The sequence below is a fragment of the Oncorhynchus mykiss genome, chromosome 7 (genome assembly GCF_057628025.1).
Source record: "Oncorhynchus mykiss isolate SJ-2025 chromosome 7, ASM5762802v1, whole genome shotgun sequence".
NCBI lineage: Eukaryota > Metazoa > Chordata > Actinopteri > Salmoniformes > Salmonidae > Oncorhynchus > Oncorhynchus mykiss.
This window is the reverse complement of record NC_143028.1, coordinates 35,867,412-35,935,421: the sequence shown is the minus strand read 5'-3', so window position 1 is coordinate 35,935,421 and position 68,010 is coordinate 35,867,412. Positions and strand designations below refer to the sequence as shown.

The following is a 68,010-nucleotide window of genomic DNA, read 5'->3' as shown; positions in this document are numbered from 1 at the left end:
CAGCACAGTGCCAGGGATTCTTGTTACAAGTGGACCTCTACCTGGCCACTGTGCACCCAGCTCCCTCAGGAGGGGAGAGACTGGCCGCCCGCGTCTCCTGTCTCACAGGAATAGCGCTGGAGTGGGAAACGCCGTGTGGAGAGAAGGAGACCACTTCGAGGAGTTCAGGGCCGTCTTCGACCATCCACTTGAGGGCAGAGCGGCGGGGGAGAGGCTCTTCCATCTGAGACAGGGGACGAGGAACGCCCAGGACTTCGCCCTGGAATTCCGGACGTTGGCCACAGGAGCAGGCTGGAAGGACAGGGCCCTCATCGACCATTATCGATGCAGCCTACAAGAGGACATCCGACGTGAACTGGCCTGCAGGGATGCCACCATTTCCTTCGACCAACTGGTGGATTTGTCCATCCGGTTGGATAACCTGCTTGTTACCCGCGGACGTCCAGAGGGGGCTTTGTCAGATCCAACATCCAGCACTCCTGCTCCGGTGCCCATGGAGTTAGGAGGGGCTGCTTATAGGGAGACTGGAGGAGGAGCTATTACGTGCGCCATCTGTGGCCGCTGAGGACACACTGCCGGTCGGTGCCGTGTTGGTTCCTCTGGGAGTCGAGGCAACAGGCAGGTGAGTTTGCACCACACTCATCCAGAGTCCTCTGTTGATCAACTGTTTGTACTTGTTTGTTTACCTGAATTTTCCCCACATTCCCAGCATAATGCGCTCGTAAATTCAGGCGCAGCTGTGAATTTAATCGACAGAGCATTAGACATTAGGTTAGGGATCCCTATTTTTCCCATAGTTAGACCCTTCCCGGTACACGCTCTAGATAGTCGACCATTAGGGTCTGGGCTAATCAAGGAGGCCACTATCTCCTTGGCCATGGTTATGCAGGGGAATCATTCTCATTGACTCTCCTGCGTTTCCTGTGGTACTGGGCCTTCCTTGGTTGGCTCTACATAACCCCTCTATTTCCTGGCAACAGAGTGCTCTCACGGGGTGGTCGCGAGAGTGCTTAGGGAGGTGTGTAGGGGTTTCCGTTGGAGCTACCACGGTGGAAAGTCCAGACCAGGTCTCCACCGTGCACATCCCCCCAGAATATGCTGATTTGGCTCTCACCTTCTGTAAGAATTAGGCGACTAAATTACCACCTCATCGACGGGGGGATTGTGCGATAAATCTCCTGGCAGACGCTGCGCTTCCCAGGAGTCACGTGTATCCCCTGTCGCAAGCAGAGACAGTGACTGTGAATACATATGTCTCTGAATCCCTGCGTCAGGGGTACATTCAGCCCACTACTTCACCTGCCGCCTCAAGTTTATTTTTTGTGAAGAAGGATAGAGGTTTACACCCGTGCATTGACTATAGAGGTCTCAATCAAATCACAGTAAAGTATAGTTACCCGCTACCTCTTATCACCACGGCGATTGAGTCAATGCATGGGGCGCGCTTCACGAAACTGGATCTCTTCAGTACCTCGTGGAGTGGGAGGGGTACAGATGTTTTGGATCCTGAACTGCTGCGTGAGTTTCACCGTCACCTGCCGGATCGCCCTGCGCCTCGTTCTCCGGGTTGTCCTCGAGGCCGGTGTCGGCGCACCGCTGTAGCCGCACGTCAAGGGGGGGTACTGTCACGACTTCTACCGAAGTCAGCCCCTCTCCTTGTTCTGGCGAAGTTCGGAGATCGACATCACCGGATTTCTAACCATCTCCACTCCATTTTTCGTATATCCATTTGTTTTGTCTTGTTTCCATACACACCTGGTTTACATTTCCCCAATTAAGCTACTTGTATTTAACCCTCTGTTTCACATCATGTTTTTGTGTGTAATTGTTTTCATGTTAGGTGGTGTTAGTTTACACGCTCTACTTTTATGTTCCGTTTTTTGAGTGCGTTTGTTTCATGTAGTGCTCTCGTCTTTGGAACTATAATAAAAGTGCGCCAGTTCATTGTATCTGCTCTCCTGCACTTGACTTCGCCTCCAATACACCACCCTGACAATATGGCGCTGTACTTACTATAAAGTCAGACACCTTCGGCCATTCATAACACATACATAAAGGCTTAATGATGCAAACACAAATGTATTAACACTTAGGTAATTATCAGGATAAGGTAAGACCCAGATGCAGATCATTTCGAAGTAAAAAATGTTTATTACAGCAACAGAGGTAAAGGATGGCAGGCAGGCTCAGGGTCAGGCAGTGGTTGGAAATCCAGATAGGGGCAACGGTACAGGACGGCAAGCAGGCTCAGGGTCAGGGTCAGGCGGGCGAGTTCAGGGTCAGGACAAGCAAGGGTCAAAAATCAGGAGGGCGAGGAAAAAGAGAGGCTGGGAAAGACAGGAGCTGGCAGGACAATCGCTGGTAAGCTTGACAAACAAGACAAACTTGCAACAGACAGACAGAACACAGGTATAAGTACACATGGGATAATGGGGAAGATGGGCAACATCAGGGGGTTGGAGACAAGCACAAAGACAGGTGAAACAGATTAGGGCATGACAGGTAATTATCAATAACAGGTCTTTATGAAGCCTTTATAAGCTGCACTTCATTTAAAGCGAGATCGAATTGTCCAACCCCCGGGTATCTCGTTACACCCCATTGTGCCTTGTCTTGAAAAATGCAGACAGACGGAATCAAAGTAAGTTTACATTGTAGTACTTTTGACAGCCAACTTTCTACCTTAAGCCTGTGTTTTCATTACACTAACTCACTGTACATATCAACCCCTCTGTGTCCAGGATTGATTTTATCAGGCAAAGTTGAGCTGTATGAATAAATTGGAACAAAATACTTTCCTTCCCTGACATGTGCATCACCAGAAATTTGGAAGGAGTCAGAGCCATTATGTGATAAAATTCCCATTCATAATTTTGCGTTATGATACTTAGCAGAACCATTTGCCTGGTTGTCTCTCAATGTTGGTCTGTGAGGACATGGCTTCCTCGCATTGTTTTCCCAAATATTACTGAATAGGTACTTTGCGTTTTACTGGGGAAGACCTGAGCCTCAAGGCTTCCATTTCATCCAAACCGCAATGCAGTATTTACATGGTAGCTCTTTTTCTCCATGGTCAAATACAATCATCAGACGGTTTTGGGTAGTCTAAAAACCCACTACTAGATACTGGCCTATAGATTCCCCTCACAGGTAACTGCTTTCTGATTTTAGAATAAGAAGTGTGTTTGAATGGGCACGAGTTTGTAAACAGAAACATTGATCAAACAGTGCTATGGTGGATTTGGTTGAATGCAGCCTCAACTTCACAATTCTCTGTGTGCATTTATTCACCAGCTTGCAATGGTGACATTTTTTTTTACGACTGTAAGGTGTTGCTGTAGCGGTTCACAATGTCCGTAGACTATAGGTATTATCTTGGCTATGATAAACATTGCACCCAAGAGGTCTTTATCTGGCCAACACTGCCTGTGTAACTTTTGTCCATCATCCTTTACTTGGCTGTCTGCCCTAAACCTAGACATGAGCTATGATCCACATAGCCTACTCTGAGTATATCTGTAACGGAATTCCTCTTCTTCAGAGGAGGAATAGCAAGGATCAGACCAATGTGCGGCGTGGTAAGTGTCCATAATGATATATTTAATAAATCAACAGACCACTGAACAAAATAACAAAAGTACAAACAACCAAAACAGTCCCATATGGTGAAAACACTAACACAGGATACAACCACCCACAAAACACAATAGAAAACAGGCTACCTAAATATGGCTCCCAATCAGAGACAATGACTCACACCTGCCTCTGATTGAGAACCATACTAGGCCAAACACATAGAAATATAACAACAGAACAAAACATAGAAAAACAACAGAATGCCAACCCCAACTCACACCCCGACCAACTAAAATAAAGACATAAAAAAGGAACCAAGGTCAGAACGTGACAATATAACACCAGCCGCTCTGCTGTAGTCTACTCCATTCCTGGAAGCTGACCAAAAATCCCTGACTTCATTTAGTGAATTGAAAGGTTTCAGATAAAAGCACATGGAAAAGCTGGATACGCAAAAAAAAAAGCAATAGTAATATAATACAAATCCAACTCATTTAAATCTCCCTGCCCTCTATTTTACTGGCTCCACATTGGCATATTGGTTCCTTGCCCGCCATTATTACAGGTAGCAGACAACATCCAATTGATAGGGCAGGTTTATTTGAGTAGGCCAGGGAAAACACCTTTTTCACCTTATGCCAACCCAAATGTCACCCAGGGTATTTACAAATCTAATCAAAGGCTCCATTTGTCATAGCCTTTTTATTAGTTCATGATTTGTTGTTTGTTTCTATGTGTTGGAAATGCCAGCTATGCCGCTATGGATTTGGTTTTGATATGCGTTTTGGAATTGTACAGTAGTTTCAGCACCAACTTTTCTTTATCAGACTACTGTACTTTACAACAGTATTGAGGACACTTGTGTTTTGTTGCTTTGTTTTGTGACATTTTGTAATAGACAAAAAAAATACATATTGACATTACAGCCATATAATAACTTCTACAATGCTTTACAGTATATTTCAATGATAAGCCAGAAAGGGGGGGAAAAAAGGTACTGATCCCTGGCTCTGACCCCACTCTCTGAATGTGTCTCAGGGGGAGTGGGATATGCAAAAAAACAAATGTCCAATTCACACATGTGAAATAGGACAAATGTAAGCACCCACCTAAATATCTTATTATAATTACCCAGCATCCCTTTCTTCCAGCATGCAGGTGTGTGTGGTTGGAGGTGTGGCTGTCTAATTGTGACTCAGGAGGAGTTGCTGAGGGGTAAAATGTTCCTATGCCATTGTGTCCTCTCTACGGCGAGTCAGAAAGACACCGTGACATATATAGACTCTTGATGAATAACTAAAACCCCTACAGATCTGGGTGTCGGGCAACAGATGCCGATAGCAGCCACAGATTAGGTCTTAGATTGGTGACGGATCCCACTAGATGGCTATATTTACCCCCTTCGCCTCCCCTCCTATATCATCGCTGCCTGTGCTGTGTGTGAGGGGGTCATTGGGTTTTGCCACATTGCATGGAGCACCGAGTGTGAAGTGTACATGAAATATTAATTTAAGAGGTAGAAAGAATGCAGGCTTTTGATAAGTAGGGCAAGGCAGAGGTGGAAAATAGAGGGAGCTCATTCCTGTGTGGAATGCAGGTTTTCAACTTAGAGTCACATGACATAGTGTGATATTAGAATGCCTTTATAGAGTTAACAAGGGGTTATGTGTATTTTATCCTTATTCTGATTTAAGGTCATAATACCATAATGATGATATTGTAAGGATCAGAACCATTTACTAATTTGTTTAGTCTAGCCGATTGTACATCCATTACATTTAGCTCATGCACCCCAAATACATTTGTCCATCCACGCTTGATCCAAGGATCCTCAAACATTGTTGGAATCAAAATGTATTTTTCAGCCAAATATGACGACTGAAATCGACAGTGAATTTTCTATGTAAAATTTGCTTCGGGGCATGACTGAAGGCAGCCAGCACACCTTGAGGAGAATGTTTGTTGAACATAAATACATTCCTCTCAGCAATTATGCCAGTGGCAATAAGTAGAGAGGAGGACAAGTTTCAGAATTTCAAATGAAAGAAGAAAAATACAAAAATAAAAAGCTATCCCCGCCAGCACATTTGGTTCCTTAGAAGTTGTGGGAATTCACCTGGACATGACTGACCAGGTGAATTCAGGTGAAAGCTGTGTCCCCTTATTGATATCACATGTTAAATCCACTTGAATCAGTGTAGATGAAGGGGAGGAAACAGGATAACGAAATAGTTTTAAGTGTTGAGACAATTGAGACATGGATTGTGTACAGTGCATTTGGAAAGTATTCAGACACCTTGACTTTTTCCACAATTAGTTATGTTACAGCCTTATTCTAAAATGTATTAAATTGTTTTTTCCCCTAATCAATCAACACACAATACCCCACCATCATGCTGCCACCATCATGCTTCACCATAAGGATGGTGCCAGGTTTCCTCCAGATGTGACACTTGGCATTCAGGCAAAAGAGTTCACTCTTGGTTTCATCAGATCAGAGAATCTAGTTTTGCATGGTCTGAGAGTCCTTTAGGAGCCTTTTAGCAAACTCCAAGCAGGCTGCCATGTGCCTTTTTACTGAGGAGTGGCTTCCATCTGGCCACTCTATGATAAAGGCCTGATTGGTGGAGTGCTGCAGAAATGGTTGTCCTTCTGGAAGATTTTCCCATCTCTACAGAGGAACTCTAGAGCTCTGTCAGCGTGACCATTGGGTTCTTGGTCACCTCCCTGACCAAGGCCCATCTCCCCCGATAGCTCAGTTTGGCCGGGCAGCCAGCTCTAGTTAGTCTTGGTGGTTCCAAACTTCTTCCATTTTAGAATGATGTTGTCCACAGTGTTCTTAGGGACCTTCAATGCTGCAGCAACGTTTCGGTACCCTTCCCCAGATCTGTGCCTTGACACAATCCTGAGCTCTACGGACAATTCCTTCGACCTCATGGCTTGGTTTTTGCTCTGACATGCACTGTCAACTGTGGGACCTTATTTAGACAGGTGTGTGCCTTTCCAAATCATGCCCAATCAATTGAATTTACCACAGGTGGACTCCAATCAAGTTGTAGAAACATCTCAAGGATGATCAATGGAAACAGGATGCACCTGAGCAAAATTTAGAGTTTCATAGCAAAGGGTCTGAATACTTAAGTAAATAAGGTATTTCTGTTGTTAATTTTTAATACATTTGCAAAATTGTCTAAACCTGTTTTTGCTTTGTCATTATGGGATATTGTGTGTAGATTGGTGAGGAAAAAAGTTAATTTAATACATTTTAGAATAAAGCTGTAATGTAACAAAATGTGAAAAAATGGAAGGGGTCTGAATACTTTCCGAATGCGCTGTATGTGTGCCATTCAGAGGGTGAATGGACAAGACAAAAGATTTAAGTGCCTTTGACAGGGGTATGATAGTAGATGCCAGGCGCACCGGTTTGTGTCAACAGTTTCCCATTTTTCAAGAATGGACCACCCCCCAAAGGACATCCAGCCAACTTGACACAACTTTGGGAAGAATTGGAGTCAACATGGGCCAGCATCCCTGTGGAAGGCTTTTGACACCTTCTAGAGTCCATGCCCCGACGAATTGAGGCTGTTCTGGGGGCAAAAGCATGTGAAACTCAATATTAGGAAGGTGTCCTTAATGTTTTGTACACTCGGTGTATATGTTTTTAATTAAATAACATTCTTAGAGCGTTACTAAAGTTTTCCTATGGTGTTTATTGAACATTTTCTTAATGTTCTGAGAATGAAATTTAGGGATTACTGATGTTGTGTACAATTAAAGGTTTTGAAACATTCCCAGAATATTATGAGAACTACTTTCCCGGACTTGTGTGAAATGTTCTGTGGAAGCACTGAAATTCCCACAGAAGAAGGTTGTTTCTTAAAGTTCTCTGAACAATTTGAGAAATTGACTTTAAATAGAACTATGAGGAAACCTATAGGAAACGTTATGCTGAAGTACTGAAATTCCCACAGAAGAACATTGTTTCTTAACATCCGCTGAACTATTAGAGAAAATTGCCAATGCCAAACCAGTTGGAGAACGTTCCTAGAACAACACCAACATTTTAATTAAATGTAACCATGTTTGAACTTTTAGGAAACATTCTGTTAAACATTTTTGTCAAGTTCCTTAAATGTGTAGAGAATGTTGACAGAGAAAAGCTACATGATAGAACATATTTTTCAACTATATACAATTTGTTCTTACCATGATCTTCTATCACGTAATATAGACCATTCTGTGGATGCTTTACCTGATTGTAAATGTTTATACAATTCTAGAGACAATCAAAAACAATCAGAACACAGTTTAATCACACAGCACTTGATCCCCAGAGCTATCCATCAAAATGCAAATACCAAATCTATTCAAGGTGAGTCCATGAAAACAACATTCCATTTGAAAGAACACAATCTACTCTCATTCTTGTTATTACACTCTGACTTTATCTGGCTCTCGTCCCACAGAACCCTGCAGATAAAGACCAACCATTAAAATGCTGCACCAATGTGACTAACCGGGAGTTGAACCTATTCATGGAAAAGTATTCATCATCATGTAGGTGTTGTTCACTGAACCACCACCGCTACACAAAAACATGTATTATCGCAGACTAATGACTAACTTCATTCATTGCTCTCTTACACTTCCCTTATATTATGAATTATATGTTTGAAAATAGGCTACCAATCACTATCAGTGTTACTTCCCTGTGATTATCAAATTGTGTGGAGTACTGTAAATTGTGTTTCTACTGGTGATGGGTAGAAGAGTCTACTGAGTTCTATGGAAGAGCCCCATTGGCATTAAGGCCATTCATTAGCTTGGCTTGAATAACCTAGCACTGCTCTCTACTGGCAAATATGGTGTATTGCATTTGCAATAGGCAACAAGGGTTCATGAGGCAAACAAATCAAGGATTAAAGTTTTTTAGAATTCATTGTGTTATGCGGTATAAACTCCCTGCTGTTCACATATTACACCACTGTATTGTTTTCCTAAAGTTAAGAAGCATTCCTAATCCCTACTCAAAAGCTTTCTGAGGAAACGGTATTCTAGTAAACAGAGAATGCATGGGTACTAGCCAGGTGGTGATGAGTAAAACATCACACATGGGATGATGTGAGACAATCCTGTCTGAAGTCACAGAGAAGAATGCATCTCTAGCCACGGGCAAGTCAACACCTGCATTTGGGTGACTGCTATGTTGACTGTGCTTTGTTCTACTGGGATATGGACCATTTGAGAGAAACCACAACACAAGACAGGATGGCAGCTTTTGACTGGAGTCTGAACCACAGCCAGGCATTTTAGGTTTAGTTAAGAAACTAACATGAAAGCACAAGGAGAGAGACTGTTTCACCTTCTCAGTGTCTTACAAACAATATTTGTGTTGTCTCTACCCACTTTGTGGTGTGTAGTAATAACAGATTGGATTATTTTAGAGGAGAGAACTGTAACCCCCCCCCCCTAATCCTGTTAACAATCCCAGGGATTTTTATGTTAAATGTGTCTGGGAAACAAATGAATGTGTGGGGGTATAGCCCTAATGATCAACTGGTTTATAAAGTCAGGTAGTCATGAGATTTAAACTCACGTGATTCGTCCAACTTTAATTGAATTGATTTGATCAATGTATGATGATAATTTCGTTTGTTTACATTTCCATATGTCTGTGATTATTAAAGTAGCCTATCCAAAGTGCATAATTTGGAACAGTGAAAAATAAAGTGTTATGACGTTATCATTATTAGAGTAGCCTGTTTGAAGTGAGTAAAAGTTACAGATACAGTAGCGTGGCTACTCAGGAAACGTGAATGTTCCATGATCCCGGCAGATTTGATAGAAATCACAACATACCGTAAAGATCTTTTTCGTGTGCTGGCAATGCGACCTGAAAACGTCTCCTTTAAAACTAAACCACCTTGAGCATAGAACACAAAATGTACATGAACATTTCAAGTAAGCACAGTTTGTAAGAGATAAGGCAAAATAACGTAATGTATAAGAAATTAACGAATACAGATCTTTGAAAGAGGCAAAGATTTAGGGGGAAATTTCTAAACAAAGAAATCCATCCTAACCCATGCAACAGCCTCCTTTCACTGCCTCCTGCGTCTGAGGTAGACTAATCTTATAGGTCAAAACTTTGAATTCGGACTTGCCTATAGGCTGATGGACTTGTCACATTTGAACTAATTTCTTCCGTATCGGAAACTGAAGACGCAAGACAAGACAATCTTTAACAATTGGCAAAGTTGATGTTGGAGTTTACAAAGGCATTGAAAAGACATATGAAGGTATGTTAATTGTCGAGGATGAACTTTTATACAATTATGAATAGCCAGACACTCGAATCACACACAGCTGTCGTAATACAATTGTTTATTCTTAAATTATTGGATTATCCGCAGTAGCCTATTCAAGAAAATTTAGAGAAGTGAAACATACATGAAACATTGTTGCTCATTAACTCAAGTAAATTTAGAGGGGTTTTGTAGGATCTTCAATGTCCAGATAGAGATTGGCTAATACTATAGACATATATATTATTTATGTGTTGTGCTTGTTTCTCTGTTTTACTTATCCTGATTTGGTAGACATGCTTATAATCAAAGTCTGTACTTAATTTAGTGATGTGAAACCGGACTATATCATGTGACTGACAAACGTTATAAATTGTCTATTTATTGTCTAGTGTTGTATTTTCTACCTCATTTTACATTGTAACATTGTTGCAACAAATAGACAAGACTACATGAGTAGTTTATCCACTAGTTTTGATGTATCATTGAGACGTTTAGCTAGTATTTCCTAAAGCTGTTAATGTGAGGTCCGACCATTGAGGTCAGGTCATTGAAATGAACCAGGAGGACGTCAATTAATTATAATGTCTTTACAAAAGGGATTATTATAAAAAAAAATTGTAATAGCACTGACATGATACTGAAATTCTAATTATTGCACACAGACATGCATGAGAACACACATTTAGGTAGCTACAGTATGCTACTGACTTTGAAAAGGAATGTCAGTTATTACTTTGATCTGATCCCGTCTCTTGACACAAAGAGTTGTCTGTTGTGACCTGCTTAGCCCAAAGGCTGGCAGGTGGCGATATTGAGTTCATTTTACCGTCCAAACGAATTGTCATGCAGCCGGTAATACACTCATATTCCTCGTGGATCGTTTGTATCTAAAACCTTATCAATTCAAGCTGCAAAGGCTTCGATTTCCTCCTTAACTTTATTTAATGGTGATAAGGTTGGGAAAAAAAACGGGCAGAATACGCGTACTTTCTTTATGAAACACAATTTTCCACCAACATGATAGAATGGCAAATGCCTAGGAATGCTACATCCTGATGTTGCGCCCCGCGTTCAGGCAGGGGTAAACAACAGAAAGCTGCAACCTGATTGGCCGAACGCGATACGCAACTCTGGGATTAGTATTTAGCCGCTCTAGCATTGTGGTGGAAGATTGTGTTTCATAAGGAAGAATGTATATTTTCCTAGTTTTTTCCCCCACCTTCTCAAAGTTAAGTAGAAAATCGAAGCCTTTGCAGTCTGAATAGAGGAGAATGTTTTAGAAATGAACCGGTCCATGGGGGTATGGAGTGTATTGCCGGCTGCATACAACATGTTTGGAGGTAAAATGAAGTCAATATCGCCATCTGCCGGCCTTTGGGCTATGACCTGCAGAGACTGAGCCAGTTAGTCAGTCAGTCAGTCATCCTGCAGCAGGCCAAAGGCATCTGCTACTTCTGTGCTGTGACTCATGGACAGTACTGATTGGCTTAGCCAGAGCTGAAAAGTATGTTGGTCAAATCAAATGAAATTTTGTTAGTCACATGCGCCAAATACAACACCTTACAGTGAAATGCTTACTTACGAGCCCCTAACCAACAATGTAGTTATATATATATATATATATATATATATATATATATATGGATAAGAATAAGAAGTAAAAGAAACAAGTCATTAAAGAGCAGCAGTAAAATAACAATAGTGAGACTATATACAGGGGGGTACTGGTACAGAGTCAATGTGCATGGGCACCAGTTAGTTGAAGTAATATGTACAGTGGGGCAAAAAAGTATTTAGTCAGCCACCAATTGTGCAAGTTCTCCCACTTAAAAAAAATGAGAGAGGCCTGTAATTTTCATCATAGGTACACTTCAAATATGACAGACAAAATGAGAAAAAAAAATCAAGAAAATCACATTGTAGGATTTTTTATGAATTTATTTGCAAATTATGGTGGAAAATAAGTATTTGGTCAATAACAAAAGTTTATCTCAATACTTTGTTATATACCCTTTGTTGGCAATGACAGAGGTCAAATGTTTTCTGTAAGTCTTCACAAGGTTTTCACACACTGTTGCTGGTATTTTGGCCCATTCCTCCATGCAGATATCCTCTAGAGCAGTGATGTTTTGGTGCTGTTGCTGGGCAACACAGACTTTCAACTCCCTCCAAAGATTTTCTATGGGGTTGAGATCTGGAGACTGGCTAGGCCACTCCAGGACCTTGAAATGCTTCTTACGAAGCCACTCCTTCGTTGACCGGGCGGTGTGTTTGGGATCATTGTCATGCTGAAAGACCCAGCCACGTTTCATCTTCAATGCCCTTGCTGATGGAATGAGGTTTTCACTCAACATCTCACGATACATGGCCCCATTCATTCTTTCCTTTACACGGATCAGTCGTCCTGGTCCCTTTGCAGAAAATCAGCCCCAAAGCATGATGTTTCCACCCCCATGCTTCACAGTAGGTATGGTGTTCTTTGGATGCAACTCAGCATTCTTTGTCCTCCAAACACGACGAGTTGAGTTTTTACCAAAAGGTTATATTTTGGTTTCATCTGACCATATGACATTCTCCCAATCTTCTTCTGGATCATCCAAATGCTCTCTAGCAAACTTCAGACGGGCCTGGACATGTACTGGCTTAAGCAGGGGGACACGTCTGGCACTGCAGGATATGAGTCCCTGGCGGAGTAGTGTGTTACTGATGGTAGGCTTTGTTACTTTGGTCCCAGCTCTCTGCAGGTCATTAACTAGGTCCCCCCGTGTGGTTCTGGGATTTTTGCTCACTGTTCTTGTGATCATTTTGACCACACGGGGTGAGATCTTGCGTGGAGCCCCAGATCGAGGGAGATTATCAGTGGTCTTCTATGTCTTCCATTTCATAATAATTGCTCCCACAGTTGATTTCTTCAAACCAAGCTGCTTACCTATTGCAGAATCAGTCTTCCCAGCCTGGTGCAGGTCTACAATGTTGTTTCTGGTGTCCTTTGACTGCTCTTTGGTCTTGGCCATAGTGGAGTTTGGAGTGTGACTGTTTGAGGTTGTGGACAGGTGTCTTTAATACTGATAACAAGTTCAAACAGGTGCCATTAATACAGGTAACGAGTGAAGGACAGAGGAGCCTCTTAAAGAAGAAGTTACAGGTCTGTGAGAGCCAGAAATCTTGCTTGTTTGTAGGTGACCAAATACTTATTTTCCACCATAATTTGTAAATAAATTCATAAAAAATCCTACAATGTGATTTTCTGGATTTTTTTCTCATTTTGTCTGTCATAGTAGAAGTGTACCTATGATGGAAATTACAAGCCTCTCTCATCTTTTTAAGTGGGAGAACTTGCACAGTTGTTGGCTGTCTAAATACTTTTTTGCCCCACTACATGTGAATAGAGTTATTAAAGTGACTATGCATAGATGATAACAACAGAGAGTAGCAGGCCTACCACTGTTGTGTCATCGGCAAACTTAATGATGGTGTTGGAGTCGTGTGTGGGGATGTGTTGTTACCTACCCTTACCACCTGGGGGCAGCCGTCAGGATGTCCAGGATCCAGTTGCAGAGGGAGGTGTTTAGTCCCAGGGTCCTTAGCTTATTGATGAGCTTTGAGGGCACTATGGTGTTTAACGCTGAGCTGTAGACAATAGCATTCTCACATAGGTGTTCCTTTTGTCCAGGTGGGAAAGAGCAGTGTGGAGTGCAATAGAGATTGCATCATCTGTGGATCTGTTGATGTCAGTGAAGACACTTGCCAGTTGGTCAGTGCATGCTCGCAGTACATGTCCTGGTAATCCGTCTGGCCCTACGGCCTTGGGAATGTTGACCTGTTTAAAGGTCTTACTCACATCGGCTGCGGAGAGCGTGATCTCAAAGTCTTCCCGGAACAGCTGACGCTCTCATGCATGTTTCAGTGCCATTTGCCCTGAAGCGATCATAGAGGTAGTTTAGCTCGTCTGGTAGGCTTGTGTCACTGGGCAACTTTCGGCTGTGCTTCCCTTTGTAGTCTGCAATGGTTTGCAAGCCTTGCCACATCTGACGAGCATCAAAAACGGTGTTGTACGATTCAATCTTAGTCCTATATTGACACATTGCCTGTTTCAGGGTTCTTCGGAGGGCATAGCGGGATTCCTAATAAGCTTCCGGGTTAGAGTCCCGCTCCTTGACAGCAGCAGCTCTAGCCATTAGCTCAGTGCGGATGTTGCCTGTAATCCATGACTTCTGGTTGGGGTATGTATGCACGGCCACTGTGGGGATGACATCATCGATGCACTTATTGATGATGCCAATGACGGATGTGGTGTACTCCTCAATGCCATCGGAGGAATCCCGGAACATATTCCAGTCTGTGCTAGCAAAAAGTCCTGTAGCTTAGCATCTGCTTCTTCTTACCACTTTTTTTATTGATCTAGTCACTGGTGCTTCCTGCTTTGATTTTTGCTTGTAAGCAGGAATCAGGAGGATAGAATTATGGTCAGATTTGTCAAATGGAGAGCGCGGGAGACTTTGTATGCGTCTCTGTATGTGGAGTAAAGGTGGTTCAGAGTTTTTTTTTGCTCTGGTTGCACATTTAACATGCTGACAGAAATTTGGTAAAACAGATTTAAGTTTCTCTGCATTAAATCCCCAGCTTACTAGGAACGCTGCCTCTGGGTGAACGTTTTCTTGTTTGCTTACGGCAGAATACAGCTCATTCAAGGCTGTCCTAGTGCCAGCCTCTGACTGTGGTGGTATGTAAAACAGCTACGAAAAATACAGATGAAAACTCTCTAGGTACGGTTGAAGTCAGAAGTTTACATACACCTTAGCCAAATACATTTAAACTCAGTTTTTCACAATTCCTGACATTTCATCCAAGTAAAAATTCTCTGTCTTATCTCAGTTAGGATCACCACTTTATTTTAAGAATGTAAAACGTCAGAATAATGGATTGAGATAATTATTTATTTCAGCTTTTATTTCTTTCATCACATTCCCAGTGGGTCAGAGGTTTACATACACTCAATTAGTATTTGGTAGTGTTGCCTCTAAATTGTTTAACTTGGGTCAAACATTTTGGGTAGCCTTCCACAAGCTTCCCACAATAAGTTGGGTGAATTTTGGCCCATTCCTCCTGACAGAGCTGGTGTAACTGAGTCAGCTTTGTAGGCCTCCTTGCTCGCACATGCTTTTTCAGTTTTGCCCACAAATGTTCTATGGGTTTGAGGTCAGGGCTTTGTGATGGCCACTCCAATAACTTGACTTTGTTGTCCTTAAGCCATTTTGCCACAACTTTGGAAGTATGGTTGGGGTCATTGTCCGTTTGGAAAACCCATTTGTGACTAAGCTTTAACTTCCTGACTGATGTCTTGAGATGTTTCTTCAATATATCCACAACATGATATATTGCACCCCCACAACATGATGCTGCCATCCCCGTGCTTCATGGTTGGGATGGTGTCCCCCTTTGTCCTTCAAAAACATTGATTGTCATTATGGCCAAACAGTTATATTTTTGTTTCATCAGACCAGAGAACATTTCTCCAAAAAGTACGATCTTTGTCCCGATATGCAGTTGCATACCGTAGTCTGGCTTTTTTATGGCGGTTTTGGAGCAGTGGCTTCTTCCTTGCTGAGCGGCCTTTTAGGTTATGTCGATATAGGACTCGCTTTACTGTGGATATAGATACTTTTGTACCTGTTTCCTCCAGCATCTTCACAATGTTCTGGAATTGATTTGCACTTATCACACTAAAGTACATTCAATCTCTAGGAGACAAAACACATCTCCTTCCTGAGTGGTATGATGGCTGCGTGGTCCCATGGTGTTTATACTTGCGTACTATTGTTTGTACAGATGAACGTGGTACCTTCAGGTGTTTGGAAATTGCTCCCAAGGATGAACCAGACTTGTGGAGTTCTACAATTGTTTTCTGAGGTCTTGGCTGATTTCTTTTGATTTTCCCATGATGTCAAGCAAAGAGGCACTGAGTTTGAAGGTAGGCCTTGAAATACATCCACAGGTACACATCCAATTGACTCAAATTATGTCAATTAGCCTATCAGAAGCTTCTAAAGCCATAACATCATTTTCTGGAATTTTCCAAACTGTTTAAAGGCTCAGTCAACTTAGTGTATGTAAACTTCTGACCCACTGGAATTGTGATACAGTAAATTATAAGTGAAATAATCTGTCTGTAAACAATTGTTGAGGAAAATTACTTGTGTCATGCAGAAAGCAGATGTCCTAACCAACTTGCCAAAACTATAGTTTGTTAACTAGACATTTGTGGAGTGGTTGAAAAACGAGTTTTAATGACTCCAACCTAACTGTATGTAAACTTTTGACTTCAACTGTAGATAGTGTGGTCTACAGCTTATCATGAGACACTCTACCTCAGGCGAGCAAAAGCTTGATACTTCCTTAGATATCGTGCACCAGTTGTTATTTACAAAAATACATAGCCCACTGCCCCTTGTCTTACCAGACGCTGCTGTTCTATCCTGCCGGTACAGCGTATAATCAGCTTTCGCGGAATCATGGCTGAACGACGACACTTTCAATTCCTCGTATGTTGAAAATGTCGTCGTTCAGCCATCATTCCGTGAAGAATAAGATATTACAGTTTTGAATGTCACGTTGGTAGTTTTATCTTGCGCGTAGGTCATCTATATTATTCTCCAAAGAGAACGTTTGCTAGTAGAATGGAATGAAGTGTGGGATTATTCGATCTACTTCAAGTTCTCACAAGGCATCCCGCACTTTGGGCCCTTTTTCTCCACCTCCTCTTCACGCAAATCACAGATATCTGGGCCTGTTCCCGAGAAAGCAGTATATCGTTCGCGTCGGGCTCGTCAGACTTGTTAAAAGAAAAAAGGATTCTGCCGTCCTGATGTCCAGAAGTTATTTTTGGTCATAAGGGACGGTAGCGGCAAAATTATGTACAAAATAAGTTACAAAAAACGCTAATAAGCAAACAAAAAAACACAATCGGTTGGGGACACGTAATTACGTCTGCCTCTCTTCTCCGGGCGCTATCTTCCCCAGCTATCACATTTTGTTCCTTGGAAGTTGTCAGAACGTATGTTTTTGGTTTCAAATTGTTTGTAGGAATGAAGCCATACTTTTCCTGACAGGTAAAACTGAATGTTTTTTAAACATTCTGAGAACAAAAGTGAAATTTTTTCCTGTTCTGGGAACGTTTATTTGTAGGTTGCAGTGAGGTTCTGAGAATGTTTTACTCTGGATCCTTGAAAGTTTTCCTGGGAGGTTTTATTAAGATCAGTTGTGGCCAATAGGTCGTTTTCAATAAAATGTCACAATACGACCCCAGCTACGCTAAAACCATTGACAACTACGTGCTTTTTTCAAGGGATTGTTAAATACATTTTATAACTATTTGCTTTTAATATCATTACCGATTGAGCATAGTCAGAACTACACATTTCTGATTTACCTGAGAGTGTTTTGTTGATGCTGAGAACGAATGTATCCGTTTTTATATAACATTCTTAGAACCTTCTCTGAACATCACTGAAGTTTTCTTGTGTTTTGTATGGAAAGGTTTCTTAACAGAATGTATGCTTTTAAATACCATTCTTACATGCTGACTTCGCCAGCCACGCGCGAGTGCGCCATTATGCGCATGTTGATTTTGTCTATCCCCACGAGACGCGATCATGACATGCAGTTTAAAATACCAAAATCAACTGTGAATCACTATATCGATTTCGGGGCAGGTCAAAACACGTATGAAACATTTGTGGACATTTAGCTAATTAACTGTTGCTAGCTAGTAGTGCTGAGCGATTAACCAACATTTTGGTTATTTTTCATTTTTTAAACAACTAAGTTACATATGTTGGTTGAATTATTTTAATTCCATTTTGTATTTTTTTTAAAATGTGAGGTCAATGCACACATTTCACAGTTTCTCTAAAGATACATGTGTGCAATATTGTATTACGCATCTTTATTTATCCAGTCTGTGTTTCTTTTATGCCTGCTTTGGAAGAAACAAGAATGCGGATTGTGAGGGGAGAGCAGCGATTGTGACAGAGCAGCTGTTGCTTCGCAAAGTATCTCTACTTGAAAATACATGATCAAAGTGATTGACAGTTGGTATTCAGCAGTCATAAAGGTATGCTTTATTTACTTTGAAGAACTGCAAAATAGTGATCTTGGCAGACTTCATAGGGAGCACCGCTATAGAAATGAGATGATGACTTGGAATGAAATAATCAAGTAATCAAATAAAACTAATGTAATATACTCAACAACTGAAATATTTTGTTAAAGTAAAAAAATAAAATGAATAAATGATGGTTAATATCTGATAAGCAGCAGTGGCGGTTCTAGCTTGTATGACTCCCTTGGCGAACCCCCCCTTCATACATTTCCGAGAGCTCCCTTTCGTGTATAAATATCAGCAGCTTAAGCAGGGTCATGGTCTTCGATGGCAAGTCAGGCAAGTTCTTCAGTTCCTGTGCAAGCTCTCTGCCATCCAAGTATGAGTGTTCTTTATAGTGCAGTGTCATATTAAGGGCCTCACACTGTTCTGTCAGCTCCTTGTTTGAGAGACTTTCGACAGTTGACAGCACTCCAAACTTCTCTCAGTCACCTCCATCTTCTTTAGGGCATCACTGAAAGGCTCATCAAATGATTTGAATGAAAAGTGCCGCTTTGTGGACATCAGCCTTTTTTTTTGTAGAACGGCCTCTACATTCATACCCTCGCAAATGTCCTTGGTTGGCGTTTGTGCAGTCATAAAGCATGATGCCCTATAGTTGCTGAGTCTTCTCTCTGTCTTTCTGAGAGGACTGACTGCAACATCCACATGCATACTGGGAGACTGCATCAGATTGCTCACATGTTGGATCTGGCTCCAGATGTCATACTACACCAGATGCTGAAGCGGTATGATCCCACCTCCTCTGACGAGGACTGGGCCTCAATCTTTATCAGAGTCTTTGGTTTGATCCCTCACCTCAATCAGTGCCTCTCTCACCGCTGCTGCCTGATACCTCAGTGGCTCGACACCCTTAACTCTACTCTCCCACCTTGTCTCAGTCCACATCTTCAAAGTGATGTCCACATGTTTTTTTCAGGATGGCCCATCGCTGTGTGGAGGCTGAGAACAAGGTGTACAGTTTGTGTAAGATGCCAAAGTAACCTATGGCATCAACATAACTTTTAGGTGCATCAGCCACAACCAGGTTCAATGTTTGAGCCCCACATGGCACAAATAGAGCTTTTGGATTCATTTCCAGGAGTCTGACTTGGACACCTCTGTTCTTGCCTCTCATGTTGGCCCCATTATCAAAACACTGTTCTCCGCAGTCCTCAAAAGGAATTTGTAGCTTCTCTAATCTTTTGAGAATCAGGGATGCCAATTGTTGGCCCATGGCCTCCAAAACCCCCATAAAATGTTCCTTTATGTGGAACTCCTCCAGTGACACACTTCTAGTCACAACTGACAACTGTTCAGTGTGGCTGACATCTGAGGTGCAATCTAGAATGATAAAGAGGAATTTTTCCATCTTGACGTCACTCACCATTATTGAAATGACCTTGCTGCTCAACAAATCAATGTGTTCAAATCAATGTGTTCAAAAAGGGACTTGAGTTCCCTTTTTGAACACGGTTAAGGTGCTCTCTCATGACCCAATCAAATTGTGCCATCAGTTCAACCTCTTTGAGAAAATGTCCATTTGATGGAGAGTACAATGTTTCTGTGTGTCCCCTTAGTGCCAGATTTCTAATTGCCAGAGACTGCACAATAGCAGTCAGACGTGTCAACACCTCTCTCCATCTTATCCTCTCAGCCTCCATAAGTGCCATCTCACGCTTATCAATTGTTTCCCCTTTTTTAAAAGGGGTGTGAAGTCAGCAAATAACTTGCATGTTTCCAGTCTGTCAGTCCTGAGTTTGCTAAATGTTCTTGTTATAAAAGAGTTTGCAGCAGAAGCAGAAGAGGCTGTTTCTTTCAGAATACACCAACCAACTTCTAGGGAGTTTTTCACCAATCACCAAGGTCTTCCTGAAATACTGGTGGTGGCAACTTCTTCCATCACTCTCATTCCTTGGGAAAACAAAGTTAAGTGGTACCTCACTTCGTCCTCTGCAAACTAGTTGTGTCCGAATTCTGTCAGTCGGAACTGAAAATTAAAACTTTGCAAAAGGGAAATTATTTATTTTGTTTATGTTACGCAGGGATGCACACAAACACATGTGCGTGTACCCAAACACACACAAGTGCCTGTGACCATAAACACACCGGAAGAATCCTGCTGGGGAGAAGTGGAAGCAAATGGGTCTTAATCCACATCCTCAGGCTCAGACAACATTTGTGAAGACACCTGTGTGGCTGAGGTGGATGGCTCCGCATCCCAAGGCTCCGAGATAATTTCTGAAGAGGCCTGTGTGGCTGAGGAGATAGATGGCTCCTCATCCTGGCCAGTACCAGAGGGTGCTCCAAAATACTTCAGAAGTCCCCCTGAATTTGCATTGAAAAACAGTATATGAGTCTGACACCCTAAATATATTTGTTGCCCAATTAAATGTCATTATGCACAATTTATCAAACTGTCACGACTTCCACCGAAGTCGGTTCCTCTCCTTGTTTGGGCGGTGTTCGTCACCGGTCTTCTAGCCATCGTCGATCCACTTTTCATTTTCCATTTGTTTTGTCTTGATTTCCAACACACCTGGTTTTCATTTCCCTCATTTATTGTTGTGTATTTAACCCTCTGTACCCCCATGTCTTTGTGTGGAATTGTTTTTAAGTGCTTGTGGACATGTTTACTGGTGCGCGTCGGGTTTTGTACCCATGTTGGTTATTTCTTTATGTCGTTGGTTTTGCAATTAAACTGCTCCGGCTATTACCTAGTTCTGCTCTCCTGCGTCTGACTTCCCTGCCACCAGTTACGCACCCCTTACACAAACTTTCAGAATAGGAACCAAATGAACCATACAACCTCCTTGGCTGATTCTAGTCATAAGACACCCCAAAATATATCACAAAATATATATATATATAAGTTAGCATTGGAAATTCCCCTTACTGAGCTCAGGACCTAGTCAATACAATCACAGAAAACCTTTATGATGTCACCTCAATGAAAGTTAACCAAATCAGTAATTTTTTATTTATTTTACCTTTATTTAACTAGGCAAGTCAGTTAAGAACAAATTCTTATTTTCAATGACGGCCTAAGAACAGTGGGTTAACTGCCTGTTCAGGGGCAGAACGACAGATTTGTACCTTGTTAGCTCAGGGGTTTGAACTTGCAACCTTGTGGTTACTAATCCAACGCTCTAACCACTAGGCTACCCTGCCGTGCTAGTATAAGGGCACAGGGCGAGACCCAGATGCAGACACAGGAGGCAGATGGTTCGAGTCTCTGATATTTATTTGTATCCAAGGGGCAGGCAAGAGAATGGTCGTGGACAGGCACAAGATCATAACAAGGTCAGAGTCCAGGAGGTACAGAGTGGCAGGCAGGCTCGAGGTCAGGGCAAGCAGTATGGACACCTGGAGGGGGTGGAGACAAGCACAAGGACAGGTGAAGCTGCAGGCTACACACATTATCATGAAGAAACTGTGAAATTATATCCAAGCTAGTTGGACAGAAAACGGAATATTGTCGCCCTATGTGTAATAGCATAGCAACCTAGGCTAACAAACATAAGTGTTATACTAGCCTATTTCATTACATGCATAATATTATACTCATAAAGAGATGACATAGCTACATACCTTTATCTTTTGCGCGTTTCTCCTCTTCTTCTTTCCTCTTTTTCCTAAACTTTAAACCTGATGGCTTAGACCTTTTCTTATCCATTTGTGTTGATTTGGCACTCGAGCATTAATACATTATCCATCCCCCAACACTGTCAACCAAGAGTCAAGACTAAACCAATTCACCTTGGTGGTGTGTAGACTGGTTTTATATTATTCTTAACCATTTCACACAAACCAGAAAAAAATGCAACAATATGTCTGTGGAACTATATATTCACAGTATTATGAAAGAATTGTGGTTTATTTGGTAGCATTTCGTAGTGTGACTGATTTTACTAATTGCATTAGTACTGTACAAAGTTAGAGGTGCGCTATTTGATAGATTCCCCCATTCCCCTTACCTCGGGCTTCCAGTGGGAAGACCTGAGGTCAACCTACCCCCGTCCCCCTCCCCATCTCAAAGTTCTGAGTGGGAGACCTTCCCAGGCAGTAGCCTGCCTAGCTCACAAACTTGAATCAGGGCGCCCACTCCGACAAGGTTAATTGACCCACAGTCCCACACGGTGACATGATATCATTGACATGACGTGCAAATGAGTGATAGAAAACCAATCGCCTCAAATGTCACCATTCCAAATGTTTTTGTGCGGCCTCCCTGGGCGGCTGCCCATGTCGCCCATACCTAAATCCACCACTGATAAGCAGTAATGGACAGTCAATACCATCATGGGACGTTTCCCTTTAACCTTTTATACTTGTGCCTAAATTGAAATGTTTCTTAAAGAAGAAAATGAAAAGCATATGTATAACCATGGTAGCAATTGAAAGGGAACAGTTTGGAGATCATGGGGAAATTATTAGACCAAAGGTGAGTGCACAACAGTTCACCTGACACAAGACAGAATCCAAACATTACGCTGTTGATTTTCTGGACTTGAGAACCTGTAGGAGTTGTTACGCTGAAGAATTGAATTTCCCACAGATGAACGTTGTTTCTTAACCTTCTCTGAACTATTTGGGAACATTACCAATGTCAAACCAGTTGGAGAATGTTCACAGAACATTTCCAAAATTGAAATGAAATGTAACCATGTTTGAACTTTTAGGAAACGCTCTGTTAAAGTAATGAAAAAAACATTTCCAGAAAGTTGTGAGAAGGTTGTATGCAAAATAACCATAGGACAACCACGCACTCACCAAGCACAAATAAACATATGGTTCTCAGAACAATATGTGCTAGCTGGGTTCAAGTTAAGAAAACTGACAAATGCATGACAAATCTGGCAACCTGCATAAGCTTGAACACACAGAGAGTGAGAGAGACAGAGAACGAGAGATACACAGAGAGACGGAGAGATAGACAGAGAAAGAGACACACACAGAGAGAGCGAGAGAGAGCCTCAGGTTTAGTTAGAAGTTTGTTATGAGGCAATGTTTGTTTAACGTACCATTACAAGGGGCACATGGCTGACTAGGCTTCAAACAAACAAGGATAAAAGGATTATAGACGCAGGCATTTCTTTAGGAAGCGGAAATGAATGAGTGTGGGAATATTTTGGATTTTCCCATGCATGCCATCTCTTTTAATAACATTACCCATGCTTTCTATTTGAATAACACATTACTACTGAGCGTATATTCCGTCATACAAGCAGCTGTGAAATTAGCGAGACTGTAAAAGCAGACTGAAGGGAGTGGGAAGTTTAATTAACATTCTAGCCATGTGGTCAGCCAACAAACCAAACCATGAGGGTCTGGAGAGGGAAGAAAACACATCTAAAGATCATAGATCTGCTACACACTACAGTGTGTTCTCGGATCTGGGATGAAACTGCCAGAAAGAACCATAATGTATTAGTGGAATAACTTTAGTGGAATAATCGATTTAGACGAGAGGAAGCAAATATTTTGCTTCCTAATATTATTCTGTTCTATTTCTGCTGCTCTATCTTTTGCTATTGTCCCAGAGCTCAGAAAAATGAATTGAATTGATTCATATCCCATCGTCTAGACATCCGTTCAGATGCTTTAAGTCTCTTGTTATTTGTATGACAGATGCAGGGAGAGCTTAGCCCCCCATGATGCTGTACAGTAGCAGCTCTAATAAAAGCTCCCATCTCATTATACAACGCTCAGAGCTCCTGCGGCCCCTCCTGATGACTTCATGATGTGGCAACTTCTACTGGGCGACCACAGAGCTCGTATTGGGGAAGGCCTGCTGAATGCTTAGCGGTTGGAGCAGCATGGCTAACAGATTGCACTGGGTGGATGGGGAACTAACCAGAGCTTTCGAGCTCTGACGAAGGCCTTGAGGCCGATACGTAAAGCTTAATAAAGAGCAGTGAAAATAGCAAAAGCAGTGTGAGTGTTTCTTATTTTTTCTGTAATAGCCATGAATAATCCGATATGGGGATGCTGATTGGGGGAGGTACAAGGACATCATAATAGAGTGTAATGCTCACAGGTTAATTTTTGTATATTTTTCTGGTCAGGTCACCTGGTCAGGAAGCCCACCTGGCCCTGTTGGTTCGTCCGAGTTCAACAGAGCACCCTCTTGATTATTTTGTCAAACTGTATTTTTTTGTCTCATATGACAGTCTCTTTCCAACCTACTAATAATATCCCATAGAGCACACCGTGAGTTTTCTACTATTTTATGGATCCCATCACTTAGTGGGATGCTGTATGAACTACACTGATTCCAAAGCCTGGCCGGCATGTGTTGGCTGGTCAGAATGTGGTTGTATGTTTGAGGTGTGGATACCACAGAGTTGTCAACAGACCCAGGGCAGCTGCACTAAGTAATGAGTGCATGGCGCCTACAAAGACACCACAGCAGATCTTAAACATTCTCTACCCTGCCTTTTAACAGAACCACAAACTCTCAAGAGGCCCAACCAAATGTTGGAGGGAGAGAGGATCGCAAAGCACAACTTGTTGAGTCTTGATATGAACAAAGGGGAATGAATGAGGGCAAACAGCTCATTGTCACTTACTTAATATCTTGTCGACAACTTTGTGACAATGTGGATGCAGATTGGGACAGTTTTTGAAAAATCTGCTCCCCATATGTTGGCCTGTGTGTGTGTGTGAGGCATTTGTCTTCACGTGTACGATGTTCACAGGCTCCTCACAAAGACAAATGAGCCACGAGAGTGAGTGGAAAATCCAGGGATTTTCTCTGTTTACAAAAGCTTTTAGCTTTTATTAATGATCGTCCAGGCTCAGTAGGGCCTGGTAAATGCATCTAGTGTTTTATTAGTGGAGCTATTGGATTAAAATGTTGCCTGATATCCAAGTCTTTGCCAGATTTGTACTACATTTTGCACTGTAAAATATATCTTAAAAATCATAGTTCCACAATGAACCACAGGACACAAGGATGCTTTAAACTAAGTACAGTATAGGCCAATCATATCCAAATATCATGTATAAATACACAATGCAAAAAACATATTCACATAACTTCTATTTTGGTATATTATAACAATGAGTAAAGGACACAACTTCCTGCACATTGTATTTACAGTGAACATTAGAATAGAGAATGAATTGTGCCTCTTGTAATGATCAAGCTCCTGTCCCCTTCCCACAGGAGCCCCAGATGAACATGGAGAGCCTGAGCAAGCCAGAGCTGCTGATGCTCTTCAGTGTCCTGGAGGGAGAGCTGGAGGCTCGTGACCTGGTCATCGAGGCACTCAGGGTAAGAGCTATCCATCGTCTTTCCCCTTGTGTAATTTACAGCCAGGACCCAAAAGCCCATCAATGATGCCACCATTACCCATAATATGAGGTCTGAAACATAAAGATAAAACTATAATTTATAATTATGTCTGAGGAGTTGTTACCAGGGTTGGGGTCAATTTGGAATTTCAGGATTGAATTCAATTTAAACAATGAATTTGAGTTGAATTTGAACTGGCAACACCCCACAGGAAGCAGCATTTTAATTGAAGGAAGTGGAATTGAATTTAAAGTAATTCAAACTCGTTCAACTAAGACATGAAACATGAAAGTCTTATTCATTTGACAAATACTTTATCAAGGATATACCACTTATTAATGCAAAGAATACACATACCATTTCAAATATTTGTTTGATTAAAACTCAGATTTCCTTTATCATGAAATGTTAGATTGTTCCCTTCAATACTGCAGTGTTTGATGTAATGCATTCTGGGAAATGTATTCTGATTTTTAAAAACAAGGAAATTATGAATTATCATAGACAACCATAGACAACCATAGACAACCATAGACAACCCACAACATGATCTTATAATATTTCCAGACCTCTGTAATCATTTTTTATTATTATTAGGAGAATAAGTTTTAAAATGTTTCAACCTTATGCTACATGGTATTGGTGTCAAAATAAACATTTAGATGGAGATAAATAAGCCATTAGAATTTGATTGAATTAAAATATACTTCCTTTAATTCTAATTCAAATTCTGCTTCCTGCGGTATGTGGCCAATTCAAATTCATTTCTAATGTTAGAATTGACCCCAACCCAGTCAAGTTGTTTGTTGTGCACGCCATTATAAAGCTGCCCATTGAAGTACATAATTTAGCAATGTGAAATATATTATTTGAATAATGATTGAGGATTGATGGGTTATTATCAAATGTAACCTACCTTGTGTTTGTTTGAAGCACATACTATTTCCCTGTTGACCAGCCCTACTGTATATAGGATGCCCATCCACGCATGGTGTCCTACAGTGCTACAATCCGGAGGCCGAAAAATATTTGGCAAAAATGTTTAGGGGGTTAGTTGTTTCCCGAAAATCCTGTTACTGAATGCATATCTATAATCCGTAACTCCTTGTCCGTCCATCCAGATTGTATATATGTGGATATCTGTATAGAAACTGTCTGAACTAAACTTTTCTCCGAATCGGCACCGTATAATTCGCCAGTGGTAGACAGTGGTAGGCTATGCGTTATAAAATCCAGACGGATTGACAAGAAGTTACGGATTATAGATATGCATTCAGTGACAGTATTTTCAGAAACAAGTACCCCCCTTAAAATGTTTGATAAATATTTTCCGGGCTCTGCATTGTACCCACCTAGGACATGACACAAACTAACGGGTGTGTCTTCGTGTAAAACGGTTGTTAATGAGATAATGATGATATGTCTATGGTGGTAAATAATGCATGTATTGTAGAAATGTATTTTGTGCTATCATGTTGTAACATTCCTAGCGAAGGACGGTTCCTGGAAAGAGTAGGCCTACATGCTCAGATTGGCCTTTGCCGGTGAGATAGCAGGTTGGGCAGGTAACAGGTGTCTAGAGTGGAGCTATACCTGTGTTCAGTGATAGGCATTATACAAAAGTATGTGGTATTTCAGCCACACCCGTAGGATGCTGCAAGAGCTGCCCCGGTCAACTGAAAGTGCTGTTATTGTGAAGTGGAAACATCTAGGAGCATCAACAACTCAGCCGGGAAGTGGTAGACCGCACAAGCTCACAGAATGGGACCGCCAAGTGCTGAAGCGCGTAACGCATAAAACTCGTCTCTCCTCGGTTGCAACACTCACTACTGAGTTCTGAGCCTCTGGAAGCAACGTCAGCATGAGAACTGTTCGTCAGGAGCTTCATGAAATGGGTTTCCATGGCCGAGCAGCCGCACACAAGCCTAAGATCATGCGCAATGCCAAACATCAGTTGGGTTTGGCGGATGCCAGGAGAACGCTACCTGCCTGAATGCATAGTGTCATCTGAAAAGTTTGTTGGAGGAGGAATAATGGTCTGGGCTGTTTTTCATGGTTCGGGCTAGGCCTCTTAGTACCAATGAAGGGAAATCTTAGCGCTACAGCATACAACGACATTCTAGACAATTCTGTGCTTCCAACTTTGTGGCAACAGTTTGGGGAAGGCCCTTTCCTGTTTCAGCATGACAATGCCCTCATGCACAAAGCAAGGTCCATACAGAAGTGGTTTGTTGAGATTGGTGTGGAAGAACTTGACTGGCCTGCACAAAGTCCTTACCTCAACCCCATCAAAGACCTTTGGGATGAATTGAAACGCAGACTGCGAGCCATGCCTAATCGCCCATACATCAGTGCCCTGCAGCAATGTTCCAATATCTAGTGGAAAGCCTTCCCAGAAGAGTGGATGCTGTTATTACAGCAAAGTGGGGGTACCAACTCCATATTAATGCCCATGATTTTGGAATGAGCAGGTGTCCACATACTTTTGACCATGTGGTGTAGTTGAATGCCCAAACAGTTTTTCATTGCTGAGAATATCTTTGATTCATCCAAGTGTTTATGTCATCTTCAAGCTTGTATTTTCTTTTTACTGGCCAAGTCATACTGCACCTGTAAATATTGTAAATAAAATCCTCCCACTGAGGTGAACCGTCAACATCCTGTCGGACTCCTAACTCTCCACTCCACCGCCTTTGGCTCATGCTTCACAGGAGTCGCGGATGTAAGATAGCCAGGTTAGTGGTCCACAAACTGGGACAGGGGTTTGAGAGCAGAGTTAGCCATTACCCTTATCATGATTCTAGTGGTACTGCACTGTACACACGGGACGGCTGGAGACGAGACAGACTACCCATTACCTGACCTCTCATGATTTAACCTGACTTTAATTGATAGGATGTCCTTAGGCCAACCAGGGAAAAGCTCTACTTTAGTAGCCACAGTGTACAGCCACGGTGCTAGCCACTTATGCCAATTCATACTGTCCATGCACCTGGGATGTCAGACTGTCTGGCTGTGAGAAGATTACCCTCCTATCTGTCTGCAGTCTGAGGATTGTCTCTGCCTGATGACCCACATATTCCATTCATCCTTTTTAAGGTAGACTCGGGAAGATCACATTCATATACACAATGTGGTTTACAGACAACGACAAAAAACAGAACAACAGCAGCATAATTCAAATCTGCCCAAAACGCTGCAGGCTCATGCTAACGTGTTATGATTTAGTTGCATGTTCGACAAGTCATGTTGAGTTTAAATTGATCACCGTGACTGCTGATTAGTACCAAGTAAAACACAAAAGTGACCTGAGTGGCACAACAAACTGGATCCAGGTGAACAAACCACAGAAATCAAGGCCCCCTAGATCATTCATGTGTTGTGTCTAGACCACAATCTACACATCTCCTGGGCGCTGGCCATCTAAGGCAAGGCAGTTTAATGCACCGTGCTGAGTGGGTGGAAGATTACTATGTGAGCAGGGAGACTTGGGAGTGAACAAATAAACAAAGGCCTTAACTGGAGCGGTCAGGATGTGTGGCTGACTGTGTGTCTTCACTGACACTAAATCCCCTTGATCTGTTAACTCGCTCCTTGGTTGCCTAAGCAGTAGTCTTTTGTGGCCAGCAATGGTTCAGAGATGACCTAAAAACAGTATACACTGGAATATGGAATCTCTCCTTGCACTCACGTGAAAGAAGAGTGCACAGCATTACCACAATGGATGCCATAGTTACTCAAATTGAGAAAGGCTTAGAGGACTATAACAACTTTTCCTCTTTTGGTTTTCAATAGGTGTATGTTTTCATTTCTCGCTACAAAACAAAGAACCGTGTGTCAGCTAGCATATGAACTCGCCAATATTTGGAGCGGCAGATGATGTGAACAATTCTTATTGCTCAAGGCGCTCAGAGTCTCTTACTAATTCTGAATCACCCCAGTATGTCATGAGAACTATTGAGTATGTGGCTGAACAGAGCAGCCACAAGCTGCCATTGACGTGGTGCTGTATGTGTGTCACTGTCAGTCACTGGGTGATTTCCTTTTTCCAATGAGTCTAAAGGGTTAAGTTTGTTATTTTCCTTTTTTTTATTTTTTTTAACTAATTTCTTATAATAGCATGGTTTGCTGGGAAATCAAGTTGGGTTAATATGACAGATATTCCTATGTTCTGTTTATACAATGTTTGATGATAATGCCTGAAGCTATTCTCACTGTTAACCAGTATCCATCCATGGCTCATCTTACTGTGGCATGCTGCAGAAAGTTGGAGCCCAGAGATGCCCATATTTGGCACACACTAGTGTGGGAAAATAGGAAGTACACCATTTTAGAATTGGGACCGTTTCGTGCCTGTTATCAGCACCACATTAGCACAGGAATGAGTGAATAAGCTTTGGTTGACCTGGTTGTTAAACATTAACTACATCAGGAATGTGTTTAATGTCAGTCCTCCTCCTCCTCACACTCCCCCCTTCTCGAAAACACCACTGGAACACAAAACAGCCTCCCTTTGTGCTGCTGTGTGTGTGTGTGTGTGTGTGTGTGTGTGTGTGTGTGTGTGTGTGTGTGTGTGCGTGTGCGTGTGTGTGCGCGCGCATGTGCGCGCATGTGCGCGTGTGTGAGCTGGAAACGTTCGAGGCCTGGATGGATGACAACGATTGTCAGAGGAGTTGGCTGTAGCACAAACAGATCTGGGACCAGGCTTGGTGCTTGGTGTGGGGACCATTGCGCTAGACGGTTGTGTTATGATGTGTGAGGCTAAGGAATGTTCCCTCTCTCTCCTGGGTCATACAGGTCAGATACAGGACCGGGGTATTGGGTAATGGCTAATGACTAGCTGTCATGCACCAGACTGTGCCCACTGTGTGTTTCAGAGAAATGTTTCAGGTCTTGCAGGACTCCTGTGCTTTCCTGCCTCTCCTTATTTTCCATCCTTTTTGATCTGCTCTCTCATATCCCAACGGACCGGATCAAATAACAGCATGATCGAGACTTCACAGCCTCTGTATCCCGATATCTTTACCGATGGATAGATATTATAAATGACATTGGCATTTGTTTTGTTCCTGCCCAGCAGAGACACACCGGACTCTACTTGCTTAGCCGACTGCTCAGCCGAACGCACCATTGGGCGCACAATGCCTGCCTTCCAGGACAGCAGGTGTTGCAGGAAGGCCAAGAAGGTCATCAGGGGCCACCTGAGCCATGGTCTGTTTTCCCCGCATCCGTCACTCGAGACGCGGGCAGTATAGGAGCAGCATGGCAAAAACTGATAGATAGTCTGGCCAATAGTCTCTACCCCCAGACCATCAGGCTACTGAATAGTCCCCACTAGGCAGCTCAGAGGCAAGTTGCTGAAGTCACCATTGTTCCCCCTGCACTGGCAGAGTAAAGGTCTAGTTAGACCTGGCCCAGACACCAGCCCAGACACCCTACAAACGCTCTGACTGAAGACAGACAAACATCTGTTTCTTCTTCCTCTCTCTCTCTCTACCGCTCTTTCCTCTTCTGCCTGCTCCCTCGCTCTCTTCTCCCCCCCCTCTCTCTCTCTCTACTTCTTCCTCCTCTGCCTGCTCTACCTCTTTCCTTCTCACCCTCTCTTTCTCTTTCCTATCTCAATCTTCCTGGTAGGGATGGGAATCCCCACTCCCATAGAACATATGGTTGATGTTTCTCTTGGCATGTTATGTTTGCCGCTGTGTCTGACTTCCTGTTTAGCAGGCAGTGGAAGGAAGATTATTGCAGCAGGCCTGAAGGAAGGGAAAGGGCAGCATGCAGAAACTGAAAAAGAAACAGATTATGGCTTTTTCTTTTTTACGTTGCTGGGAAACCAGGTTACACTTGTGCATAGTACATGGATTGTTTATAGTACATGTAGCTGCATAGTACCAGTGACTGTCTGACAATGATATTTGACTTTCTTATATACTTACAAAACGGTCAAATATCTCAGGGACAGAGTCTGTTTATTCAGCTAGAAACCTTAAGTGACTGTTAGTAAAAGCAGATTGAACAATAACCATTCTACACAATATAGCCCGTTTTGACACACATACAGTTCTCTACCCCAGTGTTTCTCAACCCTCGCCTCCTCTCCTCCCTCAGGCCCAGTGCAGAGACACATATGTGGAGAAGCGCTATGGGAAGTACAACCTGAGCGACCCTTTCCTGGCTCTGCAGAGGGACAGTGAGGCGTTGGGGGGGCAGAGCCCTGGGGTCCACCAGGCTTCAGCCTGCTCTAGCCCCCTGGCTGTGCTCAAGCAGGTGGTCACCCACTGCAGGAGGATGCAGGAGAAGATGCTCGCCCAGCTAGCTGCAGCCGATAGCAGTCACAAGAGGGTAGGGCTGGGGGTTGTAGCTGGGCCTTGGATGCCAACCCCTCCACTTTTGATTAGATTAAAGATTAACTAAACTAGCTTGCTCCCGAAGGGGTTATTTTCCACCCGGGAAGTTGTATTTAGTTAGCAGATTATCCTGACCTGGGATCTTATCATTTCTGTGTCTCTATCTCCCCCCTGTGGTTATGTCAGGTCATTGCAGATCTGGAGGAGGAGAGAAGAAGGCATGCAGAGGACACCGCCGAGGGCGATGATGTCACTTGCATCCTGGAAAAGGAGAGGGAACGCCTCTTGCAACAGGTAGAGTTAACATCAATATCTGAGTGGTAACTGCTATAGGATTTTGTTTTTACAATTGAACCTATTGTACTCTATTCTGCCTGTAGCTGGAGTTTGAGCGGGGCCAGGTGCGTCGTCTGGAGAAGGAACAGAAGAGGGTCCTGGAGCAGCTGGAGGAGGAGCGGGTGCAGCACAAGCAGCTCTCCTCTGCCCTGGCCAAGGAGTGCAAGTGGGCCAGCCAGCGGGCCCTGGAGGTGGACCACCGCCTGGATGAGGCAAGCCGTAGGCTGGAGAAGGAGCAGGGAGAGATCTTGGCCCTGAGGGCTGAGCTACAGAAGGAGAGGAGGAGGGCCCTGCAGATGGAGGCCAGGGTGGAGGAGCGGCTGGCTGAGTTTGACACGGAGAAGGAGCAGCTTCGCTCTCGGCTCAAGAGGGAAGAGGCCCAGTGCTGCCTGTGGCAGGAGCAGGTGCAGGCGCTGAGGAGAGAGCTTCAGGAAGAGAGGGGAGATGAGGAGGAGGATGAGAGGAGAGACTCTCCTGTGGATATCAGTGGAGGGTCACCACTACTACGACCACCACCAGTGGAGGGGGGTGAAGAGCCTAAAGTCAACGGTCACGACTGCCTCAGGGAGGACGCCCTTCCACACAGACTGGGCCTGGACAACCGGAGTGAGAACAGCAGCCCTGTCCTGCTGTCCCCTGCCCTCCTGAACCAGAGCCTGTCCCCCTGCAGCACGGGGTCCTCCTCCCTCACCTCCTCCCCGTGCTCCTCTCCTCAGCTGACCAAACGGCTGGCCCTGGCTACCAGTCCCAGCTACCAGTCCTCCTACCAGGCAGGCATCAACCAGCGCTTCCACGCTGCTCGCCACAAGTTCCAGGGCCACACTGATCCAGAGCCACAGCAGGATGGAAGAGGAGGTGGCAGCCTACCCCACTCCCCTAGAGACCTGTCCCCGTCCCCTGAGTGCATCCCCGTCCCTGTCCAAAGCCCGGCCAAGCATCTGGCCCGCAGCACCGTCACCCACGTCCTGTCCCGCTTCACAGTCCAGCAGGGGGCCAAACCTCCGCCACCCAACAGCTCTCCCTTCGGCACTGACTACCGTAACCTGGCCCTGACCCCCTCCTCCCCGGTCATCCCCAGGGCCTCTGGTGCTGCTCTCCCTCTGGGGGTCTGCTCCCCAACCATCCCCCGAGCAGACAGGGGCAACCCGCCTCCCATCCCCTCTAAGAAGCCTGGCCTGGCCCAGTCTCCAGCGCCATCCATCCCTGGTACCAGAGCCAGCCACTTTCCTGAGCTGTCAGGAAGCTGTGGTCTCACCAGCGGCCAGGAGAATGTTAAAGAGCTGGACATGGTGGTTTCCTCCGTCAGTTAGCCTAGCCTCCTACTGAGTGCTACTAGCGCTGTGCTCTTTTATACCGCTCACACGTTCGTGTGCTGAGGCACGCTGCAAAACACTGTCAAGCTAACTGTATTTATTTTATTTTTGACATGCATTCTGCTTCATTCTTCTTGTAGCACAATAGATGTGTTTGTATTTATGCATTTTGGGTTTGTTGATAATTTAATATAAGGAGAATAAGCAGTAATTAAGAGTAATGGGCCAACATGCATGTTAGTTGCTGGGTACTTTTCAAAAGTTTGCTAAGAAAAGCATGTAATGTCATGGGACAATCAAATGTCGCTACTTATAATGCAGCTTTTGAATTTGAGCTTGGAAATAAGCATTTCTCTAAATCAAGATTGGGATTTAGCCTAATACCGAACAAAATAAGAGAGTTTGTCTTAAACTGCAGAGTTTAATACTGAACCAAGGCCGCTTACAAACACATTATTATAATGTTATATTTCCTAAAATGGCACATGATTATAACATTCCATATCTTCAAGGCTTAATAAGTTGGCAGTATTCTGTGTATATGCAGTATTCTGTGTATGTGCAGAATTCTGTGTATATGCAGTATTATTAATACTACTATGTATTATGTGTAGTGTAACTACTATGAAAATATATTATATTTGCTCTCATACCAATCGTCTGGTCAAACATTTACAATGTATATTTTTACATGAGCACAATATATCTCTTTTACACCCGCATATTGGTTTGTCATATACAGTTGAAGTCGGAAGTTTACATACACTTAGGTTGGAGTCATTCAAACTTGTTTTTCAACCTCTCCACAAATTTCTTGTTAACAAACTATAGTTTTGGCAAGTCAGTTAGGACATCTACTTTGTGCATGACACAAGTCATTTTTCCAACAATTGTTTACAGACAGATTATTTCACTTATGATTCACTGTATCACAATTCCAGTGGGTCAGAAGATTACATAAACTAAGTTGACTGTGCCTTTAAACAGCTTGGAAAATTCCAGAAAATTATGTCATGGCTTTAGAAGCTTCTGAAAGGCATATTGACATAATTTGAGACAATTGGAGGTGTATCTGTGGATGTATTTCAAGGCCTACCTTCAAACTCAGTGCCTTTTTGCTTGACATCATGGGATGTCAAAAGAAATCAGCCAAGACCTCAGAAAACAATTGTAGACCTCCACAAGTCTGGTTCATCCTTGGGAGCAATTTCCAAATGCTTGAAGGTACCACCATCTGTACAAACAATAGTACGCAGGTATAAACACCATGGGACCACGCAGCCGTCATACCGCTCAGGAAGGAGACGCCTTCTGTCTCCTAGAGATGAACGTACTTTGGAATGAAAAGTGCAAATCAATCCCAGAACAACAGCAAAATACCTAGTGAAGATGCTGGAGGAAACCGGTACAAAAGTATCTATATCTACAGAAAACGAGTCCTATATCGACATAACCTGAAAGGCCACTCAGCAATTAAGAAGTCACTGCTCCAAAACCGCCATAAAAAAGCCAGACTACGGTATGCAACTGCACATGGGGACAAAGATCGTACTTTTTGGAGAAATGTTCTCTGGTCTGATTAAACAAAAATAGAACTGTTTGGCCATAATGACCATCGTTATGTTTGGAGGACAAAGGGGGAGGCTTGCAAGCCGAAGAACACCATCCCAACCGTGAAGCACGAGGGTAGCAGCATCATGTTGTGGGGGTGCTTTTCTGCAGGAGGGACAGGTGCACTTCACAAAATAGATGGCTTCATGAGGGAGGAAAATTATGTGGATATATTGAAGCAACATCTCAAGACATCAGTCAGGAAGTTAAAGCTTGGTCGCAAATGGGTCTTCCAAATGGACAATGACCCCAAGCATTCTTACAAAGTTGTGGCAAAATGGCTTAAGGACAACAAAGTCAAGGTATTGGAGTGGCCATCACAAAGCCCTGACCTCAATCCTATAGAAAATGTGTGGGCAGAACTGAAAAAGCGTCTGCGAGCAAGGAGGCCTACAAACCTGACTCAGTTACACCAGCTCTGTCAGGAGGAATGGGCCAGAATGTTGATTTGTTTTATACCTTGCTTATCATGTGAGTTGTTACTGCATTATCCATGACGGATATAAAAGGAGAACACTCACTTCCTCAACCTCGCTGCCATCTATTCATACATGTATATCTATTGATCAATTACTCTGACCCGGTAGTTTTAAATATACATTTACAAATCAACCATGCTTTTCTGTTTTTACTGTCTGTCTATTGCTCTCTTCTGGTTTTTATGTCTTGAATCCCGCTGCTTGTGGTTCTGTCCACCAGGTGTCACTGTCTCATTACCTGGCAGTCGAAGGTACTCTCACTGTCTCTCATGTCCGCTGTAGAGCCTCCCGCCCCCAGCCAGCAGGTAACGCTGTAAAATCACTGTGTACACACACACCTACTACATACACAATGAATGGAGCTCGCTCTAACCACAGCCAACAGAAAAGGATTGGAGGACTTAACAGCTCTGGATGAAGTGGTCAAGTTGCAATTACCACACCACACACACTTCTGACTTTCCCATGAATAAGGTACTCCTGCTCAGTATGAATCAATAGGATCAAACACATCACTCTTCCACTTTGATACAGGCTTTAATAAAAATAATTAGCTACATATTTTCCCTTTGAAAGAGTGGTGCTTTTCAGTCACACTCAGTGTTATAGTTTAAGCTAGTTGCAACTTACATTCTGTCATTAGTTCCATATAATAACATGAAACAGTAACATGCACATGAAGAAGTCGGGTTTAATGTTGTGGTATTCAAGGTCACACTTGAACCACTGAGGAACTGATCCAAATTCCATTCTCTATGCGTTGGTCATGACCTGCTGTGTGTGTCTGTGTGCGGCCTGGGATACGTGGGCCGCTGGGGCTTGGAGAGGGGAGAGGAGACCTCAACTCCTACCCAGTCACTTCAGCACAGCACAGCACAGCAAGTAGTGGCTGATTAGGAATGTGGAGTTAGGAAATTGTTGCACAAATGGCATGTGAAATCATGTGCGTTACTCTGCACCTCATTACCAGTGGTGCTGTTGTTATAACCCAAAACACGCATGTGGTATTCTTGTGGTGTGTGTACATCTGTTGGGTGTTGATTCAGTCTAGAGAAGCGCAAAGGCAGCCACTACATGTTATAAAATTGAGATTCAAATAGTGGGCCATTAAAAAAAAAAAAAAAAAAAAAAAAATTCAACTTGTTTCATGCGGTCTGTGGTACGGAATGTAACAGTACAGTACATCTATGCAATTGTTGTCTGATCCAAAGTCAGTCCATTAAGCTCAGCGCTCTGTTGCTCATATTTAACATGTCTCTCCTACATGACCCAACATGTTACTTACTTTGGCCCGGTATCTAAAGCCAAAGCCAGATCATTTCAGAGGAACCGTACATTATGTAGTGTAGAGCAGATCAGCACACGCTGACCGTCAGTTCCGGCCGGCCCAGCAGACAGGCGGGTCTCCTCTCCTGCCTGCCTGCATATGAACGGAGCGAGTCACCTCCCCTGCTCAACTCACCTCATTAACATTCCTTCGTGGGACAGCAGGGACGCGTTGTGAGGCCAACACAGACATGTCTGGCCTCCAGCAAAGCTCTCTCAGTAAACACAGACCCTGGATGATGAGCTGTGAGTGGCCAGGTTCGAGCTGCTGTGACGGGCTAGGGCTTGGCCCTCGCAGGGTTCAGGCAGGCCCTATTTGCCGGCCCTGGCCGAAGGCAGCTCGGGGAAGCAGACTAAGCTCCCATATCTGATGGCAGCCTGTCATTTAACCTAGAGACATTTTTCTGTCCTCTAAGACTTGTTTGCTAATGCAGCACTTTTTCTTAGAAAAGAAAGTGGTTCTTTGAGTAAAAAAAGGTGCTACAGATGTGGTTAAATATATTGGCACCCATGCACTTTTCTTAAATAATTCCGTATTTCTTCTCAAATAAGTTGACATTTAAAAAAAAAATGCTTATTGGATTTTCAACATTGCAGAACCAATTTTATTTTTGCAAACTTAAGTTTACTATTTTCATTAAGAAAATGAAGACAAATGAAGAAAATTATTGGCACCCCAGAGCTTAGTAGTTGCTCGCACAGCCTTTGGCCAAGATAACTTCAGACAAATGTTTCTTGTAGCCATCAACGAGCTTGCTGCACCTTTCTACTGACAATTTGGCCCCCTCTAATTCTTTAATTTTTCAGGGGTGCCCTTCACCAACTGCTGTTTTCAGATCTCGCCATAGGTTATGGACGTGATTCAGATATGGACTCCTCGCTGACAACTCCAGAACAGTCCAGCATCTTTTGATGTGTGTCCTGGGTGCTTTTTGATATGCATTTAGGGTTGTTGTCCTGCTGGAAGACCCACAACCTTCATGGAGACCCCATTTTTGGAAACTGGGTTGAATATTGCACTCCTCCAAAACACATTGATAATCTGCTGATTTCATTTCACTTGCACACGTTCAAGGCCATCAGTGCCAGAGGCAGAAAAGCAACCCCACAGCATTATCAATCCCCCATCTCTGATTGTAGGGACATGCTTCATTTATACTGGTAAGTATGTCAGTCAAGGTATGACAGAAATTGGTGCCTGAGAAGTCAAGGTGAACACATTAACTTTCTTGAATTACAAAGAGAATTTACAACCCCTTCGCGGATCTCCAACCACAGACCAAAAATATGCAGAGTGACTGTTCGCACTGTAAGAGGAGATATATTAACTGGCCAAAGGAAGTGACATGCGGTGGTGGCTGGCTCAACCATGTCGTCATCTAGGCCAGGGCAGACATCTGATGTAGCCGGCGGGCACAGGCACAGTCTCTCCCCTTCCCCTGTCCCCATCCCCCTGTCCAAAATTAGCCTGGACCATGAGCCTGGCCCAGAATAGGAGGCGGGTGGCATGGTGGCACGGCGCTAAGCCCTCCGGGTCCACAGCTGGAGCGCTCTAGACAAGGGGCCCATGGGGGCCTGCTGGCCCATCACCTGCTTCCTGTAAAGCAATTTGTTATAGAGTTGTCACTGTAAAATCTACAGCCTGTCCTGGAGGTAAAGAAAGACAGGGTCACATGTAATGAGGATACCGCTGCCTCAGTCTGGCTGTGATGTAACCGAAGGGAAGGACACACACTTTGGGCTTTGCATGTAGCTGTGGGTAGACTATGTGTGTCTTTGTATGTACAGTAAGGCACATGTGCGCTGTGTTTAAGAATAAAAAAGATTTGCGAGTACAACCAAGATCTATCATGTCATATAATTAGGCAAACAATAATTTCATGAGGTTTCTGAATCACCCCCCCGCCCCCCTCGCTCCCAGGAGAGACACACACATACCAGCACCACCTCCACTGTCTGTGTGCTGGTATTTTTAGGCAGCTGCTGTATTGTTTTTGACCTTTACTTAGGTGTGTGACTAATGCTTCTGGATTTGTGCTGATTAATATGACCCCACACACTCACACATGCTCCCATTGTCCAGCGGCCTCTTCCCTAGCTGCGCAAAGCCCAGGCACACAGCACCTAGCAACTACAACTGAACCGTGGTAAGTACAAGGCCAGGAGTGTCCTTGAACATAGCTCTTTGTTTCCACATTAACCAGATGAGCTGCTGAACACTATCTGCCCAGAGTCTTGTCTGTAATGAGGGCAGGATGCCAATACACTTCCATTGAATAAAAAGATACTGTGAACTTGAACTGTGATGTTGAGTATTAAGTCGCCCACTGGGTGTTTGTTTGACAGGTAAGTGGCCATAAGTCAGGAGAAGTGGATGGATCTGACCTCAAGGTCAGGGTGAGTTATGCATGACCAGACCTCTCAAAGTGGAGCAGGCAGGCCAGCAGCAGCACAGCTTCTGCTCTTCTTCTATATGCAGACCCAGGACATAACTTTACCTGGCCTTAAGGTCAACTTCTCTTGTTCTTCCCCCGAACCTATAGGATCTCCTACCGTCAAACAATAATAGCTCTTCAAATATAGACACGTCTACATGAACGTTTTGACCAAGGTCCATTGTCAAGGGGATTCAAGATTGCCATGCTTCAAAGGAAAACATTTACTACGGCATCACAATTGATATGCTAGTCCACAAGATGTTTGTTCTAAAGTATAGAGGTTATAGGTGAGGTTCATTTAAGGTTTAGGGTAAGCGATAGAGCGTTTAGAATCATATATTTGAAAGACCTTGTACTTCCGTCCTTTGCAGTGTGGCCAGATAGTGGCAACCATTTGTTCTTAACGGCATCCAGCTGAGATCCAATGGCAGGCCAGGCCAGACGTGCTGAAACAGCCAACCAACCTCTGGGACAGATTATGAGGTATTTCAGTCTATCACTATGGAGATACCAAGTTCCTGGTTAATGATGTGTCAAAGCATGAAAGCTTGACCTCTCATAGTTGAAGGTGCCCCAAGCGAAACTTTCTCCAGCGCTTGCTGGGCTGACACAATGAAACTCCAGTCACATACCTGTTTAACTCCCACATCATAGCTTACAATGCTATGTACGAAACATAACATCTAGATAAGGAAAGTTGACGTCATCTCAAGAACATCAGTAGATGTGATTTATGGGTGTTGTCCACCTCATTGGAAAGCTCACAGCCACCCTTTTCGCTATGTCTATGCTCTTGCATGTGCACTCACTGTTGTACAATACGGTTTCAATAACGTTCTGTTTGTTCTCTCGTCTCTGTTTGATTGGTCATTTCACAGATACATCTGATAGGCCTAAGCAGTGTGCCAATGTGCAAAGTTATCTCCTAAAATAAACTACAGATTGTGTGGTCCCAGCTGTGTGGTCCTCATAGTAAATTGTTTTTTTTATGGGCTTAACACAACACCACCATTTGCATGTAAGCAGTGAAATATATAAAACCTTTGGGCTGTTTCTTACATTGACATGTATTTAGATAATACACATTGATGTATTAGGCTGTGTTTCATGAGGGAAATGGTGGACAAAGGAAATGAAGGGCAATTGGATGAAAAGGACACCAACACCAAGCAACATGTAACGATTTTCTTCTTCCTCTGACGAGGAGTATGAGAGATCGGACCAATGCGCAGCATGGTAAGTGTCCATAATATATTTATTAAACTGAACACAGAATACAAAAGAACAAGAGAAATAAATGAAAAAAACGAAACAGTTCTGTATGGTAAACACAGACACAGAAAACAACTACCCACAAATCATAGTGGGTTAACAGGCTGCCTAAGAATGGTTCTCAATCAGCGACAACGATAAACAGCTGCCTCTGATTGGGAACCATACCAGTCCAAACACAGAATTACAAAAACATAGAACAACACATAGAATGCCCACCCCAACTCAGCCCTGACCAAACTAAAATAGAGACATAAAAAGGGAACTATGGTCAGGATGTGACACAACATGAAACTAGAATATCACCACTGTCATCCATAATTTCCTGAACTAATTTCTGCAGTTTTCATTTGGTTGGAGCCACATCATACATGCTCTGTTACTATTTCTTAACTATTATAGTGCGTGTAAAGGAACAATAGGGGAAATTATTGCCTTTTCGCATAAGAAATAGTTCGATTCCTTAATTATTTTAGTTCCATATGACTCGGTATTTATTTTTATTTTTTTAAGTAATTGAGATGAAAAACCTATTTGGGTAATTTTCCTCATAGTGCGCATCGAAACGGTTTGTCATCAGTCAATGAGGATGTCAAAATCTTTCCAATATGGGGTTCACCAATATTTAAACGGCTATGTAGGCTAGATAACTTTTACATGCCGATATCTAAATATACCGAAGTCCCTCACCTCACCGTGCACATACCAGTGTTTGTAATTGTCTAACAAAGGGAGGGGGGGCATGGACAGCTGACATGCTGGTGCAGTGTTTTTTTCCCTGCGGCGCATCTTCAGTCCCGACTGAGAAGAGGAGCGCGGAGTAGCTATCTGTCTCATCCTCGGACAGATGAGTGACTGACTTTTTTCAGTGTCATCATTTTTCAGCGTCTGGTATACCTGTGTTTGGGTTGGCAACTTTTTCAGCTTCACCTGCTATTCACGTCGAATGTCTAACAAATAGCCTAGGCTACAAAAGAACACGCAACAGCAGAGGAAATAGTTATCGTTGGCAACAGAACATCTGTTTGGACATTTGGGACAGTTTCTCAGAAGATGTGTCTTCATTCGATTTACTTTTCCTAGACCGACTTTTGATAAGCACTGACTCGATAAATAAGAGATAAACACTTAGAAAACACATTTTCAAGGCGTCAATGAACTGACAGTACATCAAATTAGCCTTTTGAAACTGGATGGATAGAATGTTTCAACTTCTTTAGATAGACAGGTTTCCCTCAATGATGATCAGCAAACCATCGCCAAGGACTTTTATCATTTATTATATGTTGTATGCCGTCTGTTCATGAAATTAGAAATGTTTTGTTTCTTCAAAACCCGAGGATATTCCAGGAACAGGACGGGGTCTCGAAATGGGATACTATCCCGACACCCCTCAAGGATATACTTCACCTTTATTCTGCTGCTTCTCATCTTCACACCTAGAGCAGATTCTTCTTGGTGGTGAGTGGCGTCTTTCATATGCACTTGATGCTGCAGAAATAATCCTATAATTTCTATCCAAGATTACATCTATAATTGAAGTCATTGACATCCAAGATTAGATATGAGTTTCCAGTAGTTTTGGATGACCAGTTGTCTTAATTAGCTAATTATAAGACGTTCCAAGACCTTACAAAAGTTAGGCCTATTAATGTTGGCTATTTAGGAGTACAAAATATAAATTAGGAGAAATCATATGGCCTAATACATATATGCTATAAAGTATGGATTAAATATACAATTATAAACTGGGTGGTTTGAGCCCTGAATGCTGATTGGCTGAAAGACCTGATATATCAGACCATATACCACGAGTATGACAAAACATTTATTTTTACTCTCCTAATTATTTTGGTAAACAGTTTCTAATAGCAATAAGGCACTGGGGGTTTGTGGTGTATGGCCGATATACCACGGCTAAGGACTGTAATCCAGCCACTCCACATTGCGTATTGCATAAGAACAGCCCTTAGTCGTGGTATAATGACCATGTACCACACCCCCAAGATTTGAGATTCGAATTATCCTAGGAATGCAGGAGATTGGGAAATAACTTAAAGTTATACATCAGTTATGTGGCAAACAAATTCAAGAATAGTTTAACACAATAAAACCTTTGTAGTCAATACTTCCATCACACCTTAGAGTCAGACCTATACCCTGCTGGTACTTGTGAAGAAATTGCTGCCAGGCTCCAATTCCAACAGCCACAGGGGGGAATGTGTCTGGATAGTAGTTTTATAACATCAATAGTCTATCAAGTGAGATCAACCAACAGCAGCACACTGTCTGGTGTTCATGAAGATTCATGGACTCAGGGACTTTCCACTATCAATCTTGCATATTAGAAGTGAGGTGCAGGCAGTGGTGCAAGAAAAAGTGTTCCTTGATGATTTCTCTTGAGGGTAAGAACCAAGGGTGAATAAAGGAAGTGCCTACCACTTCACGTGAAACACTGCTCTTATGCCACGATACTCCAATCTTACTGCACAGAACATGGTAAACCAGCTTTCAGCTAGTGGTAAAATAAAAAATAAATAGTTGTGTTCTTATAGTTGATCATCCAAACCACGATAATACCACATACATAAAACTTTTTAATTTTTAAAACATTTTTTTTACATTTTATTTGAGACATTTTAGAAATTGATATTTTCATAAAAATATCCCTGTGGTATTGTTGAAAAAGCTTCTCTGTCTCACAAAATATTATTATAAAAAGAAGTCAGTGCAATTAAACAGTGAAGTGAGGCGGAGCGGGGAGACATGGTAGATCTCTCCAAGGATCTACATATTTATCCAATCATGATTTATATAGTCCGGGGGTTATTTCCAACATGATTGTGATTATTCAGATAAGAAGTAGTGTGTTTTCTGGTGTGCTGGATTGATTGTCCTCTCTCCAAACTAAGTATGAGGCGTAGAGACAGTCAGGGTCTTTTGGCTCAGTTCTCTACTCTCTCTATGGAGAGAGTAAACACTGTGTGCCTCTGCTCTGCTTTATTGCTCAGACTCAGGCAGCAGGGAAGGGAGGCAGATTTTTTTATGGGGGGGGGGGGGGGGGACGGACGACAACCATAACAGGAGTGGAAACACTTTTCTGTTTCTGTATCGGTGGCACGACAAATAATGTAGCTGTGATTAAGCCTGGTAGTAATGATGTCCGGTCGTCGCAGGGAGAGGGAGAGTTGGTTTACAGGAGACAATGTCACACTGTATGGCTGCTGCACTGCACTCTGTGTTTCTGTTCTAGTCTCAGGGGTCTCTCCTAGTTAACTGTGTGGATTCTTTCCTATCTGTGAAAGAGCATCTGACGGTCTCACATTTCATAAACAGCACTGTCCTCTGATGTACCATTTATGGCATCTGTAACCGCGTGGGATTGACAATGAAGCAGGACAGAATTGTTAAATGCATACTTTGTATAGAATTCCTGCGGTTCAATCGCCAATTCAATTAATGATGAATACCCATTGATTCTTGAAGAATATAACTTGTCACACATCTTTCTCGACCTAACTTCAAATCTGTATGCCTATGTAGAGCACTCACTACCGAGTTCCAAACTGCCTCTGGAATCAACGTCAGCACAAGAACTGTTAGTCTAGAGCTTCATGAAATGGGTTTCCATGGCCGAGCAGCCATGCCAAGCGTCGGCTAGAGTGGTGTAAAGCTTGCTGCCATTGGACTCTGGAGTAGTGGAAACATGTTCTCTGGAGTGATGAATCACACTTCACCATCTTGCAGTTTGACGGACAAATCTGGGTTTGGCGGATGCCAGGAGAACGCTACCTGCCCCAATGCATAGTGCAAACTGTAAAGTTTGGTGGAGGATAAATAATGGTCTGTGGCTTTTTTTCATGGTTCAGGGCTATACCCCCTAGTTCCAGTGAAGGGAAATCTTAACGCTACAGCATACAATGACATTCTAGACGATTCTGTGCTTCCAAATTTGTGGCAACAGTTTCAGGAAGGCCCTTTCCTGTTTAAGCATGACAATGCACCCATACACAAAGCAAGGTAATTACCGAAATGGTTTATAAAGATCGGTGTGGAAGAACTTGACCGGCCTGCACATAGCCCTGACCTCAACCCCATCGAACACCTTTGGGATGAATTGGAATGCCGACTGTGAGCCAGGCCTAATCGCCCAACCTCAGTGCCCGACCTCACTAATGCTCTTGTGGCTGAATGGACGCAAGTCCCCGCAGCAATGTTCCAACATCTAGTGGTAAGCCTTCTCAGAAGAGTGGAAGCTGTTATAGCAGCAAAGGGGGGACCAACTCCACATTAATGCCCATGATTTTGGAATGAGATGTTCGACGACCAGGTTTCCACATACACTTGGTCATGTAGTGTATCTTGTTCTTTAACATGTTTTTTTTTTTAAATGGACATCTGTTTTTACACAACAATAGTCCCTGGCAGTTTTACTGGTCTACTGACAATGCACCTGTCTATCTGATCTGCAGGTACATTGGAGCCCTGGGTGCACGGGTGATCTGTGACAACATTCCAGGCCTGGTGAACAAGCAGCGCCAGCTGTGCCAGCGCCACCCGGATCTCATGCAGTCTATTGGGGAGGGTGCCAAGGAGTGGATCCGTGAGTGCCAGCACCAGTTCCGTCACCATCGCTGGAACTGCAGCACGCTGGACCGAGACCACACTGTCTTTGGTAGGGTCATGCTGCACAGTAAGTCTGTTTCAGTGTGTTAATCTCTCTCTCTGTGTGTTCAGTATTCAATCACTTGCATCTTGGATGTAAGATTCACCACATTAATCTGATTCAACACATACAAGTTTTCACATTGGTGGTTGTAGGCAATAGCAGAACATTGTGAGGGACTGCTTCCTAGCCTTTTAGACTTACTCATATTCAAGCCTTAAGGGTATAGCTATGTATATCTCAGCTCAACACATAATACAACAGTTCCCTTCCATATTTGTCTCCTTTGTTTGCCCCTCTCCAATAAGGTAACAGGAGAACGTACTAGTTGTCATTGCCAGTTGTACAATACCCAGAGAGAATGTGTGCAAGTAAATGTATCTAGTTTCACCTTCTCCAGGAATGAGGAGGGTTGGAGAAAGTGGATATTCTCCGAAAACTAGTAGCAGAGAGAGTGATCCACAAGGGTGATGTCTAAACAGTAATAGGAGATGTAAATATTTGGGTAGATGTTTCTGGCAGGCAGACAAAGCCGTACTCCCTGACATATTGCCTGTGTTCTGGTTCATTGCGTGAGGAGGAATGAAAACTAGAGGTGGGTGGGAAAAGCAGACCAAATAACCCTGAATCTGCTCTCCTCTCAAATGAAAACATACCTAGTGACTGAGAAAGCTGCCATCTGTGCAAATTAAAGAGTGACATATGTTTATTAAGCCTTCGCAGAAGGCAGGAATCGTGGTCACAGGAAGGCAATAGTCAAACACACGTAGGCAGTCAAAAACGAACAATACCTAACAACCATACAAACATAAAGAACTGAACTAAATAGGCAGCTGATGAGACCAGGTGAAATTAATTAACAAAAATGAAAGACAGGGCTACGTTCCAGAACAAAGAGAAAAACACACAAGATTGACTAAGTAAAGAAAAGCAGAACCTTACAGTCCCCCCCCCCCCCCCCCAAGGGAGGCTCCTGACAACCTAGGAGGGTGGAGCGGGCGGGCAGGGGCGCAGAGGCGGATGCCTACCTCGGGGGTGAGGTCCGGCAGGCTGGTTCGACAAGGTCGTGGACTGACCCAGCGTCAAGGCTGATGTCCAGTGGGTCTGTTCGGGGGTCGGCCCCAAGTTCAAGGAGCGGGACGATCCGGACAGTTATGGTGAAATGCCTGAATCATCTCTGGGTCGAGGATGTCTTGGTCAGGGACCCAGGACCAGTATTCAGGTCCATAACCTTCCCTGTCCACTAGGTAGTGGATGCGACCTCTCAGGCGTTTGGAATCAAGGATGGCCCGTATGGCGTAGGCATACGTACGCATCCTGTAGAGGACTGTAGGTGACTGGTTTTAACAGAGACACATGGAAGGACGAGGAGATTTTATACTGACGGGGTAACTGGAGGCTGTACATGACAGGGTTGATGTGATGGGTTATCTTGAAGGGACCAATGAAGTATGGACAAAACTTTTTGCAAGGGAGGCGGAGCCACACATGCTGTCCGGGTGAAAGAGTAGTGTAGGTTGGCGGCGTCTGTCGGAAAAGCGTTTCTAGGTATTAGAGGCTTCCTGCAGATGCCAGTGAGCGGTCTCCCATACCCGCTTACAATGCCGAAACCAGTCGTTGACAGATTGGCCAGTACCAGGCTCCGCCTCCCAGGGAAACATGGGGGGTTGGTAACCAAGGACACACTGAAACTGAGTAAGGCGGAGGGATGAGTGCATGAGTGAGTTCTGAGCATATTCAGCCAAGGCTACATACCGACCCCAGTCGTGTGGAGAGCCAGAACATTGATGGCAGAGGTACTTCCCTATTTCTTGGTTCAGGTGTTCTGTCTGCCCCTGGGTCTGGGGTGGTACTCGGAGGAGAGGCTGAGGGCGACCCCCAGTCGTTCACAGAAGGCTCGACACACCCGGGAGACAAACTGGGGCCCACGGTCAAAGACGATGTCCTCTGGAATCTCACACAGATGGAACACCTGCTGGAACATACACTCCGCCAATTCCATGGCGTTAGGTAGATGAGGAAGAGGAACCAGACGACACATTTTTTTTAAACGGCCTACTATGACAAGGTTGGTGGTGTTACCAGAGAATTCAGGGAGGTCTGTGATGAAGCCAACATCTATGTGGGACCAGGGTCTGTGAGGGATTGGCAAAGGTTGAAGCTTCCCAGAAGGGGGACGACAAGGGCTATTGGTTTGGACTCAGACTGGACAGGAGAGTACGTAATCCCTTACGTCGAATGCCAGTGAGGACCACCAGAACTTACGGGCTAGAAGTTCAGTGGTTTTTGTAATGCACGGATGTCCTGACCCTAAGGACGTGTGACACCATTGCATCAGTTGGGGTCTAACAGCTGCTGGTATGTAACTCTTCCCAGCTGGTGTCTCAGGAGGAGCAGGGTCTGAGGTTAGGGCTTCTTGTATGGCCGAGTGAACCACCCACTGTACTGGTCCCATAATGCAAGAGGGAGGAAGAATGGGTGTAGGGTCTGAGTTACTGGTCGGAAGGTCAAACTGGCGGGAGAGAGCATCAGCTTTTACGTTTTTCTTTCCAGGGATGTAAGTAACATGAAAATGGAAGCGTGTGAATAAGAGAGCCCAACGGGCTTGTCTGGAGTTTAACCTCTTGGCCCCTCTGATATATTCCAGATTACGATGATCTGTTAGGACGATAAAGGGATGTTGTGCGCCAACTAACCACTGGTGCCACTCCTCGAGGGCCAGCTTGATGGCGAGGAGTTATGTTCCCCACATCGAAATTCCTCTCAGCAGGGGATAACTTCCAGGAGAAGAAGGCACAGGGATGTGATTTGGGAGGTGTTCCCACTGATTGAGAGAGTATGGCTCCTACTTCAGAGGCATACACTTCCAGGGTGAAAAGAAGGGTCGGATCAGGTTGGCGAAGGACACGAGCTGAGGTGAAGAGGCGTTTCAAGTTGTTGAACGCAGTCAGGGCGGTATCAGTCCATTGAAGGGTCTTGGTCTTTTGGCTGGTAAGGGCAGTGAGGGGAGTGGCAGTCGAACTGAAGTTCCGAATGAACCGGCGATAGAAGTTAGAGAACCCAATGAAACATTGGAGTTCCTTAACGGTGGTGGATTTGGGCCAGTTACTGACGGCGGCGACTTTATTCTCATCCATGCTGACCCCTCCAGGTGTCAGTACAAAAATGAGGAAGTTTACCGAGGTTACATGGAAGGTGCTCTTTTCAGTCTTCACATAAAGGTTATGGTCAAGGAGCCGTTGAAGAACCTTTTGCACATGCTGCCTTCAGGGAGTAGGAGTAAATCAGGACGTCATCAACGTAGACAATGAGAATGCTTGATCATATCCTGGAAAGTTGGAAAGTTGATCATATCCTGGAAAACTTTGTTCATATAGGATTGGAAGACGGTGGGGGCGTTCGTAAGGCCGTATGGCATGACCAGGTATTTATAGTGCCCTTGAGTGGTGATAAAGGCCGTCTTCCATTCGTCATCTTCACGTATACGGACAAGGTTATATGCACTTCGCAGGTCGAGTTTAGTATAGATGTTGTCGCGGCCCACTTGTTCAAGGGTCGCTGGGATCAGAGGAAGAGGGAAATGGTTCTTGACCGTGACGTCATTCATTGAACGATAATCAATACATGGACGGAGACCACCGTCTTTTTTCTCCAAAGAAGAAGAAGCTGGACGCAGCCGGGGAAGAAGAAGGACGAATTCAACCGTTTGAGTGATTCATCAATGTAGTTCTCCATTGCCTCATTTTCCGGGATAGATAGGGGGTAATCATGGTACATTGGTGGGGACACTCCAGGGAGTAAGTCAATAGCACAGTCTCCTGGACGATGTGGTGACAGAGTGGAGACCTTGGTTTTGCTGAAGACATTGCTGTACTGGGCATATTCAGATGGTATGGTGGGTGGCACTCCCGAGGCAGAGTCGTCAATGGTGGTGGCTCTGCAGGGTAAGCTGAGACAACTGGAGAAGCAGGTAGAAGACCAGGACAATAGTTCACCTTGTTGCCACAAGATGGCAGGGTCTTGACGACAAAGCCAGGGGTGTCCGAGGATGAGTGGCTGTTTGGGGGATGAGAGTTCCATGAGATGAATGGTTTTGGTGTGGAAACTCCAATCTGGAGGGTGACGCTCTGTGTCAAGTGCGTGATGAAGCCCGTGCCCAATGGCTGCCCGTCCAGGGTGTTAATCCTTAAGGGAGGGTTGACAGGTGTTAGATCAATGTCAAGCTCTTGTACTAGCTGGTGATCGATAAAATTACCTTCTTCTCCCGAATCTATCAAACCTTCTACGTACTTGGTAACCCCCTTCACGGTTATTAATACTGGGACGGAGAATTGCTTCTAGGAGATATTTAGAAATAAGGACACACCTACCTGCATGGCAGCGAGGGGACCCTTCTCATCTCTCCGTGGGGGGCGAACAGGGCAATGGCTGAGTAGGTGATCTTTCCCTTCACAGTATAGGCAGAGCCCTTCTTGGATCCACTTTTGACATTTGATTTATGGGAGAGGAACATGGCCCAACTGCATGGGCTCTGGAAGACTCGGACGGGATCATGGAAAGACAAGGTTTCGGGTTCCTGGGTGGCAGAGTTCTTCAGCGGTCGGCGATGAGGTGGTCGATGTAGATGAACATACGAATGTATTGATTTAAATCCTAAAGGTCTACTCTACAGGCCAGCTCTGCCTGAAGTTCCCTGTTAACCTCTCTAGGATAGGGGATGCTAGCGTCCCACTTGGCCAAAAGCCAGGGAAAATGTAGCGCGACAAATTCAAATAAAATTATATAAAAATCAAACGTTCATTAAATCACACATGTAAGATACTAAATTAAACCTACACTCGTTGTGAATCCAGCCAACACATCAGATTTTAAAAAGGCTTTTCGGGGAAAGCATAAGAAGCTATTATCTGAAGATAGCACAACAGTAAACAAAGAGAGTAGCATATTTCAACCCTGCAGGCGCTACACAAAACGCAGAAATAAAATATAAATCATGCCTTACCTTTGGTGAGCTTCTTTTGTTGGCACTCCAATATGTCCCATAAACATCACAATTGGTTATTTTGTTCGATTAATTCCATCCATATATATCCAAAATGTTCATTTATTTGGCGCGTTTGATCCAGAAAAAAAACAGCTTCCAATTTGCGCAACGTCACTACAAAGTATCTCAAATGTTACCTGTAAACTTTGCCAAAACATTTCAAACTACTTTGTAATACAACTTTAGGTATTTTTAAACATTAATAATCGATCAAATTGAAGACGGGTCTATCTGTGTTCAATACAGGAAGACAACAAACCAACGCTACTTTTCAAGTCTTGCGCAACTCTCAACAGTGTTACCCAGTTCCTAGATGGCCGTACTTCTTCATTGCACAAAGGAATAACCTCAACCAAATTCCAAAGACTGGTGACATCCAGTGTAAGCGGTAGGAACTGCAAACAAGTGCCTAAGAAATATCGTTTCCCAATGAAACGATATTGGGAAACTGAACAGACAGAGACCTAAAACAGACAGAACAGACAGTAACCTAAAAAAATAAAAAATCTGAATGGTCAGTCTTCGGGATTTTGCCTGCTACATAAGTTCTATTATACTCACAAACATGATTCAAACAGTTTTAGAAACTTCAGAGTGTTTTCTATCCAAATCTACTAATATATGCATATCTTATATTCTTGGCATTAGTAGCAGGAAGTTGAAATTGGGCACGCTATTTATCCAAAAGTGAAAATGCTGAAGTTAAGCCCTCTTCGGTAGACGGTAAGAAAAAGCAGCCTCATTCCCTCCACTCCCTGCAGCCATGGTGCAGAACTCGAGGGCATACTCGGCAGCTGAATTGTGTTCTTGTTGACGACCGGAGGGAGAGTGATCGAATACCTCTTTAAAGACGGTGTGGAAATGGGTCTCGGATCCGAGTTCTGTGCTGTCGGCAGTCCATATGGCGGTGGCCCAATCCATGGCTTTGCCTGTGAGTAAAGACAACAAAATCCACCTGCTCTTGTTGGTGGCGAAGTTAGTGGGGTTGTGCTCAATGTATTTGCTGCATTGAATCAGAAATCTCTGACATTTCCCAGGTGAACCGTCATATTTTCCAGGCATGAATATGAATGAAGGAGGGCTATGGGTTACGATACCTGGCATTGGAGGAGTAGGGATAGGTTGGCGGAGAAGATGGCAGATTTCCTCCATACGCTCCTCTTGCTGGGTTAGGCACTGCTCTAGCTCCGCTGAATCCATTACGTTTTTAGGTGAGGTATCTGTAATGAATACTCAGGGAGAAAAATGTGTAGGTTCACAGGCAGGGCGCGGCAAATGTTTATTAAGCCTTCGCAGAAGGCAGGAATCGTGGTCACAGGCAGGCAATGGTCAACCACATACAAGCAGAAAGAACTGAACTAAATAGGGAGCTGATGAGACCAGGTGAGACACGAACGCAGGTGAAATAAATGAACAAAAATTAAAGACAGGGATTATGTTCCAGAACATAAAAAACAAAAATACAAGGGTTGACTACGAAAAGAAAGCAGAACCTGCTGTACATGGACTGATTGTACACAAACATTGTACAGAGACAACCAAACCTATTTGACTCAAATTTGTTTGTGCTCTATATTTCATTATATATATATATATTTCATATATATTTATATATATTTCATTCTATATACATTGTAACAGTGTCTGTGTTCCAAGTTTCAAGAAGCGTAGACACTGTTTACATTCAGATAGCATGGGACGCAGCACACACAAACAAGATTTGAATCAAATATAGGCATGTTTGTTTCTGTGCAATGTCTTTGGACTATGCAAGTCCAAAGCTTTCAGTTGGGCGTATGTTAGTGTTCGTAGCATGAAATCTGCTCTAGATGATGTACCGCAACTGCTGTGTAACGACATGGTTACTACAACAAAACAAACTTTGCCTGTATAAGACTGACTTCGTTTATATATATAAAACCAGCCTGAGGCCACGTGTTTGAAGAGTATATTGTTACAAGCAATATGTCTAAAAAAATAAGCAAAATCAAAAAGGGTAGTTTTGAGATAATAATATTCATATTTTTAATGTTGAACAAATGAATGTGAAAATGTGTATTTCAGAATCTGGACATTCTCCATAATTGAGGGAATACTATAAGGAGGATAATGACTCCAAAATGTTGTCTGTATCATGTATGGTTCACAGATCATAGGGTCTTACAGGAGGCATGTATAGGTTTAAAAAGGGTCTAAAATGGCAATTTTCATTGTTATTTTCTCCCCCGAAATGTTTATACAATAGGTAAAAAAGATGTTAAACACCTTTCCTCCCAATGAAGTTCCTATGTGAGAATTTAGCCCCCCGCTGGCGTGGAATCGCCCAATGAAATCTTCTTACACAAAATCTCCTGCCATCATATCACCCCAGGTAGCCGGGAGGCAGCGTTTGTGTACGCCATCTCCTCGGCGGGTGTGGTCTATGCAATTACCAGGGCCTGCAGCCAGGGGGAGCTCAAGATCTGCAGCTGCGACGCCCACAAGCGAGGGCGAGCTAGAGACGACAGGGGCGACTTTGACTGGGGCGGTTGCAGCGACAACATCAACTATGGCATCAAGTTCGCCAAGGCCTTCGTCGATGCCAGGGAGAGGATGGTGAAAGACGCTCGGGCGATGATGAATCTACACAACAACCGCTGTGGGCGAATGGTGAGCAATGGCTTCGGGGTTAAGGTGCCGTTTTGCTTTTTTGATACAGGCAGTCCCTTTAAACTAGCACTAGCATATGCTTTAACTACAGTGTAACAACATTGTTACTACAGTTGAACATACATTGCTAGTACAATTTAAGCCACTGTTGAACTGATTTTTTATAAATACTCTAGACATGAATAGTGAGTGTACTAGGTTGACCACAGGTGAGGCTTTGTCTCAACCTCTAACGAAATTGTCCAACCTTCTTGATTTCAGGCAGTGAAGCGCTTTATGAAACTGGAGTGCAAGTGTCATGGTGTCAGCGGCTCCTGCGCCCTCAGAACCTGCTGGTTGGCCATGTCGGACTTCCGGAGGACCGGGGACTACCTCCGAAAGAAGTACAACACGGCCATTGAGGTGACCATGAACCAGGATGGCACAGGATTCATGGTGGCTGACAAGGACTTCAAGGGAACCACCAAGAATGAGCTGGTGTATGTAGAAAACTCCCCTGACTACTGCCTCATGGACAGAGCAGCAGGTGGGTCAACTCATGCAGTTATAGATGTTAGGTAGGGCCAGGAATTTTTCTTCACCACATGACCTGGCAGAGAAAAACCCAGAAGTTTTAGAAATGTCTAAGTGGAAATTAATTTGAAGAGAAATAACATTTCACTATATGATTCAACATAATATTACATTTAGTCATTATTAAAATGTATGGGGCCTTATTTAAGTACTTATCACCAAACTTGGGGAAAATATTGTAATCAGAAACTTAGTTGCTCTAAGTAAAAAGTATTACCCAGACGCTAGATAATACAGGAGTCTACGCATCAAATACAGCTACGAGAATCCCAGACTCATCTGCCGAAGGCCTGCATACCTTCATGGCTCAGAGTTAAATTATTTGACCTTTAACTTCTCTCTAATTCCAACTGTGTTTTCTCTGCCTTGGTAATCTCTGTCTCTCACGCCCCTCATGTCCTATCACTTCAGCAGAGCGTCCAAAGAGCTCTAGAACAGCTAACGGGCTCTGGTTATGATACTTTGGATGTATTGTGTGTTACTGGTATTATTCTCATCTCTGTTAGGCCTATAGTTATAGGTTGACACCTAGTAAATTGCTGTTAAGAAAAGGAGCTATGCTACGCCCCTAGCCTACTACAAGGTGAAGCAATAATCTATTGTATAGGAATTCACACCCTAAGGATACAACAGGGTCATTTTTTTAAATCCTTCTGTGGTCACTATTAAGCTTCACTCCCAAATGCTCAAGGGGAATACCTCCGCTCACACCTATTCTCACACCCCTTCACTCAAGGGCCGGCTGGTCTGTCTTGTGCTCTCTCCACAGGCTCCCTGGGCACGGCAGGGAGAGTCTGCAACAAGTCTTCTAGAGGCACGGACGGCTGCGAGGTCATGTGTTGCGGACGGGGCTACGACACAATGCGCGTCAAACGAGTCACCAAGTGCGAGTGCAAGTTCAAGTGGTGCTGTGCCGTGGAGTGCAAGGACTGCGAAGACACAGTGGACGTTCACACCTGCAAGCCACACAAGAGACCCGATTGGTTGGACCTAACTTGACCCTGACGCCCGGCCTTTCAAAGGATCTAGCAGTGGCCAACTGCATTATGGGATATGTAGTCCCTACTCCCGACTCATTTCTGACCTCCATTACCTCTGGCATGGTTCTCATTTGACAACCCCTTCTAAAGTGACATCCTAAATAACTTTTTGCCAAGGGGCCATATCCCAATTTGGATTGGATGGTGCAGTACTGTATGGTTCTGTTCTATAGGAAGGCAGTCTAAGAGAGTGGTTGGGCCAGGAGAGGGGATAGTTCCTATTTATGTTTTTGTTTGATCGTGTTGATCTGGGGAAATACTATTGTGCTGCTTCCAAAGTGCTGAGGACAGTTTTTCCAACAGAAAATAATTTACACATTATCTGTTGTGGAAATGCAGCACAGGACATTATACTGTGAGCACACCAGAGATGGCGTTAGGATTGTTGGGTGGTGTATGTGTTGGTGTAGGTGTTGGTTTTTGCTTGGTTTAAAACTATGTTCTCTTCTAAACTGGTGACCACTTTGCTCAGTGTTTCATCGGTGTTACAATGAAAAGTGATAAAGAACTGAAATTGTACTCTGCTTGAGACACTGGACATGGAAAGACTGACTTGTATTCAGTAGTTTAGGAGTGTGAACTTTCAGAAAAAAAGGACATCATGCCTCACCCGACTGGTCAAAACGGCATCGGAATGGACGTACAACAGAAAGTGAATTCAACTCTAACATCCAACTGTTACCACGGGCCAGAGAGCTGCACTATGGACACTAATATAGCCCAATAATGAGCAAAGAAATTCATTTAAAACAAATGCTTCTGCTATGAGAGTCAAGTGAAACCAACACTGTCGTCGGCCGAGGTGGACCGTAACGTCTTCTCTCCCGTTGGTGTGACAGTTACCCTGTCAACCTATTATTGTACGTGTTCCTAAAAGAATACGGTGTGATGGACGCTAGCTGTCGTCTCTTGCTTTATTATTTATCACTGGTTACTGAAGCTGCTAGCTGCTCTCCCAAGTTAGCATTCTTCACTATGGGGCACTTTCATTATGCATCCGTACGCAACACCATAGTCATTTCACTCTCGGGGGTTGTTTTGTAGGCTACGTGGGGCTCTGGCTGATCTGTGAGAGATGAATCACTTTGTGAAACCCAGGCCACGACGTTGCGTGACGTAGAGGAGCTGAGAACCTGGATTGATTTTTCAAATCAACATTCACAAGTGCACATAGGCCTTTTGGGCCAGCGGGATATGACCAATCGAGACCGAACAAATGGTACAAACGAATGACCGAAGGCAGTGAGGTCCATGTGGCGATCACAACTACTTATTAAAGACGTCCCGTAAGATGAATGAGATTTCGGTTTGTGTTTAAAAGAGGCAACATTTTCAAATGCAAATGGGCATTGATGTGATTTTAATGCAATGTTCTCAGAACGGTAGGGAGTCGCGGGCCAAGTTGTGCTGTGGTGTTAGTTGGAGTGTTGTTGTCACCTTGGGAGGACCCTAAAATACCACACTTGTTCTATATTAAACCCTGTTGATCCTTCTGTCATTCACATCAGATCTCATCCATCCTCATACCTCTGAACATGTGACACTGTCATTGTCACTGACACACAAGGTGATATTCACTGAATCTACTACTCGCTGTTCTTGAGTAATTCATTAAATTATGATAGATTCCACCCCCCCTCTAATGTCAGCGCTGGGCTCGGCCCTCAACGAATCCGTGGTGTAGGTCCTCTAATTACAGCATTACTCTTCCCCAAGCCAAACATGGGAATTATTTATCTATTTCATAGTCTGTGTAAACCAGGGGATATTATGCAGACTGTTTTCTTTCTCACAGAGCATTATTGTAAAACGATTAGTCACATTAATCACTTTCGAAAAAGCTTTTATTGGTCTCTAAATCTTTTTAAAGGGCAGCGCAACTGTGTCCTTGTGGAAATGTCCTGCCAAATCTCATATAGTATACAGTGGACAGGGAACGGGAAGCGCTTGCTTTGCTTACATCAGTCTTCTAAAATAACCAGCTTGTCACCATCTGCATTCTCCTCCCATCATTGTGATATCTAATGGGCATCTATTTAGTGACAACATGATCACTCTAAAATTGTCTCGGGGGGGGGAAAGTTGAGGATGGAAGACCTAAATGTTTGGCACTAAGTGACACAATGTCTTTATGTTGCCCTTCAATAAAAATAAATTAGTCTATCATAGACAGGGGCGTAGGAGTGACTCTGACAACCTGAAAAACAGGTTTTAAATGCTCATTTCTAGTGACTTTTGAGAAAAGGTTACAGACAAATATTTTCTTACAAACGGGCAAATTTACAAGGCTAAGGGGGCCCTTGCAGAGGGGCACATACTCTGGTACAGTCCAATCAGTCTTAGGGCCATTGCCATTCATACTGTACTGAATACCAGTCTGTTCATGTGGATATATTCAATTAAACAACCATTTTGTACTCATTCGCTGCTACTGTATGATTCATTTCCTATTATTTTCTCACTTCCCCTGTGTCAGGTTGTTACTACTGCTGCTCTACATACTGTATGGTTGGAAACTTAACATAATATTTTCCACTTATAATACAGTTATTATACTGTTTTATAAACTGGGTGGTTCAAACCCTGAATGCTGATTGGCTGACAACTGTGGTATATCAGACCGCATGTATTTTTACTGCTCTAATTACGTCGGTAACCAGTTTATAATAGCAATAAGGCACCTCGGGTTGCGTCGTGCCTAAGAACAGCCCTTAGCTGGTCATATACCACACGCTCTCGTGGCTTATTGCTTAAATAATAACCAGCAACATACACAGTTAAAACTGTAAAATATAAAGGCAACATGTAAAGTCACATGTTTCATGAGCTGAAATAAAAGATCCTCAATATTTTCCATGTGCACAAAAAGCTTATTTCTCTCATATTCTGTGCACAAATTTGTTTACATCCCTGTTAGTGAGTATTTCTCCATTGCCAAGATAACCCATCCACCTGACAGGTGTGGCATATCAAGAAGCTGATTAAACAGCATGATCATTTTACAGGTGCACCTTGTGCAATTTTGTCACACAACACAATGCCACATGCCTGAAGTTTTGAGGGAGAGTGTAATTGGCATGTGACCTGAGATACTGCCAGATAATTGAATGTTCAATTCTCTACCATAAGCCGTCTCCAACATCGTTTTAGAGAATTTGGCAGTACATCCAACCGGCTTCACAACCGCAGACCACGTGTAACCACGCCAGCCCAGGACCACATCCGGCTTCTTCACCTGCAGGATCGTGTGAAACCAGCCACCCGAACAGCTGATGAAACTGAGGCATATTTCTGTCTGTAATAAAGCCCTTTTGTGGGGGAAAAAGAGAAGCAGGTACGGGGAGTCAAACATTTAATGGGGAACAGACATAGAACAAGACAGGAACAGTGTCAGAACACGGGTAACATGGACATATGACAATCAATCCCGAAGCAGGGAACAGAGCTTGGGAACAGGCAGATATAAGGAGGATAATGACACAAGTAATTGAGTCCACATGAGTCCAATGATCGCTAATGCGCGTGACGGGGGGAAGGCAGGTGTGCGTACTGATGGTGGCTTGAGTGCGTAATGCTGGGGATCCTGGAGCCCTCGAGCGCCAGGGGGAGGAAGAGCGGGAGCAGGTGTGACAAAAATCGTTAGAATCAGTGTTTATTTTTCTGTTCATTTTAATTTAAAAAAAATGACGCATGAAAGGTCAAACTGAAATGAATCAATCTGAAATATCATCATGGCTGCCTCTCTCCTGCATGAACTTAACACATGCAGTACACCCTCTAGACATAAGATGCTATCATTTCATCAGAGATAAATCATTTAATTCAGATTGATTCACACTATGACAGAGCATCAGTCTGTGAACTCTATGGGCTCGGAGAGGCACTTCTCACTATCTTACCTGTTGCTTTGTGGCCTCTCTGCATGTCTGTCTGTTCATGGCTGTCACTCTCCTGCCATGATCATGATGGCACCAAAAAAAGTCTTAACACATGGAACACACCTTCATGACCCATAATCACTGTGATGAAGTTCAAGACATCTAAGCTGAAAGCACTCAAATCTGCCATCTAGTTGCAAGGGTGGTTTCTCTTTTTTTGACTGGTGGCACATCCATTGCTACCTTGCTGACCCTATGCTGAAGACTAAGACAGTGATTGAGCAAGTAATTCTGTAGCTAGCAAGTATTCTTTGCTTCAAAACATTCACTAGTAGTTTTACAAACAGACAGCATTAGCTAGTTAGATAAAACCTGACAACTAAATATGAATAAATGGTAGTTGTAAAGCTAACTAGCTACAAGCCAGGGGAAAGTTTATAGTTGCTCACGTTCATTCTAACGTATCAAAGTCTATTCACATTCATACATGTTTAAGTTAAACTTACTTTGTTGTTGCCAACAACAATTACTTTCCCTGTTGCGGTTAGTGATGATGTTGGTGCTGCAACATGCTTTTTCTCTCACTCTCACACTGCTACACTGCTTGTAACAACCAAGAGTGCAACCTGGTCTCAGAGCATTTTGTATTATTATGTACAAAAATCTGAAATACTACATTTAGTATGATATGTTACCTTTGGTATGGTTACATAAGACAGATGTTTACTTAAGGCAAAAATGGAAGTAGGGTGGTTGGTTGGGATGGATGGATGGGTAGGTATATATTGCAAATGTCTAGCAACCCAAAGGTTACGAGTTGGATTCTCCTCAAGGGCAACTTAAGCATTTTAGAAACTTTTCAACTACTTACAACTTTTTATCTACTTTGAAACTCCTTAGCATGTTAGCTAACCTTTCCCCTAACCCAAACCTTAGCTATTTTATCTAACCCTTCCCCTAACCCTTTAACCTAATTATTGATGTACCAAAATTACATTTTTGGCCGATACCGATATCGGATATTTTCCTTGCAAAAAAAAAAACGATACCGATAACCGATATTAAAAATTTTAGCAGCCTTTCAAGCATTCTAGTACAGTTAAATAGTTAACACACACACATGGACGCAGCGGTCTAAGGCACTACATCTCAGTGCAAGAGGCGTCACTACAGTCCCTGGTTCTAATCCAGGCTGTATCACATCTGGCCGTGATTGGGAGTCCCATAGGGCAGCACACAATTGGCCCAGCGTCGTCCGGGGTAGGCTGTCATTGTGAATAAGAATTTGTTCTTAACTGACTTGCCTGGTTAAATAAAGGTTACACGCATGCACACGCACACACACACGCACGCACACACACACACAACACACCACTGACCAAAAAGTTATTTTGTTGGCATTTACATATATCCTCATTACCAGTAAAACATAATCAAAACCTATTTCTTTCACTTACTTGCTGTGCTGTTTCATTGTTCATTTGTTCAGTCGTTTCATTCTCAACTAGGATTTCTATGGAACGCTGTTTGGGTCTTTGCGTGTCAAGAAATATACTATTTAACACTGTTTGAAGTGTCAAATAAGCTTGTTGACCAACCAGGACCTAAGTATGACTGCACGTCACATAACAATTTAACACGTTCGTACATTTTTTTAAGTAGTTATTACAAATTGATTACACTATCACTTGTATTTCATATGTCACAATGATTCATCGATACGTATGCTATGATGCTGGTAAAGTTGTCTCGCGCACCTACAGTACTGGTCATAAAAAAATCTAGCTAGCTCATGGATGCAAACAATGTTCTTCCCCAAAAACATAGCAAAAGGGCATAATCTCTTTCATTAGCTATAGTTCACTAGCTAACTATGTAGCTAGGTGTCATTATCTAAAATAACCCTAATTTATAAGACAGTTCTTATTTGATTAATGGTGGTCGGACCCATCTATGTGAAGCTAGCCACAATAAGGATTAGCTACAATAGTGGACTTTGCGGTTAGCCTTCAAAATAAAAGTATGGCATAATTCTACTAATTTGTATTCAATTGCATCACTGTCAATTACATACTTTTTGAAGGCAAACCGCAAATTCCACTATTGTGTCTAATCCTTATTGTGGCTAGCTTCACAACAAAAAAAATAGGTCTGGTCGAGCCTCACTAGCCAAATGAAGCTAGCTGGCTGCTTACAATGTCAGCTTTGGGCAACAGGGTTAAGTAACTGGCTAGCTATTATTTTCATGAACTGAACTTCAATTTCCATAGGCGAACATCAAGTGGAAATCTTGCTAATACTTACTCACAAGGATTCCTAAATCATTGCTAAAAATAATGTAAATGACTGTAGTTTCTACTGGTCATTGGTTTCAGGCTGGTTGTATTGGTGCTAGCTACGTACCAAGCTAAAGCTAGCTACCCCAGAAGTTGCGGTCGAACAAATTATGCTTTATTACCAACGCGGTATTGTAAACACATCGTTCGTGGCCGGTGTTTGCAGACTTTTTTGAACAGCTTTGACAGTCTTTTTTGACACACAAACACCCAAACAGTGTTCCATAGTATGTATGTTGTGAAGCTAATAGCAGTGAGTCTATTACTGTGTAACTCCGGTAGGGCAACATCTGAAAAATAGCACACTTGGTGGTGTGTACTGGTGCGCAACCAGTCGGCAAAAGCCAACATCACCCACGACAGAGAATGGTTGATTGTCAAGGGCAATGAATTCCATTATCTTGGCATTAATGGATTTCGCCTTTGAGTGGTCTCGCTGAAATGTTCTTACTCATTCAAATAACTGCTCGAATTGTTGATTGCTCGATCCACACTGCAGACATTGTGGGCTAGGTTAAGAATGCTCTGTTGCACATGTAGCGCAAATTTTTACGTGGGGTTATACATTATGTTATATACCGTAGGAAGTTTACATAAACTTAGGTTGGAGTCAATAAAACTCGTTTTTCAACCACTTTCTTGTTAACAAACTATAGTTATGGCAAGTCGGTTAGGACATCTACTTTGTGCATGACACAAGTCATTTTTCCAACAATCATTTGAGTCAATTGGAGGTGTACCTGTGGATGTATTTCAAGGACAACCATCAAACTTACTGCCTCTTTGCTTGACATCATGGGAAAATCAAAAGAAATCAGCCAAGACCTCAGAAAAAAATTGTAGATCTCCACAAGTCTGGTTCATCCTTGCGAGCAATTTCCAAATGCCTGAAGGTACCATGTTCATCTGTACAAACATTAGTACGCAAGTATAAACACCATGGAACCACACAGCCATCATACCACTCAGGAAGGAGACGCATTCAGTCTCCTAGAGATTAACGTACTTTGGTGCGAAAAGTGCAAATCAATCCCAGAACAACAGCAAAGGATCTTGTGAATATGCTGGAGGAAACAGGAACAAAAGTATCTATATCCACAGTAAAATGAGTCCTATATCGACATAACCTGAAAGTCCGCTCAGCAAGGAAGAAGCCACTGCTCCAAAACCACCATAAAAAAGCCAGACTTTGGTTTGCAATTGCACATGGGGGCAAAGATGATACTTTTTGGAGAAATGTCCTCTGGTCTGAAAATATAACTGTTTGGCCATAATGACCATCGTTATGTTTGGAGGGGGAAAAAGGAGGCTTGCAAGCCGAAAAACACCATCCCGACTGTGAAGCACGGGGGTGGCAGCATTATGTTGTGGGGGTGCTTTGCTGCAGGAGGGACTGGTGCACATCACAAAATAGATGGCTTCATGAGGGAGGAAAATTTCGTGGATATATTGAAGCAACATCTCAAGACGTCAGTCAGGAAGTCAAAGCTTGGTCGCAAATGGGTCTTCCAAATGAACAATGACCCCAAACATACTTCCAAAGTTGTGGCAAAATGGCTTAAGGACAACAAAGTCAAGGTATTGGAGTGGCCATTACAAAGCCCTGACCTCAATCCTATAGAACATTTGTGGGTAGAACTGAAAAAGCTTGTGCAAGCAAGGAGGCCAACAAACCTGACTCAGTTACAACAGCTCTGTCAGGAGGAATGGGCCAAAATTCACCCAACCTATTGTGGGAAGCTTGTGGAAGGCTACCTGAAACGTTTGACTCATGTTTTTTAAAATTAGATATATTTTTAAAATCACCTTTATTTAACCAGGTAGGCCAGTTGAGAACAAGTTCTCATTTACAACCGTGACCTGGCCAAGATAAAGCATACCAGTGCAACAAAAACAACAACACAGAGTTACACATAAACAAACGAACAGTCAATAACACAAAAGAAAAGAAAAATAGAAAGATCTATGTACAGTCGGTGCAAATGTAGAAGAGTACACATTAGGCAATAAATAGGCCATAGAGGCGAAAATAATTTCAATTTAGCATTAATAGTGGAGTGATATGTGCAGATGATGATGTGCAAGTAGAGATACTGGGGTGCAAAAGAGCAAGAGGATAAGTAATAATATGGGGACGAGGTAGTCGGGTGTGCTATTTACAGATTGGCTGTGTACAGGTACTGTGATCGCTAAGCTGCTCTGACAGCTGATGCTTAAAGTTAGAGAGAGAGATATAAGACTATTTGGCAATTCTACCAAATACTAATTGAGTGTATGTAAACTTCTGACTCACTGGGAATGTGATGAAAGAAATAAAAGCTGAAAGAAATCATTCTCTCAAGTATTATTCTGACATTTCACATTCTAAAAATAAAGTGGTGATCCTACCTGACCTAAAACAGGGAATTTGACTAGGATTAAATGTCAGGAATTGTGAAAAACTGAGTTTAAATGTATTTGGCTAAGGTGTATGTAAACTTCCGACTTCAACTGTAGGTATGCACGTCAGCTTTGACGTCGGTTTTGCACATAGGTGTTAAACTAGACATCCGATATATCGTGCATCCCTAAACCTAACTCTTAAACATAACCCTTGCCTTAACCCCTAACCCTAATCCCTAGCCACCTAGGAAGAATTCATAATCATAACATATTGTACATTTTGCAAATTCGTACATATAATACAAATTGTAATTTGTAACATCATACTAAATGGGTGTTCTGATTTACTTACAGAATAATACGAAATGCTGTGAGACCAGGTTGGAAAGTGAGAACAAAGCAGTCAGTGGGGGCAGGGGAAGTGACTCACTTTCCAGCAGTGAAGGCCTTTAAAAAAATATATTTTACCCACTTCGTACATTTGGGGAGACATGTCCCCCACATCCCCCTGGCTCCTACGCCCATTATCATAGAGTATTAACTTCTTATATCATCCACCAATCTTGATTGCATTAAAAAACTGTTTTATCAGTATGATGAATGATTAGGCTATAATTACCCTTTATTTATTACAAAAAGTTAATGGGGGCCTACGGCCTTATCTGTCCTTTTTAACAAATTCTGCAGTTCACTCTGCACTCCTTGCCAAATCTGTTTTGTTGAGTAATAGAGGGAAAGATGTATGTTTACTTTAAGAAGTTGTCAAATGGCTCCCGGGACTGCATGCGGAAACGTGTTGAAAGTTACCTATGTCTTTGAGAAAACAGCCCGCCAGTTTCATTAGTTTAGTTTGGCCCTGAGCAGAGCCCCATCAACTGTAATCAAGATTTGTAGGTGCACACACTGGTCTTCACTGTGCTCTACAGAACAGCAGCTCCAGCCAAGTGACATCAGCACTAGCTGCTGAAAGAGAGTCAGAGTCCAAGTCCTTTTCTTTCGCATCCTAAATTAAAGCTTCATGACAACACAGGCCCACATATCACACATAACCCAAATACGTAGCCCGCCCTAACGCATGTAATCTACGATGAACTGCTTAATGGTTACGTTGGCTCATCCCTGATCTGATTTATTTCATAAATTCAACACCATATGAATCATACCACACTGATGTAATCCCATAATCACTACATATCCCGGTTCTGGTCACACTGTGCTGCGGCCTAGGAGGCTGCTTTAGAGTTGGGTGGTGGGTTTGTCTTTGGTTGGGCCATGTGCTTATTACTTACCTGCCTGTCCGATCCAACCACAGCCCACCGCAGTGCTGCATAGCAGCAAGCTCAGGGTCAATGCCATTGAGAGTTCCCTGGGGCAGATTTATAGGGGAATTTAGTGTATTATATACGTGACCTTCCGGGGCGTGCATGGCAAGGCTCCCAGGCTAGGTTCATGGTCTATTAACACACTCCCTGTCCGGGTGAGATTACCGGGCTGGCGGCAGAGGATTAACACATAAAAACCCTTATCTAGTGAGTCAACTGTCAAGAATGCGTCCCTCGCCGAGTTTTTGTCAGACGCAGGAGGCGGAGGTTCTGTCTGTCTGTTGCTGGAGAGAGGATGAACCGAAGATGGATACGAAGATAGTGTCTGCTCAGTTATAGGCAACCATTTTCACACTCTCATGTTCACACAAACCGTATCATGCTGGCTCAGATTTTTTTGACTTTTCTAGTATGGTTCCAGCAACTGTGGTGAATGTGAAACCAGGCCAGGGACACAGTACATCTAAGTTTGGCTCAGTAGTGTAATAAGGGATTATTCTCCCAGCCATTCAGAGACTTATTAGCCTGGCCCCAGATCCATATTAAACCAACATGTTTCACTATTGTTGTATTGCCTACATATTCAGAGGAATTGGCTAAAGCACTTAGATCGCGGACCAGACTTGTGGCTAAGCCTATATGCCCTAGTTTGGCTACCCCGAGGTAGACAGCTTACCCTCTCCTCTCCAGCTTCTGACCTCTGACCACTAGTGTTGACCATCTAGGCCAGGCAGCTCCAGCGCTGTTTGGTTTAGTTGAGGTGACACCAAGTATATACAATACATCGAAAGGATGTATCAAAGGGACTTGGTTCCTACATCATTCTATTCAGTCTTCAAGTGCAGGAACACACCAAACGATCATCTCTATATATGTTATCAGAAGAATGAGGGCCAACCAGAGAGAATCAACTCCAAACCAGGGGTTGAAACCGTTTCAGGGAACAGAACAGAAAGATAACATAATTTTTGATGAACAGAATCAGAACCGAGAACGAAAGTGATCTATACTGTTCCGGAACAGAACCTTTATTTTAAAAGAACAGAAACTGGTTAATGTTATTTCATATTCTAGGCATTTTTTTCCAGTCCCACAAAAAACGCAACCAAGTGCCTATGCAAAGCCCTCACTCTGAAACGTATTCCTGTCTGCCTGCCAGCCAGCTGAAAATCTTATCCAGTGTGTGTAGGCTACCTGCCCTTTCCCCCTCCGAAGCAAAGTCTAGTAGCCTACTGACGTTACAAGCGTGATTCAGAAATTAGGGAGAGAGATTTGTAATTAGAGAAGAATGGATTAACCTTTTCACTGCTAGTTAAGGATACTATAGGTAGCATGTTTCACGTTAGATTTATAAACTTCAAAAAGGTAAGACGTGTTTTTATTTTAATTCTGGTGCCGCTTTGCACACACAAGCTTGTTAGCTAGCTAGTTGGCCCAACGTTAAGCCAACTCTGAAGTTCAAAGACATTCAAAGTTCCTTCACAGAAGCCGCTCCTCTATAGGTATAATTCTGTGGGCCTGATTCAGATAACGAATGTCATAACAACAAGATGCCCAGTGCTTCAAGCCAAGCCTCCTCCTCCACCCTCTGTTGCTCTCTGCCCCACTCACAAAATTTCAGTCGCACCTTGCGCCTTACACTCATTTGTCTAATGCGTGTAAATAGCTTGCCCACTCCATAGCAAGCTACTTCATCCATATTGATTGGTGAAGCAATTTAATGTTGAGCTAAACGTTTAAAAAATATACATATTTAAGAGGTTTCAAATGGAACACAAAGGAACGATATAAACCATTACATTTTTTGGGTTCAAACCTGTTCAGAACTTTATTAATCTGTTAATAAAGTTCTGAATCTTAATCTGTTCCAACCCCTGGTCTAAAAAGGAAATTCTCTCAGAGTAGCTTTGAGAGTATACTGTAGCTACTGCCATCTGCGGGTATGTAGTGTGAAGTTGGATTTTGCCCGTAATGCTTATCCAATCCTTTCAGAACTACACAAGTACCTAGGGGATAAGGGTTGTTTCAAACCCCACCACTTTTGTGTTGCAAGTACTAACCCTAACCCAAGTACCATGGTCCAGCCCAATAAGTTATGGGAATCACTCTCTATAAGTCTCTGTGTATCTCTCCTGACAAAGACAAAGTGGCTGTTTGTGTATCTTCATAGTGGGACCGATGAGAGTGTTTTGTCCCTGCTGTTGTTGTCATTGCCCCTGAGTCTGAGGAACATTCACCAGCAGTTTGTTGGGTTCAAGCACAAACATCATCATTAGTAACTTTCACAAACCCCTGGAGCTAATACAACTTCAATAAGTGGCCAACTTTCTCAGCCTCAAATTGCACGTATAAATGTAAATATTACAGTTGAACAACCCCTAGTCTAGTGTTAGGACATGGACTCTCTCTTTCACAGTGTTGGGGAAAGGGAACATTGAGTGGGCCATAATGTCAAAGCTGGTTCGCATCCTACCACCAAATAGAGCGAAACAGTTAGGGCATACAATATAGGTGGGTCTCTCTATAAACTAGGGTACGTACCAGTGAGCATTTCTGGAGCTGTTACAAAGGCATTCATAATTATTAGATTTTTCCTTCATGTGAATACATTACGATATAAAAGGGGAACATACAGGACCAGTCAAAAGTTTGGACACACCTACTCATTCAAGGGTTTTTCTTTATTTGTACTCTTTTCTTCATTGTAGAAAAACAGTGAACACATCAAAACTATGAAATAACACACATGGAATCATGTAGTAACCAAAATGGTGTGAAACAAATCAAAATAAATTTAATATTTAACATTTTTCAAGGAAGCCACCTTTTGCCTTGATGACAGCTTTGCACACTCTTGGTATTCTCTCAACCAGCTTCATGAGGTAATCACCTGGAATGCATTTCAATTAACTGGTGTGCCTTGTTAAAAGTTAATTTGTGGCATTTCTTTCCTTAATGCTTTTGAGCTAATCCGTTGTGTTGTAACAAGGTAGGGGTGGTATACAGAAGATTTGGTAAAATACCAAGTCCATATTATGGCAAGAACAGCTCAAATAAATAAAGAGAAACAACAGTCCATCATTACTTTAAGACATGGTCAGTCAATCCGGAAAACTTCAAGAACTTTGAAAGTTTCTTCAAGTGCAGTCGCAAAAAACATCAAGCGCTGTGATGAAACTGGCTCTCATGAGGACCGCCACAGGAAAGGAAGACCCAGAGTTACCTCTGCTGCAGAGGATAAGTTCATTAGAGTTACCAGCCTCAGAAATTGCAGCCCAGTTCAAGTAATAGACACATCTCAACATTAACTGTTCAGAGGAGACTGTGTGAATCAGGCCTTCATGGACAAATTGCTGCAAAGAAAACACTACTAAAGGGCACCAATAAGAAGAAGAGACTTGCTTGGGCCAAGAAACACGAGCAATGGTGGAAATATGTCATCCGTTCACGCAGAGTAGGTGAACAGATGATCTCCGCATGTGTGGTTCCCAGCATGGAGGAGGAGGTGTGATGGTGCTTTGCTGGTGACACTGTCAGTGATTTATTTAGAATTCAAGGCACACTTAACCAGCATGGCTACCAGAGCATTCTGCAGCGATACGCCATCTCATCTGGTTTGCGCTTAATGGGACTATCATTTGTTTTTCAACAGGACAATGACCCAACACACCTCC

General features: G+C 43.1%; 2 protein-coding genes and 1 long non-coding RNA gene across 5 annotated transcripts; 2 read left to right on the top strand and 1 right to left on the bottom strand.

Moving 5' to 3' along the window:
* The first annotated feature begins 9,635 nt into the window (after window positions 1-9,635).
* cttnbp2nla (CTTNBP2 N-terminal like a) lies at window positions 9,636-35,543 on the top strand. 2 transcript variants are annotated; one of them, XM_090240803.1, is made up of 6 exons: window positions 9,777-9,875; window positions 13,982-14,107; window positions 25,196-25,303; window positions 31,433-31,666; window positions 31,858-31,965; window positions 32,052-35,543. In XM_090240803.1, exons 3-6 carry the CDS (start codon window positions 25,205-25,207, stop codon window positions 33,315-33,317), a joined length of 1,707 nt encoding a protein of 568 aa, XP_090096929.1. In that variant the 5' UTR covers window positions 9,777-9,875; window positions 13,982-14,107; window positions 25,196-25,204; the 3' UTR covers window positions 33,318-35,543. The 2 variants fall into 2 exon arrangements, with proteins under 2 accessions (XP_021464950.3, XP_090096929.1); XM_021609275.3 differs by lacking the exon at window positions 13,982-14,107 and having other exon boundaries at window positions 9,636-9,875.
* Window positions 35,544-40,772: 5,229 nt separating this feature from the next.
* Window positions 40,773-56,839, top strand: wnt2ba (wingless-type MMTV integration site family, member 2Ba). Of its 2 annotated transcripts, none has more exons than XM_021609273.3 (5): window positions 40,773-41,907; window positions 44,919-45,139; window positions 52,528-52,805; window positions 53,067-53,331; window positions 54,148-56,839. In XM_021609273.3, exons 1-5 carry the CDS (start codon window positions 41,750-41,752, stop codon window positions 54,375-54,377), a joined length of 1,152 nt encoding a protein of 383 aa, XP_021464948.1. In that variant the 5' UTR covers window positions 40,773-41,749; the 3' UTR covers window positions 54,378-56,839. The 2 variants fall into 2 exon arrangements, with proteins under 2 accessions (XP_021464948.1, XP_021464949.1); XM_021609274.3 differs by having other exon boundaries at window positions 40,786-41,907; window positions 44,919-45,121.
* A 918-nt stretch (window positions 56,840-57,757) lies between these two features.
* On the bottom strand, window positions 57,758-58,911 carry LOC118965381 (uncharacterized). Its single transcript, XR_005052707.2, has 3 exons — window positions 58,803-58,911; window positions 58,318-58,400; window positions 57,758-58,001 (listed from the first exon to the last, which is right to left on the bottom strand). It is a non-coding gene; the product is annotated as an uncharacterized LOC118965381 (long non-coding RNA).
* Window positions 58,912-68,010: the final 9,099 nt, after the last annotated feature.

Excerpts from the sequence above, each read along its gene's own strand:
- cttnbp2nla (XM_021609275.3), top strand. The coding sequence starts at position 9,837 with ATGTTGGAGTTTACAAAGGCATTGAAAAGACATATGAAG. Across the intron at positions 9,876-25,195 it reads CATTGAAAAGACATATGAAG|GAGCCCCAGATGAACATGGA; the intron begins GTATGTTAATTG and ends CCCTTCCCACAG. Across the intron at positions 31,966-32,051 it reads GGGAACGCCTCTTGCAACAG|CTGGAGTTTGAGCGGGGCCA; the intron begins GTAGAGTTAACA and ends TTCTGCCTGTAG.
- wnt2ba (XM_021609273.3), top strand. The coding sequence starts at position 41,750 with ATGAAATTAGAAATGTTTTGTTTCTTCAAAACCCGAGGATATTCCAGG. Across the intron at positions 41,908-44,918 it reads AGAGCAGATTCTTCTTGGTG|GTACATTGGAGCCCTGGGTG; the intron begins GTGAGTGGCGTC and ends TCTGATCTGCAG. Across the intron at positions 53,332-54,147 it reads CCTCATGGACAGAGCAGCAG|GCTCCCTGGGCACGGCAGGG; the intron begins GTGGGTCAACTC and ends CTCTCTCCACAG.